Source organism: Tasmannia lanceolata, unplaced genomic scaffold (genome assembly GCF_043159265.1).
Source record: "Tasmannia lanceolata isolate RefF3 unplaced genomic scaffold, GAP_Taslan_0.1 ptg000007l, whole genome shotgun sequence".
In the NCBI taxonomy this organism is placed as follows: Eukaryota; Viridiplantae; Streptophyta; class Magnoliopsida; order Canellales; family Winteraceae; genus Tasmannia; species Tasmannia lanceolata.
The window spans coordinates 18,372,484-18,444,572 of NW_027518684.1; the positions used below are offsets into that span (position 1 = coordinate 18,372,484).

Consider the following 72,089-nt stretch of genomic DNA (forward strand, 5'->3'; position numbering starts at 1 on the left):
CACATTTCCTACCTTTTTTCCATGACATACTCCTTCCTTGTGACTGACAACATACAGGTATGTGCAAGGAAGAGGAAGACCTTTGTTCTCACAGAAAATGGCTCCGTTTTTGCCTTCGGATGGATGGGGTTCGGGAGCTTAGGTTTTTCTGACAGGGGCGTCTCCGACAAAGTCACAAAACCGCGCATCCTCGACAGCCTAAGAGCTCACCACGTTTCCCAAATAAGCACGGGTCTTTACCACACTCTTGTAGTTACCAACAGAGGGCTCATCTTTGGGTTCGGAGACAATGAGAGGGCTCAGCTTGGGTGCGATTCATTGAGAGGATGCCTCGAACCAACTGAAATAGTGGTACCAACAAGGATTGAAGAGGCAGATGTTGAAGCAGAAAGCAGCTGAAATTTCTGGGTTACTTTCATTGCCATGGATGCATGCGAGCTTAAAATGTTGAAAGCAGAAAGCTGGTGAATTTCTGGGATACTTTCATTGCCATGGATGCAACCTTGTTTGTGTTCTGTATAATAATATCTACACTCTATTTAGTTTCCAAGATTATCTATTTGAAGTTAAAATCGCCCCATGTTGAGATGCAATGACGACAAAAGAAATCTAACATATTGTTGTATCTTTTAATGAGGATTTAGCACTTCAGATTTCATCGAAACTTTTCTTCAAATGCTTTAATTTTTCTTGCTTAACTTTGTGAGTTGGGAAAAATCTGATCGTAATTGAAATATTGAAGTATAGTTTCTACACGCATAGGGGAGTGCTGCTATCTTGTACAGGTTTCAACGTTGGCAATGATTTTCAAACACAACCTCTCTCTTCCTTCCATATGTTTTGTCGAACTTAAGTGTAGAAGGTTATAATAGTTAAACAGGATTGCAAATTCCTGCGGTTTTTTGTGTATATATGCAGATGGAATTGTTAAAGAGTGCCCTACACGTGAACCCCAACTAACGAGGTCCCACCAATGACAAATGCTGTAGTTTATTTTCCTAATCATAGAAGAAAAAAAACAGGTCATGAACAGCCTGTACCTTGGTTCCTGAGTTGGAGGGTTATCTTATGAGAGGTATTTTGGAGCACGGCCTATCTCCAGTTAGAGGTGCAAGTCCGGCTAGGTTGGGTCAGATTGAGCCCAAACCCTAGCCAAACCTGAGGTAGCATTGCCGCAACCCTAACCCTAGCCAAAGCCAACCGGAGCCTCCGGTGAAGGAAGGTAGGTCAACCCTAACCCAATTTCTGCCTCTAAATCCCTCAACTCCAATCCAACCTGTCCAGCCCGGTTTTCCAACCCAAAATTAAATCCGGTTGTCTTTGTTAAAGTATTAAAAAGATTAAGGGTTTTGCTAATGGATAAGGGCACCCGTTAAGCATCATTTAATGGCCCTGGAGATCATGAATTTAAACGTTGTTGAAAAAATAATAATCTCAAAATAGGTGTAAAAGTATAAAAGTACGTGTAAAATCATGTTTCCAATAGCCATTAAATGCTGCTTAATGAGTGCCCTAAGGGCACCTGTTAGCAAAACCCAAAGATCAAATACCGCCATCTCCAATAGATTAAGCTTTTGGAGTGATTGATAGTTTTACATGGTATCGGAGAAAAGGTCCAGAGTTTAAAACTCCTTGATATTAAAAATTCACATGTAATGGCCAAACCAAAAAGAAGGGCCACATGTGCCATGTGTCGACTAACCCTAAAAAGAGGGGCCACACGTGACGGAGAGTGCTAAAGTATTAAAAAATTAAATACTGCCGTCTCCAACAGCTTAAGCTTTTGGAGTAATTGGTTGTTTGTTTGACAGGCTTTTCCCAACGCTGGCCCAACCCAACTTGAGGTTACTCAGACCCAACCCAAGCCTCTAAATTGGGTTGAATCCGGCCCATGTTGCTCCCTATCTCCAGTTGAATGTGGCCAGCCGCCTATACGCCGAGGATAGGAAGATAGTGATCACATAAACTATATTTTGGTCATTTTAAGTTTTTAACCATTATTTTTTGTTCCAAAGAAATCTCCATCTTCAAAGTCTTTTTTTTATATTAGTAATCGGGGTTAGGCAGACCCCAAGACCAGAGAACAGAGAAAAGAAAAGAAAAGAAAAAGATATTACAATCTATAATAGAGGGTTCCTTCATCATCCTCTTTGACATAGTCATAAAGAGGATGAGGGAGGGACACCCCTTGAATACAAGAACCTTTTAAAGGGCAATCAACTTTTGACAGAAAATCAGCAGGTCGATTTGCTTCCCGCCAGATGTGAGATACCTTCCAAGAAGCGAATTTTAAGAGAGTGTTCTTCAGGTGAGCTAATGATAGTCTTTTCTTCCGCGGGCATGGGACAGAGCCTTCGATTACATTCACTGCCAATAAAGAGTCCGACTCAATCCAAAGGCGATCAATATCAAGGGAGGAGGCCAGGGAGGCTCCATGACAAATCGCTTCAAGCTCCAATTCCTGGATGCTCATTTGAATCTTGTCCTGGGAAAACATGGCTAAAACTGAACTATCATTGGTACGCAAAAGACCCCCAATGGAGGCTGATGAGCTTGCCAGAGACGCATCACAGTTTAGCTTGACACATCCAGGTTCTGGATGGACCCATTTACAACTTTTGATGGGTTTCTGGGACCTGAACAGGGGTAAATCAAAGGCCTTCGAAAAAGCCAGATCTCTGCTACCGGTTTGGCTATCTAATCTAAGAAATATACATCTGCTTCTGATAGTGTGGAGGATTCAAAGTCTTTTTGTCTCCAAATATTTTAGGATTAGATCCATTCATTGCAAGAGACCAAGTCATTGGTCATGCACGATGGCCGACAGGGACAGGCCTCTAAAATAAAATGAACGAAACCTTTGTTTTATTCGGCCTCTAAAATAAAATGAACGAAACCTTTGTTTTATTTGTATCTCTTTCTTCTTAGCTACAATCCAAGTGAAATTGTTTGAGTAGTTGCTTAATTTTTGTAACTGTTCCTCTGTGTGTGTGTGAAGCGAAGACCCTCTTGCATTTTCTAGAGAGAGAGAAGAGAGAGAGAGAGAGAGAGAGAGAGAGAGAGAGAGAGAGAGAGAGACTTAAGTTTTGTAACTGTTCCTGTGTGTGTGTGTGAAGCGAAGACCCTCTTGCATTTTCTGGAGAGACTTTTTCCACTCCTTCTGTTTGTCTTTCCTTAAGGCTCCATTGCATTTTGATAGGATTTTTTTTTTCCTAATCATAAATGAAAACAACAGGTCATGAACAGCCTGTTAAATTCTGAGAATCCACCACATACCTTGTTGCCTGACTTGGGCTATGATCTTCTCATGAGAGGTATTTTGGAGCATGGCCTATCTCCAGTTAGGGGTGCAACTCCGGCCAGGTTAGGTCAGATTGAGCCCAATCCTATCCCAACCTGAGGTAGCATTACTGCAACCCTAACCCTAGCCAACGGAGGCCTCCAGTGAAGGAAGGTCAACCCTAACCTAATTTCTGCCTCTAAATCCCTCAACTCCGGTCCAACCGATTTTCCAACCCAAAATTAAATCCGTTTGTCTTTGTTAAAAGTATAAAAAGATTAAAGGAGATGACAAATTTGCAACCCTAATGTCAAATCACGTTAAGGGGTGCGAATAATCTACCAGGGGTGTGAACCCAAGATTAAATACCACCATCTCCAACTGCTTAAGCTTTTGGAGTGATTGGTAGTTTGACATGGTATCAGAGCAAAGGTCCCTCTTTGGTTGCTCATTTTGGGGGGATGGTAGGAGTTTCAAATGCTTGAGATCTTCCAAAGATCTTCCTAAAGCATGTTTGGTTGTCATTCAGACCTTTGACCACTGGACAACTTCTAGACACCATTATTGCTTTTTATCCTACGTGACGCCTACGTAGGGGTGGCAAAATTGGCCGAACCGAACCGAAACCGAACCGAAAATTCGGTTTCGGTTTGGTTTAACCAAACCGATTCAAATTTCGGTTTGGTTCGGTTTGGGTATCAAACCGAACCGAAACCGATTCAAATTTCGGTTTGGTTCGGTTTGGGTATCAAACCGAACCGAAACCGAATATTTGCAATTATTATGAGTAAAGGGTGGCAAAATTGGCAGAACCGAACCGAAACCGAACCTTCAAATTTCGGTTTGGTTCGGTTTGGGGGTCAAACCGAACCGAAACCGAACCATTGCCACCCTGGCGCCTACGTGGCTGAGATGTTTCCCCTCATTTTCTTCTCCCAAAATTTCACCATTTTGGTGGAATTTAAAAAAAAAATTAAATACCGCCATCTCCAACAGCTTAAGCTTTTGGAGTAATTGGTTGTTTGTTTGACAGGCTTTTCCCAACACTGACCCAACCCAACTCGAGGTTACGCAAATTGGGCTGAACCTGGCCCATGTTGTTGCATCGATGTGGCCAGCCGCCTATACGCCGAGGACAGGAAGATAGTGATATATAAACTATATTTTGGTCATTTTAACCATTATTTTTTGTTCCAAAGAAATCTCCATCTTCTAAGTCTTTTCGTCTCCATAAAAAAAAGATCCGTGAATATTTTAGGATTAGACCATTCATTGCAAGAGACCAGGTCATTGGTCTGGTCATGCACAACGGCTGGGATCGGCCCTCTAGAATGCCACTCGCAATAAATAAAATGAACCAAACCTTTGTTATATTTGTATCTCTTTCTGCTTAGCTACAATCCAAGTGAAATTGTTCAAGGAGTTTCTTAAGTTTTGTTACTGACTAACCCTCTCAAGTTTCTACCACTAATAAAACCATAAGACATTTGCTCATCTTTCTCTCACTTTTCCATCTCCCTCTCTCTAACATTAATCTATTTATTAAAGTTTCTTTAGAAACTATACCTCTCCTTTTCCACCCCTTTTGTTCGCCTTTCCTTAAAAAATGATTTCATTTTGATAGTATTTTGATTGTGTTCTCCTCAAGGCTCCATTTTTACTTAAAAAATTGGCGTAAAATTTCTTTTATGTCCATTTCACATCAAAAGAAATGAAGCAAAATGAAATGCGGAGAAGGAAGTGAAAATAACTTGTCCTAAAAACGCAACTTCATTTTAGTATTAGTTAATTGATATCCTCACGCTTTCGGTTTCATTTATGGTATTATGTTGGAGAAATTATATGATGCCCGACCGTGAGAATGTAAAGGGCGGGTAGAGACAAAACATGCTGCCTTGGTTTTTGAACCAAGGAAAAGTCAGAAAAAGAGCTTTCTTTTGGATTAAAAATCAAAGGAGAGATGGTTTTCTCTCTCCGCCCTTTATAACCTGACGGTCGGGCATCATATAAGTTCTCATTATGTTGATATGTTCCTTACCTCAATACTCTTATAAGTTGCTTTTGAATGCTGTTACAATTTTTTACTGATTTTACAACTTACAACTTCCAAGGTGCTCTTAAACGCTAAGTTGAGAAATCCATTTTGTTTCACTTCGAAAAACTAATCAGAAGTAAATATCGAAGCGTACTGATGGTAATTAGTACTTTATCCTTATTTTGTGACCGTTTTTACCGTTTTATTACCTTTTGAATGGTACTTTTTGTGTCTTTACTTCCCCAACCAAATAAAAAATCCTATACAAACCCATCTAAGGCCCCATTATCATCAATTCTTCTATTGATTATCTTTTCTACCCTCATTTTATTTAGTGTATTATTAGTAATATTTTTGTGTTTGCTCTACTTTTATAGGGAGATTTTCAACACAAAAGCTTCTAATTCTAATTCTATACAACTTAATTTGGTAGTGACGACGATGGATATTACTTGATATAATTCGGCCCATGACAATGCCTAATAGGATATGACTTACGTGTTTGAGCGATGAGATGTAATTTGCAATATTCTTAGTATTTTGTATGATTGGTTTTTTTTTTCCATTGATGTATTGCGGTAACTTTTATATTTTAAGTAAATAAATGTGTCTTTTTATAAAATTTGATTGGTAAAATGATTTCTGATTTTTTTTTTCTAACAAATTTTCTTTTTAAATTTTTTTAACTAGCGTCTTTTCGGAAACAGAACAATGAAATGGCCGAAACACCGAAATGTCTCACACCATTGACAGAACCGAAATTGCAAACCAAACCGTAATGGCAGCTTTGCTCAATAACAAATCAGAAGTTGTTAATAAAGCGTAGTGCCATTATCCAAACAAGAGTGCGAATATCAATCTTGTAATTTCAATTATCTCTAGAAGCTTGGTCACGAGGTGATCTCTAGGGTAAGGAACTAAGGACCAGTTCAACTTTGAAGAACTTGCGTGTAATGCTTCCAGACCTCCACGGGAGAAAATAATCAGAAAAAACATGTGTATAACGTGGGTGTTATCAAAAGATGGGCGTTATGAAGTGTAACATCTGCCCCATAAATTCCAATGCACTTAACACTCTCAATTATGTGTATGAAACAGCTGCAAAAGTTATGGAAGTTTATTTTCTCCATACTGTATGGCATGGGGCGAGGTCAGAACTCAGAAAGAAAGACAATAAAAGTAGGAAACTGATATTTAGACCTCCCATGTATTGATATTAGCACACTCTTTATTTCAATGTATGGCCTCTGCATTTTCTTCCACGAGATATGATATGCCAAAAATGAGGAGTGGAAGTAAATATTATCCACACAGCATAGATATATGTAGCTTTCATTCTTTGCTTTTCCAGAGATCAAGGCTTTTGTACCTCTGGTTTTTGGATTCCATGACACTTGGGTGTAGTAGATTACCGGAAAGGCAACAATTTGGAATTTTTTAATAATGGACATGATATTTCAACTAGGGGTGGCAACGGTTCGGTTTCGGCTCGGTTTGAACCCCCAAAACTGAACCGAACCATCCTACATGCCAAACCGAAACCGAAACCGAACTGAACCGAATTGCTGAATGGCCAAACCGAACCAAACCGAACTGATTCAAGAATTTCGGTTTTGGTTCGGTTTCTCATTGGCCCCTTTCCATTCAAAACATGACGTCTATGGTTTCCCTGATTTTTTTTCCATGGTTGTCAAGCATGCCTTTAGGCCCTGTTTGATATATAAGAATTGTTTGAAGAAGTTAAGAAAAGAATTTTTTTTATCCAAAATTTCTTTTTCCTTTTTCCATTGCAAATAAAATAACTTAAACACATGAGGAAGGAGGGCAAGGGCAAAAGCTTTAGCGAGGTGAACACCCGAGATTCTGAGAAGGAGATGTGGAAGAGGGTTTCAGACTTTCAGAGAGGCGACAGGAGGAAGAACCACCTTTTTTTTCTATCTCGTGGGGGGTTTCTCCACGACCTAATTTCTTAGAATGTGCGGTTCAGATGATCCGTAGAGAACCGAATGAAATAAGCACCCCTTCAATTTTCAAATGCCACCCCATCACTATGTTTTGATACTTTTAGCGTTTCGGTTTCGGTTAGACAAGGGTTCAAACCGAAACCGAACATCGGTTTGGTGACCGAAATTTGAATCGGTTTGATTTACCCGAACCGAAACCAAATATTCGGTTCGGTCAATTTTGCCCGGCCTCATTTCAACCCTCTTTTCCAGCAAAGCCAGCCTCTACTGTTTGCATTTAGCTGCGAGTATCTTCATTACCACCTTCTTTTGTTTGTCTTTTCCTGTTATAAAGTTACTTTTAATCCAAGACAAACAAAAGTAGTGGAAATGGTAGGTGAGAAAAGGGGTGGAAATATCATATCTCTTTTTAAGAAATTGGTGGGAAGTAGTGTATATGAGAGAGTCCAGGACAAAAAGGCGTGGAAATTTATAAGACCTTGGCCACCTTTTATTTTTATTTTATTTCTAGGCTGTACATCAGTTCAAAATCTAAATATTTCGTGCATGCAGGCTACGTGTCCCTAAAGAGACAAGCCCGGACACGTGATTCTGTAGGCATTTGGAATCGAACCCCACTAGTACTTGGATCCATGGAAAATAAAATTCCGGTGTCTAGGAAGCTTGCAGTTTTCCTTCAGGCTGTGTTCACTTATTTTCCCCGGAAAGAAAAAGAAAAAGTTTCCTGGGCATCTGACATGGCATTAGGAAAAGAAAACCAGAGAATCCGAAGAAACAGCCTTTTTTTTAGCACCAAACAGAATAAAACACACAACAAATCCCTAAACTAAGAAAGCCGAAAAACTCAACACAGATATTCACAAATCCGTATTTGTTTCCCTCTGCTGCTCTTCTTCACTCTTCTCTACTCAGAAGACTCTAAATGCTCCCGAAAAACCTTCAAAACATCTGAGAAAGTAACAACTCCAACTAAAATGTCCACTTCATCTATGACCCAAACGTAATTCACCCTATGAGCTAGGGCTTGAATCATAACAGCAACCAACGAACTGCCAGGATGGCAGACAATCGCTTCGGCCCGTCTCACCATCCTGGCTGAGTAACTACTCGCCCGGCTATACTTGGTCGGAATCAGAGATTCATCCTCTGAAGAAGAAGATGATGAATTAGAATTCGATATCTCGCCTAAAATCTCTAACATTCCTTCCAAATTCCCCTCCTTCAACCTCAATTTCAAAGTCCGGACTAAGTCCTCCGGTGGGCCACCACAGTCAATGTAGGCCATGAGTTCGCCCGCGGAGAGTGCGGTGATCGCCGGAGCGACGGTTTCGTCGCAGACGGAGAGAGTTACCGGAGAGATTTCTCCGATTAGGGTTCCGTCGGGGGAGATGACGGCGACTGAGGTTTGTTCAGAGAGGGCGAGGGAGATTGAATCGACGGCGGATAATGCGGAATCGTGGTATCCGACGGCTAGGATGTCGGTACGGATAATGGAGAGGGATTCGATGGAGAGAGCGGGGATCGGAGAGAAGACGCCTATGCAGTTGAGGAGGAATCGGACTACGTCTTCTTGAGTTAGACAGCAGAATTCATGGCCATTGGCGTGGGTTGGATTGAGGATTGAGTGATTTTTTAGGAGCTTTTTTCTTTTGCTTTGGATTGGAACTATGAGATTCTGTGTGCCTTCGAGGATCAGATCCAGAGCTTCTAATAGGCTGTCAAAACAGAGAGGTTTAGATTAGTTACAGGAGAATCAATTCAAAAACAGGGTAAAAAACATGCAAAAAGCTTACAGAAGGAGAAAATCAGAACAAATCAACAGCTAGAAAACGCCTTTTTTTTTTTCTCTCCTAATCGTTTTTTAAATAGCTGTAAATCGTTTACCACAGCAGAAAATAGTTAAAACGGAAAAATGAAAGAAAAGAAGCTACGAATGCGATTGAAAAAAAGGGGAAAACGCGTTGAAAAGGCAAAAAAAAAAAAACGATTTTTTCCTTTAACAAATAGATAAATTAGAATTATAATTCTCAAGCAAGAAGGGGGATAAACTGGAAAAGATATGTTACTTTGAAGTCTACGAGGAAAAATTAAGGAGAAAAATCACGGATTAGCATGCAAAATCCTACGAATTAGTCGAATCAAACAAGCAAAACATAAAGATCTCACCCACCGTTTAGATGAGAAATCAAACTGATTGAAAGAAAAACCTTAAAAAACATGAATATCGGACCAAAAAAGAACCAAACAAATCTCAAAAAGCTGATTTTTCTCAAATCCGGGAGCAAAAATCAGAGGAAATAGTACGGATCTGGCACAAACAACGTATCACACTAAAAAAAACTTCAAGAACATTCAAATTTCAGAACCTAAGAACTAGATCTCGTGATTCCCAACCTGCAATGTCGCTCAACATGTCGTACGAGTCCTGGAACTTCCGGAAGGAGCACGGAGACAGGAGATCTAAGAGCAATCGCAGGGCTCAAGATGTTCTCCTCACGGCAGAGGTAACAAACGATATCAACCATGCAAATCTTCCCTAGGCAGAGGCATTCGCCGGAATCTGACACCGAGATCTTATTTTCCGGCGATCTATGGTCGCAATTCCACACGCTAAGGTAATTCTCTTCGCATCTCTTCAACGCCGAGATCGCGTCTCCGATCGTGGCCGATTTAGGAAGCGATTTTAACGGTGGCTTTCCAAGGCAGAGGTCGGATACCTCATTAGACAGAAAGCTCACTGCCATGCACTTGCAGAAAAACCCTAGAAATTGCAGAAAGGGGGCGAAAAGGGAAAAGAGAGAGGCTTGGTGGTTTTTGAAAGTAATGAGAGGAAAGAGGGGTCTTGGGGATTATTTATAGGCGGCTGTTACCGGCTATAGGCTGGACACTGGAGTGATTTACAAAGCTAATGACTGGGGCCCACAAGATTAGGATAAAAAGGCTGTCTGTACGATAGAAGCCACCGGTTAGAGCCGAGTTGGCTGAGTTGACTCGGACTCGGCTCCTTTCAAGTAATTTGGTCGTGATAGGCATTCTAGAGGCTGGAGAAATCGCGACTTGGACTTTGGAATCGGGGCTAGTTGAATTTTGGAAATCAAAAGAAAGATTTTATATGGTGTAAGCCCTTATAATCCCGTATTATTCAAAAAGTACTGTAAGGACCCCACTATAGGATGATCCAAACCGTCCATAATGAAAATAGGGTGTGCCCAAAAAACAATTTCTATAGGATGATCCCCACCCTCCGATCTATTGAGTACTGCATATTATGGAAACTTCTATATATCATACGGCTAGGATCTTCCTATAGAAATAATTTTTGGGGCACAACCTATTTATGTTGTGTTCATGCGGTCCGTACAATACTTTTAGAAAAATATGGGACTATAAGGGCTTACACAATATAAAATCTCATAAAGAGAAATGGCTTTTACTTGAAAAGAATATTCCACGGTAAATAAAATTCCAGGAGCTAGGTTTGCAATATTACTTGAAAAATATGAAAAATTTTCGACTGTAAGATATCCCTTTACATTAACCAAAATCAAATCATTTCCCCTCTAAATTGTGGAATGAAATATTTTTTCTTCCAAAGAAACATATTTGGTCCACCTTTTGTTTCTTGCAATCCAAATATAATCTAGATGGTCAGAGGGGAAGACTTGATACCAGAAGAACACAAGAAATCTAATGTGGTGCAACTCGCATGACATAGGTGTGATATGAACCCTCAATTTGGTAGGGCCTACTCCAGAGAGGATATGATCAGAAAATACTGTTATCTGATAATCTAAACCGTCTGATCAATAAGCATTCAAGTACTATTTTCAATGGTTTAGATTTGCACAAATGGGGTAGCTCTCATTGGCAGGTTAAGGGCCAACGGTGGAACAATTTGTATAAGGACGACATCATGGCAAGATAGACGGGCGAATAAATCATTTCCCTATAAATTTATGAAAAATAAAAATAACAAGATCTTAGGTTTGGGCCGTTTAGATACGAGGATTTTATAATCCAAGATTATAAAATCAAGGATTATACAAGGTAAAACCTGGTTTTTATAAGCTAAAACTTGGATTGTACATTTTGAAGATTGTAAAAGTGAAGGTTTTACCTTATAAAATCTAGGTAAAACCTAGTTTTTATAAGCTAAAACCTAGTTTTATAAGCTAAGACTTGGACCGTACATTTCAGGATTGTAAAATCAAGGTTTTAGCTTATAAAATCCAAGTTTTATCTGGGCAATGAATTATAAAATCCCTGCATCCATTGAAGAAAGCTTAGGGTAATGAGACCATGGTCATTAATAAGCTATCTCTCCAAAATGAACAATGTCAAGAATTTAGCTTCATTATTGATACGATTAGTCAAAAATACACTAGAGGGGTCGATCCCAAGTAAAAAGAAAGGATCAAATATATCAAGGGAAATGATTTGAGCGCCCGAGCAAGTGTTTTGACAAACACGTGCGCCACTTGTCTGTACACGACAGACAAGTTGCGCTCGTGTTTGTCAAAACACTACACGACAGACAAGTGGCGCGCATGTTTGTCAAAATACTTGGGCGCTGTAATAATTTCCCTATATCAATTCCTAGATTTTACGTAAGATGTGAGCCCATGAAAAGTGTAGTGCGGTCCAGCAAATTCAGGTGATTAAAATCATCCATTTGTTGGTCCGCCACCATCGATAGGTCATGCCATAAATATTTTCTCCTAATCCCGGAAGGGTGTGGCTCTTTGGCTAAAGTCATGGGTTTGCTCCCCAGTGACGAGCGTTCGAATCTCCCCGTTGTGCGTGGTTTCCGGGTGATTGCGCGCATCTGTAGGGAAATAGTCCTACCCTGGAGGGGATGGGGACACCCTTCGTTACCGAAAAAAAAAATAAAAAAATTTGAATATTTTAAATGTAATTGAATAGGGGCCCAGAAGGTTCCAAAAATTACAGAAACTAGATGGTAATCGAATGTGAAACATGCAAAATCTTGAACTGTGGGACAGACCACGTGGGTGGTTTCAGCGACACGTTATGTCACGCTTTCGGTGGGTCTTCTCTTTTTTGTATTTTCCGAAACACCAGTGAAAGTACTCACGCTTTTGTGTGGGCCCATTTTCGTACCTTTTAACTGATTCGGTCTTATGTTAGGCTTGTTAGCTTGTATATTAATGCGACGGGTACAAATACGAGTAGGGCTGCAACTCGAGCCGGGTTTTACCCGACCCGCATCGACCCGACCCGAAAATAGCCTGGGTCGGGTTCACGTTTCATGGGTTTCGGGTCGAGCCGGGTTCAGCATTCAAAAGCCCGCATGAATCTCGGGTCGAGCCGGGTTTGAAGGGGCCCGACCCGACCCGAGTTACATAAGTTATAGTATGTACATTTTTTTCTTAAAGGGATAATTACATTTACACCCCCTCTAGTTTCTGACACATCCACTTCCACCCTATAGTTTAAAACGTGACAAATACACCCTTGTAGTTTCAATTTGTTTAAGGTAGGCCCCCTCAGCTGAAGGTTCATCCATAGATTGAAGGGTTAGGATGATCCGATGAAGCTGATTTTTTGGGCACACCCTAACTATGTCAGGACCCATCAAATGAACGCTTTGGATCATCCAAACAATGTGGGCCCACATTATTTGGATGATTTTTTGGTAGTGTTTAGATTTGGATAGGGGCCCACATTATTTGGATGATCCAAAGCGTTCATTTGATGGGTCCTGACATAGATATGGTGTGCCCAAAAAATCAGATCCATCGGATCATCCTAACCCTTCAATCTATGGACGAACCTTCAGCTGAGGGGGCAAACCTTAAACAAATTGAAACTGCAGGGGTGTATTTGTCACGTTTTAAACTATAGGGGTGGAAGTGGATGTGTCAGAAACTAGAGGGGGTGTAAATGTAATTATCCCAAAGTTAAAAGTGAAAACCCACGCACCCACTGCTACTGTATGTGAGTGTAATTTCTGCTTCTATGAGTTGAGTTGATTCAAGTGTTTGATTCAGCATTGTTTGATTGTAATTACAACATTGTTTAATTACAGCATTGTTTGATTCAAGTGTGATGTGAGTGTAATTACATCATTGTTTGATTCAAGTGTAATGTGAGTGTAATTTCTGCTTCTATGAGTTGAGTTGCCTTGCCAAACAAGAATTTTCCTTAAAAATTTGCGTAAACGTGAAAAAACCCGACCCGACCCGGACCGACCCGAGATTTATCATGGGTAGGGCCGGGTTTGGGAATCGTGGGTTTTCCGAAAAAAAAACCCGACCCGACCCGACCTGAGATATTTCTCGGGTAGGGTTGGGTTCTACAAAACCCGACCCACCCGACCCGAGTTGCAGCCCTAAATACGAGTATATACATTGGCGTCACTTCATATTCCTGGGCAATTCCTCGGTGCTGTCAAATACTCGCACATTCATCTGTAAATTTTCTCCGCACTCTTCTATTTTGATAATGACACTTCTTATTCATCCAGCGAGTAAGATAAAAGGCAAAATGCATGGAGTTGGGATGATATACAGAGATTTTATACGGTACCCGACAGTCAAGAGACAAGGAAGGAGACAGAGACACCCCCTCTCCCAACCCTTGATTTCTGATCCAACAAAAGCCCCATTTTTTTACTTTTTGTTGGATTGAAAATCAAGGGCGGTGGTTTTCTCTCTCTCTCTCTCTCTCTCTCTCTCTCTCTCTCTCTCTCTCCCCGCCCTTGTTTCTTAAGGGTCGGGCATCATATATATATCTCTGATATACAGTATTTGTGTACCCCATTGTTTCCATACTCTCCATTTCTTTTGATGCAAAATGGGCATAAAATAAACGGGTGTAAAATTATTTTATGACCATTATTTCACTTAAAGAAGAAAGTGTCTCTAGTTTCTCCCCTAGATAAGCTTATCTACTCCTCATTTTAAAAAAACACAGTGGGCCCACGCTGTTTTGATGATCCAAAGCATTCATTTGATAGGTCCTAACATAGATAGGGTGTGCCCAAAAAATCAGCACCAAAGGGTCATCTTAGAACTTCGTTTTGTGGTGCCTTGTGGTACCCAGAATGGACACATATAAACGTCTGCGTCCATTTTGGACACGGTGTGCCCAACAAAATGAAGTTCTAGGATGACCCTTTGGTGCTGATTTTTTGGGCACACCCTATCTATGTTAGGACCTATCAAATGAATGCTTTTGATCATCCAAACGGCGTGGGCCCACTGTGTTTTTTTAAAGGGAGGAGTAGATAAGCTTATCTAGGGGAGAGACTAGAGACACTTTCCTCTTCACTTAAAATGGGTTTAAAATAATGTTTGAAATAAAGTTTTCCCTTAATAATAAGGTGAGGAGTGCCGATGCTATAAAAAGGAATGATGATATCATTTTCCTAAATCCTTCATCTACCACTGAAAAGTACATACAAGTGGGCCCATTTATTATGTTTTAATTCTCTATACGCCCAGCGTACCTTATGTTGACACCCAAAACTCAATGCTAGAGGGTAATAAATTCGTCTCCTGGAATTGGATTTCAGGCGATTAAGAAGAAGGGGACAACCTACTTCTTCCCTCCATTCAAGGTTTTAAATTTCGGTTTCGGTACCAATTTCGGACCCCACCGAAATCCAAAATTTTGGGCTGAAATTTGGTATTTCAATTTGAAATTTCAGACCGAAATTTTGTAACATTTTTTTTTAAATGACATTTTCTCGAAACTGAAATCCGAAATTTCGCCAAATTTCGGTTTCGGTCTCCACCGAAATCCGAAATTTAAAACCATGACTCCATTTATGCGGAATTTTTATTCTTGAATTATTAAATGATAATGCAATGTCTCTTTAGTAAACACTTTTATGGTTTTCTATTGGTGGCCTATATAAAACTTGTTTGACAGCCATGAAAAATCATTCCATCAAATATTCGTTGGCCCAATTGTGAAAGAGAAACTGAAAATGAGGGAGGGAGAGAGAGAGAGAGAGAGAGAGAGAGAGAGAGAGCATGGATAGAGCATGAGAATTCCCTAAAAATCAGTGAAGATATGCTACTTTAGGGGCATGTTTGGCTACCATTTTTTTATTTATGATAAATTGAGTGTCTCCAAGTGGAGATGAGGGTGAAGTGGCTAAAAATCAAGAAATAAAAAACATGAAACTAGTGTCTCTGGTGATGGGAAGTGACAAAAAATCTGGAAACAAAAAACTCTACAAAAAATTGGAATGACTTTTACTCTGCAAAAAATTGGAATGACTTTTTCCTGTTTTTATCCACTTTTCAGGCTCATCTTGTTGCGGCCGAAATTTGTTACCCAGGATGTATAAGATCATCATATACATCATATACATGAGTGATTCGGCAGATTTGGATTCCTATATATCCACTAATGCGGTACTTCATCATACGATTCATATAAGATCCATCTGTCTAGATTGATCATATACATCCAGCAAGCCGTATGCTTTGGAAGAAGCTTGTACAATTTGGGAAGGGGTTTTTATTGATAAAAAGAATAATCTGATGAGCTAGCTTCGAATGAGGTAAGATATGCATGCGACCACGAGCAAATGGTCAGAAGACCACTCGGAGTTTGTTCTTCGGGAAGGCCCTCCATTGCCTAAGTCAGTGACGCAATAGATGAATGAAGGAAAATTATAGGGCTAGTTGCAGAATGTGTACCTTTGAGTCATAGGGCTGCTTATATAGGCAGAGGGCCACAGGGAAAGGAGGAAAGTTTCCTTTTGGATGGCACTCTCCTCATTGGCTGGTAGATATCCCTAGAATAACCTAGTTTCATTGGATTTTTGGTTTCCTTTCTGCTCCATTTGGTTGCCATTAGGTTTTTATTTTCCAGGAGGTTTGTTGGAGAATAGCTACCACATAGGACAAATACCAAAATAGCATTGGACTCCCCTTTTACTCCCTTTGATGTCTTGACTCCTTGTCCCTTTCTTATGTCTTTTAAAATAAATTATTCAAAAAACAAGTACTTTTGGTTGAATTTTCTAGGGAATGATACTCTCTCTCTCTCTCTCTTTTCTCTTTCCTCTCTCCCTATATTGATAATGATACCCCTACTTATTCTCCTACTCTCTGAGTATATGCCATGCAACCAAGCATTACTTACACTATTCTCCAAGCTAATTCTAGACAAATCAAAATGCCTGTCTCCTCTCTTTTGACTTCTTTTGACTTCATATTCCACTGCTCTCCAAGCCACCTCCGAGCAACCAAACGGATTCTAGATTGCGAGAATTCCTTTAGGATTCCCTGTGAAGATTGGATTAGTTTTCTGGAATTCAAGATCCCATAAATATCGCTTGATTGATAGCTTTCTTGGAATAGTTAGTCTCCAAAATTGACGATGGCGGCTGGCATTAGAGGTTTCTAGGGCTTCCACATATTGGACGTGGAATTACCATTTTATCCCTAGATACGTGCCAGTCCCCGATTGGGTGGTTATTTACCTCCATCACATCTAAATCGTGCCTTCTCAAATCTCTCTCCTCCAACTGCCCTACCCCTCTCTCACCACTTGGATACACCTATTTATCATGAAAAAAAAAATATCCTGAAAGCCAGACTTGGCCTAAATTTAGATTTTTTTTCTTGTCTTTGTGGCTCTTAATGCATCCCTCACTTCCATAATCTCCAAGTCTGTCCCTCTCCACCATGGCCTAAATTTAGATTTTTTTTTCTTGTTTTTGTGGCCTTTAATGCACCCCTCACTTCCATAATCCCCAAGTCTCTCTCCCTCTCCACCCGTCTCTTACAACTGGGCCCACTAATGTTCCATGGAATATTTTTTCCGGCTTCCACATATTTGATAGTATAGTGATATATTTCATTTTCTCATCATTCTAGTCTATTTTGGCAAAAAATAGTGATATTCTTTCATGAATCCCATTTTAAAAGTGTTTTCCTTCTTTTATTTTCCAAAGTTTTGTATACGGTCATGACCACAATGTTATTAAATTATGTTTAAAATGAATTGCACTAGACATGCAATCGACTTATACATAGGAGTTGCACTCCATGGTTTGTATAATGGAGATTTTATGTGAACTCCAGATTTTTTCAAAAGTAGATAGAAAGATACAGACCGTTCATTTGTTGGGCCAAGGAGTAAATAGGCTGTATCTCGTAAATCATCTCCACAGGACAATCCTAACCTACCAATCTATGCAGGTTTCTATAGATGAACGGTTTTGATCTTCCTATGGAGACAGGGTACATCGTATTTACGCCGAAGCCCAACAAATGAATGGTTCAGGACGAGACAAAGAATATGCGGGTCCCGTCATGGTGTTCTACAAGATCAGCGGTCTTGATCTCACATAGATACCCCCCTATTCCCCTAAGGATTCAAAATTTGTCTTTTACCGTTGATCATAAGAGTGACATTCTTTGTAGTTGTGTAGTTGTTCTCTATCATCTATCGCCCAATTCATATTTTTTGGGACCAAAATTTACCTTCTACCTGTTGAATTTTGGGGGAGGATGTCTTTTTAATATCTACAGGAGGGCTCACTTTTATCATAAAATAAGGGAGATGATAAATTCACCCCCTTTTCTTCTCTCTGCCACCCCTAGTAGTCATAAACACACTAGAGGCCTAGAGGAGGTGGCCTGGGGAAGAAGAAGGGACAAATATATTACTTCTCAAAATATAAAAAAATAAAAAACTAGTGTTGTCACTTCAAGGCCCAACACCCATGCTAATTAATAGAAGTGGCCTTGTTTGTTTTAATTGCATTAATTGAGAGGAAAAATCAATTGCTTTCTCATAATTTTGTTTGCACATCTCCCTTTTGGTGTCTTGGCCTTGTCTTGTTTCTTGGCTTTTGAAAATTTTATTACTATACCAAAAAGCTAAAGGGGTGGAACAGAATTCCTTGGAGCAGTTCTGATTTGATTTGAGAAATTTGGCGTAAATCCAAGTTAAAGAACATGGGACAAATGAATGACAGCCTCGTAAAATATATGATCCTCTCTTTTAGGCGGCTATCACAAATCTACGAGATGGGATCCACCCCTCCCTTTGTGGTAGTCTTGAGGTCACAGGTTCAATCCCAGCTTACCTACAAAAAAGAAACAGGTGACCGTTCTCCCATCAGGCATTAAGAGTTACATTCATGAAAACCTCCTGGTAATTACCTTGTACATAGTGGTTCTAGTAATCAATAGAGAGGAGATAAGCATTGGATTTGCCTGGAACTTACCCTGTAGAATTGTGGTAAGTAGTATTTGGTTGTCAACCTCGTAGACTAGTTGTAGGGGGTGTCATTACTAATATAGAGAGAAGGAGACACGCATTGGATTTGTTTGGAACTTACCTCGTACCATTGTGGTAAGTAGTATTTGGTTGTCAACCTCGTAGAGTAGTGGCAGTAGGTGGTGTCATTACTAATATATAGAGAGAAAGAGGGGAAAAGCACCATTCCCAAGAAATCAAAGCAAAATTTCACCTTTTTGTTGGTTTTGGCTTGAATATCATAGGAGGGGACAAGGATGACACATCAATAGACATACAATGATTAGCCATGAGACATCCCTGGTAGTCTCCAAGGATTTCGATGTTATATCTGCAACTGGAAGAAACCCTAACCCATCATGGCAACACAGCATCGACGTGATGAAAAAAAAATGACAAAACGATCGAATGAACACATTGCCAATTAATGTAATTTATGATCAGGATCGTTGATAAGATGGTGACACAAGGGTCCAGATGAATGCAAACATCAACAACTTAAAAGCATCTTTACCACATCTTCTTCATCAGAATTTTTTTTTTCAAAAATGCAAAATCCTAAGTAAGGGTGGGATCAAGGGCAATAGGGAAAGAATTGTGATGGCTAACAATGTTCATAGACCCAATTACACGTGTCAAGTATATCATCCTCAAACACACGTGTGGTAGAAGCACACGTGACAACGACTCGTGTCAATTTCATTCAACAGTGAAGTCATGCTCGCCACGCTGGATATAAAGAAGACAAACTTCAAGAAATGGACCTTTTCCTTGTGTCGTTTGTGTGACTTGGGTGCACATCAACTAGTTTTTATCGATCATTGTGGCACTAGTGGCCCATGTCTCTTTCATTGTAGAACTTGCCCATGTTTGGATTGTAGAAAAATATTTTTCTAGAATATTTTTTGTCTCAGTGTTAAGAAATAAATGATATATTTATGTCTTATTTAGAGGGAATTCATCAGAAATTGAAGGTTCCTCTTAAAAAATGCTTGAATTGTTGTGGTTCAAGTTACAAACGTACAATTTTCACGTCTAATCAGAAACTAAAAAGCAAGAAATTTTTTGGAAACGTTCATTTTTTCCACAATTTTCTAGAAAATTCCTGCAATCGCTTCTAAAACGGAATTCCATGTAGAAAATAAGGGCGGGCTGAATAGGACTGATCGATTAAGGCAATTTTCATGTTTTTTTTAGTATCTGTGGAGATACACGCTTCCTGTTTTTGTCTGTTGCGACCGTGTAACAATGGAGGACCCATGCTTTTTATTTTTTTCCCCTGCACGGGATGCCATTTTGCTAGCAACCCTCTTTCATAAAACACTAATGCCATCTGCGGTTTTTTTACTCTCCACCAAACGCCATATATTTGTAGACATTCTTTTTGAAAATTACCGAGGCCTTTGCGAAAACCAGCCACATGGGTGCCTGGTCGATCAGTCTAAAATGCCAGCCTGATGCACTCAGTTAGTGGAGCCGTGTGTGTGGAGCGGGTGATGTGTGTACGTGGGCGTGCTAGCCTCTCTCGAGGCAAGAAATCGGAAACTAAATTCGAGGGTTTCGAAGAGCGAAACGTTTTCGTCCCTTGGGATTGGATTTCAAGCGATTGAGAAGAAGAGGAGAGCAACACTTCTTCCTTGGGTTCCTCTGCCTCTGCACAGATAAAAAAGGACTTTTTAGGTGCAAGGCGTTCCGCTAAACGTAGGGGTTGTCTAACGCGGAGAATGTGTGCAACGCTCAGGGTTGACAGATCGTCCGACTTAGGCTAAATGACAAAACAGACGCAACAAAATGCTAGTCCGAGGGATATAAGTGAATTAAAGTACTCACCTAAGAAGATGAATTCATTGCTTCCTGATCCGGCTACAGCTATAGTTACAAAAAATAAAAGTACAAGTGCTGAAAAAGTAAAGATAAAATGCTAATACATGTTTGGATTTTAGTTCTGGGACTTTTTGCTTGGAGACAGACGCCTCTTTATTTAGGTTTATTCAGGTAATCATTCCTCATCACCCCAAGTTCTTCTAGGAGGTAAACATTTTGGTAACTACCCACAATGAGTTCTCTTATTCTCATGCCCTTGGTTATGAGACACCGAGGTGGAACTAAATGGGGAAAATTGCTGGAATCTGTTTCCCACCACAATACGTAGTATTCAGATTCCGCCCCAGTCGGTATGAAATTTTTATTGAATCATCCCATGGAATATCACAATAGGGCCCACCGGATGAGTTGTCTAGGTCACAGTAACATGGCATGCATGTGGGCCAAATAAACATTGACATGCAGGTTCTTTTCACACTAGGATTTCTCTTTCAATAGTTTAATCCCCACCAATTTAATTTTATATCATGTAATTAATGTACTTATTCTGATAAAATTGAAACTATACATAGAAGAGTAGGTTGGCCCTCGTGCGAGGATGCTACAACAGTCTAGAAATGGTCAATAACACGAGTTGAAATTCAACCATTTTTTAAATAACTATTTGCCATGAATATCTTGTGGACATAATATTCATAAAAAAATGAAATGCAATTTAAAATTGCACACTTAAACGTTTAAATATTGAACTAGTTTAAGAACTTAAATTACGATAACACTAATTAGTATATTTTAGTGATAGTATAGGTGGCATATCACGATGCTACCACTAAAATAAGATAATCAAAGTACAAGACTATAAAAATCTAATCTGTCAACCTCCTTGGACCAAATAAATAAATAAATTAACAAATAATAAACCATAAAAAAACAAGTTAGATGAGCTGGTGGTAGGGGTGGTTATTCGGTTATAACCGAACAGAAATAACCGAAATAATTTCGGTTATCAAATTTCGGTAACCGAAACCGAACCGAAAAATTTCAAAACCGAACCGAAACCGAACCGATTAAAAATTCGGTTATAACCGAATAAACCAAATAGTGGGAAAAAAGCAAAATCTTGGTTTCGATCGGAGGGCTAGGATCATCCAATCGAAATGATTTTTGGAGCACAACCTAATTAAGTTGTGATCAATCAAATGGACGGTTTTGATCATCCATTGGAGTGCCCGTATCACACCTTTTTTTGAAAAAATAATGATTTTTATCATTATTTCGGTTAACCGATTTTTTTTTTGAGATAACCGAAACCGAAACCAAATAACCGAATTGCCAAATAAAAAAAACCGAAACCGAACCGAAACGGAAAAAAACCAAACCGAACCGACGGTTCGGTTATTCGGTTTTAACCGAATAATGAGATCATCAGATATGTTAATCCATATGATCATCAGAAGTTTGGCCAAATGCATATGAGCACACCTTAATCGAATGATTCAAAGTCCATTTAGGATTTGGCCAAAAGAAAGCTAAACCGTTGATTTTTGTAGTGCTTTATCTTACGCATTAGATGTCCCATTTGATATGGGGACCAAGACCAAGTGTATGGCCTCATGATGTTCTACAAGATTAACGTTCTTGATCTTGTGTCCATTTGAGATGGGACCAAGATCAAGTGTGTGGCCTCATGATGTTCTACAAGATCGAAGTTTTTGATCTTGTGCCCATTTCTTATGTGACCAATACCAAGTGTTGTATCGCGTCATGTTCTACAAGATCGACGGTCTTGATCTTGTGCCCATTTATGATGTGACCAATACAAAGTGTTGTATCGCGTCATGTTCTACAAGATCGACGGTCTTGATCTTGTGCCCATTTATGATGTGACCGATACCAAGTGTATCGCCTCATGGTGTTCTACAAGATCAATGCTTTTGATCTTGTGTCAATTTGAGATGGGACCAAGACCAAGTGTAATGTTCTACAAAATCAACGCTCTTGATCTTGCCTTTGTAGGACCTACAAGTTGTCTTTTTACCATTAATCGTGAAAGTGAAATTTCTGCATAGAGTGGTTCTCATTTAAAAATATCCATAAATGTGACGTTGAGTAAGTGGGGATACTAGCGATGGGGTGTTAGGAAAATCCATGACGGGGAAGTGTCTTCCTACTAGATCTCCTAAATAGTTAATTTCACAAATTTACCCTTCAAAATCAATCAAAGTCCTCTTCAAATAGTGAATAAAGTAGGTGAGGACAAATCCGTAAATAACAAAAGGCCAAAACCAAAAAGAGAAAGAGAGAGAATCTTTGTGGCATAACACATGGGGGTATAGCTGGCCTTATCCGTACATCCCACATTCAGACAAGACATACCGCCACGTGTCCTTTTCGAAGATAAAGATCACTCTTTTTTACACGTGGTTAACTGAATGGAATCAGCATATACAAACCGTACATTTGCCCAGCTTTTCACAAACTTGAATTCCTCGGCAATTATGCGGTGATTCCTCGGCTACTTTTTCCCCACTGTTTTTTTTACGAGCCTTCATATGTTGTAAGTTGTAACTTGTAAGCCCTTATAGTCCCTTATTTAAAAAAAAAAAAGGTATTGTACGGACAACATCACAGGCTGATCCAAACCGTCCATGTGATGGGCCACAGCGTAAATAGGTTGTGCCCAAAAAATCATTTCTATAGGATGATCCCAACCCTCTGATCTTTAGAGGACTGCATATTACGGAGACCTCTATAGATCGGATGGCTAGGATCATCTTATGGAAATGATTTTTGTGGAACAACCTACAGTTTTAATCATCCTTATAATGTTGTTGGTACAGTACTTTTTGAAAAATATAGGACCATAAAATCTCATTTTTTACTTCCAAGTCTGCGAAAACGCCAGAAAATGTAGTTAAGGTCCATCGGATCATGATTTGTGGCCCATCCTTTAGTAAAAAGAACAACAACATTGATGATCCGAATAGCTATCCTTGAAAATTGCAAATCCATTACTCTGCCAGGATAATTAATATTCACATAAAAAAATTATACCCATGACAGAAAGTGGCGGAGCAAGGATTTATACATAAGGAGGGCAAAATAAGATAATATATTTAATCCAAAAAAATTTACATTGTTAATGAAAAACTCACTACAGTTGTCGTCGATCATGTTCCGAAAGCAATGCATGATTGTTTCCTTATCAATGCTACAAAATATATCATTTTCAATGTAAGTAATCAAACTATCAGTCATCCATTGATCTGCCATCCGATTCTGTAAATTTCTAGAGTTTTATCATAAATATCTAGGGCAAATCTCATCAATCAAATGCATTAGTCTTCAGAAATACAAAAAATAAAAGAAAAATGGAAAAAAAATATGCCCTTACCTCCTCCTCCTCCTCCTTCTTCTTTACTTCTTAGATGAGAGTGGGAGGGGCGAAGTTGAATCGAACGGCTTGAGAGTTGCCGAGTTGGGACGGTGGGACCATGGGAGTGGGAGAGGCGAGTAGTTTCCAGAGAAAGGAAAAAACAACTCTATTTTTTAGTGTGAATTTCAAGTTAGGGTTTATTTAAGGGCAGTGATATTTTTCCAATTTCCCCCCTTGATGGATAAAATCACCCCCCTTGAGTCCTTGACATTTTCCTTTAACAAAAGTGGAGAATTTATCCTCGTGTAGTGAACCAATCTCATGATCCACGAAAAGTCTACTTTATGTTTATATTTTGCTACTTTTCAACTGTGTTCTTTCTAGAAAAGCTACTTTTCAACTGTTGTTTTCTAGATAAGCATAGAAAAACTTTTTCAAAAACTTTTAAAACATGTACTTTATTTAGTTTTTTTTTTTTTTTTTTTTTTTTTATTAACTCATGGGGGCTGCTGCCTAGACCTGGCAAACGTCTTAGCTCAGGTCATTATAAAGTCCCCTCGGAGTCATTCTCTTCCTCTGTACTTTATGTAATGTTCCTAGTCCTTAGATTTTTCAGTTAGCTAATGAAACTAAGAAGAATGTAATGCATATTGCAAATGTAATTGGTTATTTGTTTGTGCTAGTAACATTTAACTTTTGAAGAATCTAACAAATAATCACTTGATTAATTCAGAACTAGCCAAAGTTCATACTTTGTTGTTGATTGGAGCTCTTCAAAGCTGGAAAAACATCCAAGTTGGTTGGCTGGAAATACCAAATTAGAGTTCAGACAAGGCATGTTTACTATTATCATCATGAATGCCAGCACAGAATTAGACATTTATAATGACCTGAGCTAAAACATTTAGACAGAGAAAAGAAATTATTGAATTGTGCCACTTGATTTTGAGATGTGATATAGCTCAAGCATAATTAGCTAAGAGTTGTAAGCAGAGCAAATTTTACAGCGTCCAATCCAATTAAAAATTTCCAATTGTACAGACAAAAGTAGTTCGAAAGAAGGCATATATCTGGGTAAATAAGGAACATATGATTTGAAAGAAATTTGCATCATCTCCTGCCATTGACAAAACAAGTATACTTGCTATCTGGATGTTCTTTTGGGGCTGGAAACCTAAGCCAAATTCATGGCTTCCTTTACATCTGAAACATGCAACAGAGCTGAATAATTCCACTTAGGACAGTGCGATATCTTGATGTTCCATTGTGGATATGGGATACACTCAATTGAAGTCCAATTTTAAGGATTAAGTTCCTTCAATTACAGTTCAGAATTCGGTTGCCAGATCTTTCATGCTCTTGGGTTTAGGAAATTTTAGTGAAAAGGAGAGTTAGTGGAGAATTAGAAACTACCTATGTGCTTGGATTGGAGGATTTTCAACTCTAGTGCTTAGAGATATCTGTTTGCTTCTATCTGAATTGATAAATTCCGTTTAATGCAACTGAAATTAAATTGCATCTCTGTGTGCTGATCTGTGGAACTTAGATTCAAGATTTGTGTGCGTGAAGCTAGAAATTTGGGTAGCAGATGTGTGCCTCACTTGTTGATGATAGAATCCAAGGAAATGCCATACATGTTGGTTTTGGAATCTAGTTAATTAAAACAAGGCAACATCTATTGGACTAAAAAATTGTCACAAGACATGAACAATAAGAACTAAATATACCACTTCTATAATAGCTAGGTTCTAAAAATTAGATGATAGAAGCCAAGGAAATAAAACCAACTGAGGTGTAGTTGAGGATTCAATCAAATCCACAAATAAGAATAATTCACTCAAATCTCACTCGCTTCTATTGCATAACTAAATTTGAAAAATTATACCAATGAAGTAGATTGGTTTCGTCCTTCAAATCATGCATACATGATTGTTTAGTTACATAAGCATGCATATATACATATGTTGATACACAAGAGTGCTTAAGCCCCTATTTGTTTCGGATTTTAAGAATAGATTGTGTTCTAAAACTGATTGTTGGACTCATAATTAAATGTGAATTTGAGTCCAATATTTAGTTTTGGACTCGCAATCGATTCTCCAAATCCAAAACAAACAGGGCCTAAAGATTACGTTTCTACTAGTAAGACACATGAGCTGTACATGGGTTCCTAATAAAGGGTTCCTAAACATAGGGAAAGAAAAAAAAAAAAAAAAAACTGAGATGACAGATACATGGGTTCCTACTCAACATAGCAATGCTTGTTTGTAACTAGGCAGTCCCTTGTTTTGGACTCAGAATTGATTCTCGACCTTGAAATTTCAAATAACATAATATTTTAAAAATAAACAACATCTTCGAAGTATCCATTAACTCATATGATGTAGTAAAAACAATGTCAAACAAAGTCATATACATCTTCACTCATCCTAACTAAAAACCCATCTTACAACATTTATCCAAAGGCCACTAAATCCAATAATGAACCAGATTCCACAAACAAAAAATTATATCTAAATGGAAAAGGAAAGAAATCCAAAATGATATGTTACTCATTATCTGTGTTACCTGTTCTAGAAGAAAAAGGCATGTTCCCCTAAATGATATGTGACATATATGCTATCATTGCCCTCCTATAAATCTGTCAATGGAGAGAATTCAATTGGTCAATTATTCAAAGACCTCAACTCCATCTTTCTATGCTCTTCTAGCAACAACACATAAAAGCTAACATAAAAGAAAGACAAACAAAATAAAATTCAAATATGGCTAATACAAATAAATCTATAATCCACATAGGATGGTCCTAGGTCTAGACAAAAAGTCCATCCAAATGCCTGTGACAGAACTCACATAGGATGGTCCTAGGCCTGTGATCTGTCAAGCCTCATTTGGGATTTCCAACACAAAAGAGAAACTATTGATAAACAAGACAGAGTATATATCCCATAGTCAAGCTAAAAATTTGAGAACACCTATTAAATGATCCGAAGCACATAGGTTGTAGTTGCTATGTACCCACATATTTATAATTTATACAACTTACAATTCTAAGCACTTATGTGCCTCTAAATTCAACTCTATAACAGAAAGAGTGAAACTCAGTGGGTGTTTAGGCATCCCTTGACAGAGGGAGAGATTCCCATGTTTACAGAGTTTTGACTGCTGTGTGTGTTTTATTGGTGTGAAAACACACATATAAGAGTGTACCTGCTTTTTCCTTCACATTATTTGATTCTAGCAGATTTTATAAGTTTAACTTACATTAAGAGGTTTAGCACCTCACTGCACTTTAAAGTGTAAGACTGCTTGGCACAAACCCGTTGTTAAAAGATTTTTACATCCTTATGTAGTGTAGGATACTAAATAAGACGTTAACTCCACTTTACAGCTAAATGATGTTACATTGGGAAATTGTTACACCCACTGCAAGGATGGCTCGAGTTCCCAATAATCCGAAACTATGTTTGTTGCAAGCAAAGTGTTCAAAAGGGCAAAGAAGTTGATGAAAGATCGTGAAATAAGCATCAATTAGGACCTAGCACTTATACTATAGACATTAACATAGAAGTTAAAATAATTAACACACAGAAAGCCACTTTAAATGCTTAGGAAAAAGCTGCAAAGAAGTTGCAGTAAGATTATATCCAAATCCTAATCACAAACATCCCCATATTAACAACATACAGGATGTTCAATGAAAGCCAAGCAAAAATCATAATAGTGTTTTCTTCTGAAAATGGCAAACAAAAATAGACAAATCTAAGGTATGTCTACAAATCAATTTAGAAGTGATACCTCTTGAGAAGAACCATCTTTTGCATAATTCAAAGCTACAACTATCCGTCTGAAGAGAATCCCATGAATATGACACAGAGAAGCAGTGATGAAATACACATCAACCATTTTTAACACAACAACCGTATGTATCAAGTGAAATTTTCTAGACATTAGACACATAAGAATAACATCAACCATATGTACCAAGAGAAATTTTCCAGACATTAGACATGTAATAACATTTCTCTAATACCACTAAAAAGTTACAATTGTAAATACACATCCTAGAGTCACTTCTTTCCTTCTTCCAGTTCCAGGGGTGAATATTTGACCGATCGCTTCAAGTGCAGAAACGTTCCACCTTAACAACCTGTAGATGGGATATTATCATGCAGCCTGGCATAAGATAGGCTAGCACATGAACTTCCATGAATAAGAATGTAGGTTTCGCAAATTGGATAAAAAAATAATGAGGTTTGAACATCAAATAGGGTATGCACATGAACTGCTGTAAGTGATTTAGAATTTTAAAACCATTTTTATTTGATTTTATCTTTACTTTAACTTTCCTTATTAATAGGAAATTAAAGTGGGAAACATTTTTGAGGAGTGGGAGCGATTTTAGGGGTGTAACAGAGTACCCTTTTAATTTTTATATAATCTCTTTCTGTCTCCCTTAATAAGATAACCTTAAAAATCTTCTTCTTACTAAACAATATTCTTCTTCTCTATAAAAACCCCTGCATCAAATTTTGTTCTTGGTTTTCCACATTTTATCACTCTTTACATTTCATTATTTTGCAATACGGGCGATCAGGGTTTGTTGGAAGTCGTTTCCCTGCACAGAAACAACCCTGAAGGATTGTTGTATTTTGGGAGATGAACTCCGATGAACCTTGGCTAAAACAGGCTATTTCTATACTTTTTCTCATGATTAATTTTATGATTTTGGTATCCATTATATAATAATTAATATTAGGAAAAATTGCCAATGAGGGACACCAAAATACAAGAATTGTGAATGGGGGACACACTTTTGAAAAATTGTTAGTGAGGGACGAAATGGGGGTTATCAACTCTCTAAAAGGGGGTTATCAACCCTCTAAATGGGGTTATCAAACTCTCAAAAGGAGGTTATCAACCCTCTTTAACAAGTTTTCAAAAGTGTGTCCCCCGTTGGCAATTCTCATATTTTGATTTCCCCCATTGGCAATTTTTCCTTAATATTAATAGAAAATTCCTATTGGATTATTTGACATAATCTCCAACATGAACTTCCATGAATAATAATGTACCACACTTTTTGATTACCAAATGTAAATCAGTTTTGCAACAATGCTTTATAACCTGTATGGTTGGCATATGGTTACATGGATGAGCCCAAGAATCCATACACCTCCCATGTTATGGATCCATATGGATGTGCTTAAAACCTTCGATCATAAAAATGACTAACTTAGTAAAAGCTGTTTTTACTAGGACATTTTGGCACTAAGAAGTCGCCTAGCGAACCCTTAATCAATTGAATATGTGCTTTGTAGATCCTACTTAAGGGGCACAAAAACCAAGCTAAGTACCCAACTATAATCAGGCATATTTATTATTTATATACTTCGATATTCTAAAGAACAACTCCAAACGTTTACCAACAATTATTATTCACCAAGACGACTCACATGAAGTACGATAATGGAGATAACAGGCATAACAACTCACCAATTAAAAGAAAAAATTAAAACAGAATGAAAGCAAGAACAATAAGCACCTTAATCTCCATGTTGCTAGTACAAACTTTGTTTCACTATCAGTACCCAACAAACAAATAGCCACATAATAGTGTGTTTTAGAGCAACTATTGCATTATTTCCATGTAGCCAGTACAAAATCTGTTCCACAGTTGGCAACCCACATTGAAGAAGCCACATTTTAGAATAAGAAACAATTAAATTAGTTGCAATCAACTGCTACGTTATATTTTAGAATGAGAACATAATCACGATATAACTGTATCCATGTGAATAACAATCCATGCAAGCATGTTTTTAGCTAAGAAAGGAAATTGCAATTTGATGTCCTATGGATTTATTTGTATGTATTCCTTCAATATTTTCTAAAACTGCAAGGATTTTCCTGTGTAGGATTTCATTTAAAAGACCATTTCATCTATCAAACAGATGGCATCCTAGAAAGAACCAGACCCAATAAGAAAAATATATCCCTAACTCAGCAAAAAACTCACAAAATACCACCTATAAGATCTTGGGCCAGAATTCAAAAAGCCCCTACAAACCCAAAGCTCAAGAACTAAGACCCCCCAACTGCAGCAGCCCAAGTCAACAATAAAATTCAAAACAAGAAAATACTAATGAAATAAGCAAACACTTTATGTTGTAAAAAACCCTAATCACAAAATCTCCCCAAAACCAATCCACTTAACCAAACCAAACAAAACCCACACCACAAATGTTAACAAAGCCCCAGAAACAAATACAACCACCACGAAAATCAAAACATTATATATACTAAAAAACCCATGACACCAGTTAAACAGATTAACCAACAGATACTGAGAATTCAAGAAACAAGAAAGTACATAAAAACAAATTAACAACAAACCTAATAACATCAATCAATCAAATACATGTGAATCCTGATCCAAATCCCACCAAAATCAACATTACCCTAACAAATACCATTCTTTTCATTTTATTTCCTCTTAACAAATGGAAAAGAGGAAGAAGTGCGTTCCATCTCTGGAACTTTTAGCATATTGGTTAGGTACCTAACACATTCGTTCCCACTTAAGTCTCTCCTTATCCCACCTGCCCCACCCACTCTCACCATTTTTGCCCCCCCCCCCCCCCCCCCCCCCCCCCCTCTCCACCTAATGTTCTCAAGCTCAATGTCCATGGTTGCTCTCTTGGCAACCCCGGCAAAGCGGGAATCGGAGGAGTTTTTAGAGATAGCAATGGTTCTTCTATCGTCTACGTTTTCTCTGAGCCAGTTGGAGCAACAGAGTCTACTGAAGCAGAGGTTCGTGCATTTCATGTCGGCATGAACTTATTTAGAAATCAAATGGAAGCAAGGTAGAAATAGAGGGAGATTCATCAAAGGTCATTTCTTGGGTTCAAGGCTTTTGGATGAGATTAGTTATATGCTTAACGATAGCTTTCTCTCTTTTGTTCATATTCCTAGAAGTGCAAATGACTTAGCGGATCGCCTTGCTAAATCAGGAGCTTTGAGGGACTTTTTTTTTTTTACTATGGGGCTACTCTCCCCAATGATGTGAATCTGTATTTCTTATTTATCCATTGAATATAGTGATATTTTCTTCAAAAAAAAAAAAAAAACTCACCACTTGTAGAAACTAGTTTATCATGAGAGAAAAATCCTGGTTGCCAGACATGGCCTTGATCTAAAATGTTAATCTAGTAGCTTTTAAAACATAACAACACAATTTGGTGAGGTAGATTAGGAAGGTATCAGCCTAACTATAAGCCAAATCTACTGCATTAGGTTCCTTGTGACAATGAAACCTATCAGATTGGCATCCTTCAGTCATGGTGGAGGTACCAACTTCCAACCAACCATTCTAATTTGTCCACAGAAAAAAAAATCATGGATGCTTCCAAGAATTCTAACCAGTGCTAAAAACTGACTAGGAAAGGAAATTGATTTTGCGATTCTCGTTTTCAACACAGCTATCTATAAAAAGCTTGGCAATTTTCTCTGAAACCATAATTTGGACTTAGAGCTCAGTACCTTCAACAAAGTTGATTAAGCCATGCTTCAAGGCTATCCGTAAGTGTTGAACATTAATTATAACTGAGAAGGCTACATTACCAACTGTTACAGGTCCAATAACTGCAATCACCAGAGAACAAAAGGAGAGTCCAAGACCCCAATTATATATTGCTCTGAATCGGAGTGCAAATCGGGTCGATTTTGGTAATTCGGGTTGAGTATTTACATTAAAATCGGGTAGGGTATTGAAACTCTCTCTTTCTCTCTCCGCTTAAAGTAGGGCCTAAACTTCCTTCTTCTGTTTCCGCTACAACTAAGTTACCTAGTTAATATATGAAACAAGGCAACTTTCCCAACAGATAGGGCTGTTAATATGATGGATAACCACATGGTGAGCCAATGTATCTAGATCAAAGAAGCAGGATTCTTCTCTGGGAGCCTTCGATTCCCGCTTTGAACTTTGAAAGCGGGAATCCATTCCATTTATTCTCTTTTTATCAACTAAAAACAATGCTACTGGTGACTAGGTAAGTTCGTGCACTTATTAAAACCACACTTAATAATAAAAAATAAAATAAAAATTCTATGAAGAGGTGCTAGGGTCAAACGACCAGTCCACAGACGCAGGATTTTGTGAATTCCTGATGTACTGTGGATAGTATGACTGTATGAGGGTACAACTTAGAACTGGTTTATGTGGGGCCATTGGGACCATCCCTGAGAGCTCGGATATCCACCGTTGATTAAGTTCTGTGCGCCACTGATCTTTGCCCAATCATTGTGGGTCCCTCTATCAGTCATCATATAATATCCACCGTTGATTAAATTCTGTACGCCACTGATCTTTGCCCAATCATTGTGGGTCCCTCTATCAATCATCATATAATCTCTAAACGCATCGTAATTACCACCAAAAGCTCCCATCATTGATCTCACGTAGTACGCATGCGCATCCGATGTGGCGATCAGAGCCTCTGCTTCTTTCAGCTTGGCGTGTAGCTCGGCTTCAGCCGCTCGGCTGTTTGCGTACAGCTCCACATCTGAAGCCATTTTCTTAGCCTCTGATTCCACACTCGCTTTCGACAGCAGCTCGGCTCGGAGCCGAACCACGTTTTTCTTCTCCACTTCAAGCTGCAGCTCGGCTTCAAGCATGGCTTTGGCTTTCCCGGCTTCGAGCCGGGACTTCTCGACCTGTCCTTCACAAATGGCTTGGCACGAGTCCAGCTTGTTGGGTATATAATATAACCCATGTATGTTCTAATATAAGCCCAAAAAGATAATGGACCGGTGTAGTGGGCCTATTTGGGCTAGAGCCCACTAACCTATTAAAACCCTAGTGTATCTCTATATATAGGGGCTGGAGGCAACAAACTTGGTATTCCAAATTAGATACCTTGGGTGTAATGATTCAAGCAACCTCTTGCTTGACCTAATTACTCTAACAATCTTGAAGCATTATTCATCAAAAACCCTATCCGTCTCTCTTGCTGAATTTTCTTTGATCGTTTTTGCTAGAACTATTGAATCAATTCGGGCGTGTTTGGTTTTTTCACTGTTGAATAAACTGTTTTAGGCGATTTGGGCGTTGGAGTTATCTTCCGATCCTATATTCGTGGGTTATTTACACTTGTTGGCGACAAGAATTGGCAGTGGGCTTTACTCCCCTCTCGTGGGTTACACATTTCCCACTCCTTTGGCTATCCACAAGTGCATGCCTTCATGAAGCATCCTCACGGAATTGGTAGCATAAAAAAACCCAGAGAAAGCTCTAAACCTCCCTCGCCCAATCAATCCGATCCACCTATTCTTGGTAACCATCTCTCTGCAAATCTGAAGCGATTTGGGCGTAAATCGTTTTGTCCAACCTAAGCACAAGAGGAAAAGCTCTATCTTTCACATATTCGCCGGTGATTTGGGCGGATTTGGGCAGAGATCTCACCCAATCGAACTGTTGTTTGGCTGATTTGGGCGGATTTGTTTCATACAAGCAAAGAGATTGGGATTGAAACAAGGGACGATTGGGATGACTCTGATTTCGGAAACTTCTCTTTTGAAGAACACAAAAACGGATCTGTCGTTGGAAGCCCATCTCTCTCTACATTTTAATCGGCTGGGATTTCTCTCTCGAATTTTTGGGGGTTCCTCATGGCAGAGAGTGGGGTTCTGTTTTTTTTTTTTTTTTTTTGGTGATTTGATTTACTCGCATTCTAGAGCAAACAACCATTACTGTTGTAGAGGAAGAAGGAGGAGCAAAGAGATTCATCTTTTGCTTTGTCGAACCAAGCTTGTGGCCGAAACTTCATTGGAGCCAACATATTGGGGACAAAACTCATATCGTATTCTTGGCGCTCGGCTTGGATTCGATTCTTGACATTCATCTTGGATTCGTTTCACTGTTTCGGATCTTGATTTCGACTTGGATTGGGTTCTAGCGATTCGCCAATCAGGTGCACTCTTTCTAATTTTTCTTTCCTCTAAATAACAATGGAAAAGAATTTTTTTTCGTTTGAGATGGTCAAACTTCAATCCTTTGGTGGGCCTGAATTTAATTCATTGAAGCGAAAGACTCAATTCGGTTTAAAATATATGAATTGCTTTTGCACCGTTTTGAGTACTTTTGTCGACTCAACTGAAGAAGTTGATGAATCTCAATGGCATTCTTTTCAAAATGAAATGTATAAGAAAAATGTGCAAGTGAGACTGGATGATCTCAAACGATTCATTCGAATCGAAGATGAGAATAGAGTAACTTTTGATTGTTAACTCATACTATTTTGATTGTGCATATTTGATAGATGGTATGCCTAATTTGAGTTTAGATAATGAGACTGTTAGTTAGGATAGTTCACCGCTAATTGATCCTAAGTTGTTACACAACCGATTGGGACATGTGCACTATTAGAAAATTGTCTAACTTACTAACACTAATAAGATACAATTATATATGTCAATTAAATTTGACAAGGGTGAGAGTTAGGGGTGATAGAGAAGGAGAAGATAAACATTGACAGAGTTCAAGGAATTCTGTGCCTCTCAGGGCGTAATCCTTGAAACTACTGCTCCTCTCTCGCCTCAATCAATTGGCATAGCTGAGTGTAAGAACATGACGTTAACTTCAATGTTAAACTCCATGTTAATGTTAGCTGGCATGCCTAGTTGCATTTGGGGAGAGGCGGCTTTGACTGCAAATCACATCCTAAATCTCTATATGCTCCTCCATGTGATAGAGTACCCAAGAATTTGGTGAGGACTTTGTGACCTACCAATTGGAGAATGATCCATCATCCTATCAGAACGTGATGAGATCTAGGGACTCTATATTGTGGGCAGAAGCCATTCATGATGAAATGAGCTATCTGTTAGAAAATCTAACTTGACAGCTAGTCGATTTGCCAAAAGGGACTAAGACTATGAGCTGTAAGTAGATATTTGTATGTGATTATACAAAGTTTATTATGGTCTTAATCAAGCACATAAATTGTGATATCAGATATTTGACATAGTAGTACAGAGCTTTGGGTTTCTGACAAATTACTCGGATAAATGCCTTTACTATCGTTTTGTGTCGAATAAGGTCATGATTATTCACTTGTATGTAGATGTTGATTCCTAATTCCAATCTCTTTGTGTGATGCGTAATGTGAAACTAACCTTGGGTAAAGACTTCGACATGCAAAAACCTGGGTGTTGTTAACACCACTCTTGGTATGAAAGTAAGTTTTTGAAAGGCAAGGAATCACCCTTGGCCTAGCTCATTATACGAAAAACTTCTTTCCTTTTGAGGATGCAGTGAGTGCAAACCGATTGAGATACCATTTTAATTATACCAAGAAGCTGATCTCTAAGGAAGAGACAGTGTGAGTCAGTTAGATTATTCTAAACTGATTGGTAGCCTCATGTTTGTGTTGCACTAGGCCAGACATAGCCTTTATAGTTGGCATGCTGAGTCGTTTTACTAGCAATCCTGGCCATGAGCATAGAGATGCCCTTATGAGGCTGATGAGATACCTTTCGTGTACTCAAGAGTATGCTCAAAACTATGGTGGCCATCCACTTCTCGTGGAAGAATATTCTGATGAATCATGGGGATCAGAATCAGGGGACAACAAATCTACTGCTGTTGTGTGGAAGTCGAATTGGAACTTTATGCTCTAGCTTCAGTTGCAAATGAAAGCAGAGGAGATAAAGATTTTGATTATGGTTATGGACATTCCACTGACCCAGTTAATGATTAGTTCTTAAGTGTGTTCTGTGATAATCAAGCTACAATTACGATTGTGAAGAACTCACTCTTTAATGGTAAGAGGAGACATCTTAGGCTGAAACATGCCATGCTGAATTATCTCATTGAACACGGGATTATCACTTTGATTGATGTGAGATCGAAGGATAATATGGTCGATGCTCTCGCCAAAGGACTGAACAAAGATCGAATATTCAAAACTGTGGGCGAGATGGGGTTAAAGTCTGTATAGACAAGACTTAACCTACATTCATGTTATTTTGAATTTTTGAATCTCCCTTTTGGCCAAGATAGGCACTTGATATGTTTTGTTGATGTTTACAGTTGTTGTGTGTCATTCCACATTTGATGACATGTCCTTTTTGGGAAAGGTTGTACATTCCAAACTTGATGATACAGTTTAACTCAAATATGGATAAGATGACTGTAACATTCCAAAAAGAAACATGAAATGGTTCTTTGCAAAAGAAACTATTAGGTCTTGTTCTTTATTGAAACTTGACAATGATGAATGGTTCTTTGCAAAAGAAGCTGTTTAGGTCTTGTTCTTTATTGAAACTTGACAATGATGCTTATGGTGAGAGTGATACTGATACTTTTTCAGCCATTTTGGAATTGTACTAAGTTCTTCTTCAGGTAGAACTAGATACTTTCGTGAATTATGGAATTGTACTAAGTTCTTCCTCAGGTAGAACTAGATACTTTCGTGAATTATGGAATTGCACTAAGTTCTTCTTCAGGTAGAACTAGATACTTTCATGTTTACACTATTTGTTGGATTCATTTTCATGCAATCCATATTTGGTAATTCACAGGGATTGGCGAAAAAGGAGGAGCTTGTCTTGATTTGGACTTTGATGAAGATGACTTACTTAAATCTTCTAAAGTCATAAAGGCTATGCTTTTATTTCAGTATGTATAAAGTTCAATTTTTTGTGGAACTTTATTTTGGATCTCGATGGGAATCATTCCCCATGAATGAATTCCTCTAAGATCAGTAGGGTTCACTTATATGTGAAACTACCTTTTGGTTGAGTTTAGCTTGTTGTATATCTAGAACTCTTGGTTTGTCATAAAATGATTCATGTTTTCAGTTGGATTACAGATCTTTTATGATATAGACCTGTGGGACCCGATCCCGCGAGAGGGGCGGGGCGCGAGCCGCCGCGCTCTCTCTCTTTTGGTCTCTCGTACCCACGCGATTGGCGTGTGCATTTTAATGTTGATTTGAATTAATCTTTCCTGTGAACTTGGGATCACTAAGGCAATCCGAATTCCACACGAAAGAGACTGACAGAGTCGCCACCTAGATGTGGGATCTAGGACCCGTAATTAACCAGAAATCTAGACTCGCTACCTGGTTACGAGAATGGAAGGTATGGGGAGTTATCCGCCACATGCACCATTCCTGCCCGATAATCGGTCTTCGATTCCAAAAGCTAATTCTTTTAAATTTATTTTAAATGGCTCATTCAACTCTATGTTAATGTGCGAACTAAGTGACATGCATCCTATGATCTAATTTTAATGTGAATCCTAGATGTGTATCTTGATTTATTAATTTGTCTGGATTCATTCTAAGTGAAAGTTCTCCTAGAATTCTAATTTCATGGAAAATCCTAAGTGATTTGATTAAGCATTTACAAGAAAATTAATATACAAAACACCACAATTTGTTTGTGGTGCCGACTCGCGGGTGGTATGCCATCAGACATCCAAGCTGCCTACGTACCCAAGCCTTACTGGGATCAGAGTCGACGTAGTTCGGTGCATTTAAGCTAAGCTACATATGCCTAACTCAACTAGGACACCGATCTAGACGGGATTGACTGTTTCAACAGTTTTAAGAGAAGTTATTTAATTCAAGTTGAGGATTTTATTATCTTAGGATTTCATCTAAGATGCTATATGATTCTCATCTAAATGCAAATGGTCCCTTAGACTAATGCAGGTTTGCCTACATCCTAGTTTACTAGGCTTGTCCTAGGGAAAGATTGGGTGACTAGTGTAACTAGACCTATGGCACGGTTGCTATACATAGCAAACGTCCGTGATGAGGCTGGACTCCTAACTCTAGGACTCCCTAAAACCTAAGACTCCCTAAAACTTAGGACACGACACGACACCGGTGTTCCTAAATTGGGCTCTAAGGGTCCTTACGACGGAAACCGTAATCCAACGGTTCCGAGAGACACGAGGTGAATCGATTTCAGTTCTTGAGGTTAGTGAAAAAAGGGATGGAAGAGATGATGAAATAGTGTGAGGGAATGAGAAAGATAGAGAAAGGTGCGACTGAACTTGGGAGTGCCAAATTGCCTACGTACCCCGCGATGGGGATCAAGCCACACGTAGTTCCGCTGGCGAGGTTGCTTGGATTTTGGAAGACAGAATTGGTATTTGTATCTGGAATCGGGTTTGCATTTGAGCATTGGACTTGAGATTCAGAAACATTGATCTAGCAATGGGATTTTGGAATTGGGAATTTGCATCAAAGAATTGAGCATATAGGAATCATCAAGGGTTTGAATTTTCGGAATTCAAAGTGGGCGGGCTTATGAGATTCGGCCAAATGGATTCAGACATGCGACTCGGATTGTGTTGGGATATTACTTGGTTGGATTGGGTTAATGGTTAGGGTCAAGTGAGTCGGGTCTAAGTTAGGAGCAAACCCGAGACTAGCCATGGTCTAACTAGGAGGAAGCAGGGTACAAACCAGGGTGCGGACCAGGGTGCACCAGGGTGCGAACCAGCAGGGAACCAGGGTGCGAACCAGCAGGGGAACCAGGGTGCAACCAGCAGGGAACCTGGGTGCAACCAGCAGCGAACCTGGGTGCGAACCAGCAGGGAACCAGGGTGCGAACCAGCAGGGGAACCAGGGTGCAACCAGGAGGGAACCTGGGTGCAACCAGCAGCGAACCTGGGTGCAACCAGGGTCTAACCAGAGTGCGAACCAGCAGGGAACCAGGGTGCGAACCAATATCGAACCAGGGTGCGAACCAGTAGGGAACCAGGGTGCAACCAGCAGGGAACCAGGGTGCAACCAGTAGGGAACCAGGGTGCAACCAGCAGGGGAACCAGGGTGCGAATCAGTAGGGAACCAGGGTGCAACCAGCATCGAACCTGGGTGCAACCAGCAGCGAACCTGGGTGCAACCAGGGTCTAACCAGAGGCTAACCAGGGGGAAAACGGACCCTACATGCTTCATAACATGGTTTTTCTTTTAAAGTAAAAGATATGCATGAAAACAGACCCTACATAGAATTGAAATAAATGCCTACCTCTTTGGAAACCCACTTTGTGTTTGATTTTTCTTTGATGTTAATTCCTTGAAGATGATTCCTTGCTTGATAATGACTGCTTTTGATATATATCACCCAACGTATAAAATCACCCGATCCGGCAAGGATGGCCGAACCCTTGAAGAGATGAGGGAGAGGGATGAATTTTCTAAGAGAGGGGTTCTTTTTTCTTCTCTTGGATGGTGGGATGAGAGGGTATTTATAGGAGAATGGGATAGGAGGTTAGGTGAGGTTAGGTGGTTTTGGATGGTTAGGATGAGAGGATGAGGTTAGGTAAGGTTAGGTGGGGTTAGGTAAGGTTAGGTGAGGTTAGGTGAGGTTAGGTGAGGTTTGGATGGTTAGGATGAGAGGAGAGGTTATGTGAGGTTAGGTGAGGTTTGGATGGTTAGGATGAGAGGAGAGGTTAGGTGGTTTTGGATGGTTAGACCCAGGTCAAGATCTGCCATTGATCTAACGATTTACGGAAATCGGGTCTCGGAATGGAATCAGGGTCCGGGCTATGAAGTGACCCTAGCTTATTTTGTCTTGATTGATGATTCGTAAAGTCAGATCAAGATATTAATGACCTAAAACATATAAATCAATGATAGAGGGGGTTCTCACATGGATTTAACACACTAATTTCTTTGTTGATTAAAACAAAACAAAATGGGGTGTCTACAAGACCATATGGTGATGTGGATGTTTCAATATTTTGTTTTGAACATTACACTATCTATCTATTGGATTGTGCTATATGTAGAACATAGGAGGAGATTGTTAGGTATATAATATAACCCATGTATGTTCTAATATAAGCCCAATAAGATAATGGACCGGTGTAGTGGGCCTATTTGGGCTAGAGCCCACTAACCTATTAAAACCCTAGTGTATCTCTATATATAGGGGCTGGAGGCAACACACTTGGTATTCCAAATTAGATACATTGGGTGTAATGCTTCAAGTAACCTCTTGCTTGACCTAATTACTCTAACACAGCTGACTAGCCGACTCCAACACCTTACTCTCTAAGATGTTCTCGTAAATTTTCATTTCCGATTTTACCCTCATATCTTCGTTCTTCCCCTCTGCGTCCTTTCGGGTGAGGAAGATCTTTGTTTCTGCGTCAATCATGGCCGCGTTCTGTAGTGTCTTGGCCTCTGTATATTTACTTCTTATTTTAGCCCTAAAGTCGGGTTCAATGGCGTCCCTCTTGGCATTCGAAGTGGCCTCTAAGCGAGTCTTTTGGCTCAAGTGATAGAAATAGTCACTCTCCAATTGCCTTACATTTGCATTGTAGATAAAGAGACCGAATTGATTGAGTTCTAATTGAATTTTCTCGAAAATTTGGTCCTTGAATTCTTTGGTGCCTTTGAAAATTTGTTCCATTGTCATGGAGGCCGTGAGACCCCGGGTCTCACCTTGGATAATGCCTTTGATGATTTGGGTGATTTGAGATCGGACGGAGGGCATGAGTTTGACGTACTTGAGGAGAGATTCGGGGTTGTCCGTTCTGGGTCCGATTGTGTAGACCGCGGGGAGGAGGAAGGGGAGCTTCTCGGAGCTCATGGCTTGGACCTCGACCGAGTAATTCACTGGTGAGATATTGACTCGGGTGCAGTGCTGGCCTGGCCAGACCCATGCCTTTTTTGCGAGCTTAACGTCGGGGATCCGGACTCCGGTGATAGCGAGATATTCTGAAACTTTTGCTACTTGGTAGAACATGCTTGAAGCTGATTTCTGTTTAAAGGAAATAAGAACTTAAGTAAAGCTTAAAGAAAACAAGGTTTGGAAAAGTCCCTTCTCACCTTATTGATGACATTGGACATATGTATCTCGGTCTATTTAAAGATGTTACACCATAGGGATTTGCTAGGGACCATCCCAGAAGGTATTTCGCGGACGGTCTGCTGTATGAGAGAGCAGCTACATAGGTTCACTTTTCAACAGATTTTGTCTTTATTCATGATGTGGCTGCTCTCTCATGCAACAGACCTTCCGTGAAATGCCTTGTGCGATGGTCCCTAGAAAAATCCCAACAAGATATTTTACAGAGATTTATAATATAATAAAAATTTCCTATTTTAAATATTTAGGTAAGTGCATGGCTTCAATTATGTGATGCAAGTACCTCGTGTTTTTGTTTTTGGATTTGAGTTTTGGATACGAAATACATCAATCATCCTCATGCTCATGTTGTGGGTGTGTGTCAGAGAGAGAGAGGTTTGGCTGCTGCTGCAGCAAGGTAGAGGAGCAGCGAGGGTAGGCAAGGTAGAGGAGCGAGGGAGAAGGTATTTGCCACGAATATGGATTTCCAAATAATGTCTTGCAGAACAGATTTGAAAATCAGAAATTTTTTCATTGTTGTAGCTGATTTGGAAATTTAAGGATTTGATCGAGATCCAAACTGTCAAATGTGAGAAATCCAAATATAAATCTTGTGGGTATCCAAACGCTGCCTAATTGTTATCCTTTTCGTGGAATCTTGAAGATATTGACCTTACCTTGATTTCTACAAATGGACTTCTTAAGCTTATTTCCCTCTCTTATCCCAATTCTCTAAATCACATGGTCTCATTCACATTACCACTTTCCTTCTTAAATTTTTCCAAGTTGTCATCTTTGTATACATGTTGAGGAAGATGAATGACAAGTAGTAATTTGTCTAAATCAATGGGGCCATTCAAAAAAAAAAAAAAAAACTCTTCTAGTTGTAAGAGAAAGAGTGCGACTTGGGAGAGCTTGAAGCTGGTTTCTAAGTAGAGGAAGATGAATGACAAGAGGTCATTTTCTAAATCAACCGGGACATTTTCGTCATATAAAAACTCTGTTTTAGAGAAAGACGATTTGGTTGCCTACAATGAGGCGCGCTCTCTGGGGAAAAGGTAGGTCCCAGACTGATCTGAACCGTCCATCTGACAATCCAAAATGATTCAAACCTAACATAGAATTTTTGGTCTTTTCAGGGTTAAAAAAGATTCAATCCTAACAACCCAAAATGTGTTTTCTAGGGTTGAATCATAACCATTGGTTAGAAATAGTTTTTGACGGTCCATGTTCAACAATGAAGAAATGGACGATTGACTTGATTTTTAAGGCATAGATGATCCAAAGCAAAGCCCATTCAATAGACGGTTCTGATCAACCAAAGATGGGACTCACTGTGCCATAGAGGATTGTTTCACTAATAAAGGTGGGAACTAATACAATGTGGCACGCATAGTGGGCCCAGTTTTGATTGATCAGGACCGTCCATATGATGGGACCTATACTGGATCTTCTAAAATCGAAACAATATGTATTTTTAGCCATTGAATATGAACAACAGCAGATCATTCCTCAGTTGTTATAGCACAAATAAACCCAAAAAAAAAAAAAAGATTAAAAAAAGGGGCATTGCATTAAGCAGTTTAAGCTAATAACCTCCCTTAATCTCCACGGTACAATTGGAATTGTTTTTCTGATGGGGCCTACCATGGATGTGATTGCCCAAATATCTCGCAAATCCAATCATCTGAACCATTGATGATCGAATGACTACTTCCTATTGGATGGTTAGATCATTCGAGCTTTGGTTCATCCTCAGGGGCCCACCACAATGAGTGTACGGGGGAGATCAGGGATGATTACCAACATTAGTAATCCTATGGTTACCAAACCGATCTCGTTTTGTTTGCAAATTCAGAGGCAAAAGGAAAGGTATATAATATCTGCACTCTCTTGTTTTGATTACCCTTTGGCAATCTTAATTAGAAAAGTGTTAAGAATAAAGAAGAATGTCAATAATACTCTTAAAAAAAAGGAGTGGAGATATCATTCCCGAACACAATATTAGAAAGAGAGAGTACCCTGAGGCTTTAAGATAGGTTGAGAAATGATATCTGCTTTGGAGAGAACTGAGAGTGGTTTTGTTAGGGTCTTTCCTCTTTAAAAAAACTCTTCAGATGGGTCTTGGTACTCTGGCATGTTTATCTCACATGATTATGGTAATCACCTAAACTTCCTACGAATTATATAATGAGGAAAATGATTGTGAGCTTGAAGCTCATATAGCTTATATGAGCTTGAGGGCCCAAACACATGGGTCCCACATTTTTTGTGGTGATCCAAACCATTCATTTGCAAGGCCCCATCATAGATAGAGTGTGTACCAAAAATCAGCTCCATTGGATCATCCTAACCCCTCCAAAAGCGGAGGGCAAAAATGGGTAGATTTGTGGCAAACAGTGTCTGTCCATTTTGCCCTCCACTTTTGGATGGGTTAGGATGATCCTATAGAGCTGATTTTTGTACACACTCTATCTATGTAAGGGCCTTTCAAATTAATGCTTTGGATCATCCTAACAATGTGGGCCCACATGTGTTTGGGCCCTCAAGCTCATATAAGCTATATGAGCTTCAAGCTCACAATCATTTTCCTCTTATATGATAAACCCTGCTAATTACCAAATAAAATTGTAAAATGACAATGTTACCCTCAACCTTTTAAAGCTTTTTCACTGATTATCTTTAAAATGACAATGTTACCCTCAACCTCAGCCTTTAAAAATGACAATTCTTCCATAATGCTGATTATCTTTTGAATTTTAAGAATCAGCATATCTGAGGCTATGTTAAAAATGGAACAATTTTCTAGATTTGATTTTGAGTCCAATAATCAGTTTTGGACTCACAATTGGTTCTCAAAATCCAAAACAAACAGGGCCCAACTATTTCTCATGAGATGGGCCCACCTACATGACATCACCATGATCAAATCACCCATTCACACAATCCTAGCCATTGAATTGGTACGCTGTAGATGGAACATTTTTTAGATTTAATTTGCCAAAGTATATACTCAGACCTGTTTCTATAGCATGTTTAATCAGAAGTCCCTTTCCTAATTCTATGGAGAGGTAGAATTTTTTCAAGGTAAAATCGGTGTAAATAAAATTTTACACCCATTTTTTGTGTAAAAATGGGCATAAAATTTGTTTTACCGACCGGAAAAAATGGAGCCTAAAGAAAACAATCATGTATAGCACGGGCCCAGAGCCCTGTGTACGGTAATGGGGATCAATGAATATTGTTGGCCATCACATGTAAGGCTTATTGGTCTTGATCCTACCCTTATTATATGGTTTTATACATTTGATCAAGGATAATGAAAATACGTCATAAAGATGTATTTAATCCGTTGATTTTTTCAAGTCTCAATTCTTACGAATGAGATCTCGCTTTGGTATCATACTTGGAGCCACCGGCTCGCTATGTGATGGCCCACCTGATCAACGGACCCGATCACCAAGCACATATACCATGCGTGCATCGGATCACTGTCATTTTGTTACATGCCTAATTGGCCGTAACACAAATAAAGAAAGAATAAAAGGTAGAATAGAGAAGGAGATGGTTGATTCGAGGCAACGGACCTCCTAACGGCTCATTTCGAGAGGAGCCATGACTCTTCTAAAACAAAGTTTACTTTGCTGTAAATTTCTCTTCTCTTTATTAATGATAAAGATGTTATTTAAATACAACAACTACATCCCACGTTTTATAGTAACTAATAGCATGACCCAAAACATAATTAACAAAGAGAAAAATCAGGAAAAGTAATAACAGCCATGATTCCATATAACAAAACACAAGGACTCAAATAAAATATTTAAAAGACTAAAACTTAGGAGATTTATTTGGGGAAGATTTCCAGCGGTTTTTGAAGAATCCATATTCAGCACGCGTCACATTTTTGTTCATCAAGATGAGATTGTCTATGTCGATCAATTTTAAAAATAATACTTGAACTATTGTTGAATGATTATTTTTCTGTAGTAGAATAGGGCATAAATTGGCCAGTAGAAGAGAAGAATGTGAATCCGAGGTGGTATCGCCTCACGAAACAGGCCTTAGGAGATATTGTGGATTTATGCTAGGGGTGCAACTCGGGTAGATTTTTGGGAATTCGGGTTGAGCTTTTATGTTAAAATTGGGTCGGGTTCGGATTGATTCCAATTCATTTCTTAGCAAAAGCTCAACCCGACCCGACCCAAGCTGAAACCCAAGCTGCACCCCTAATTTATGTCCGAAACCTTTTACTCTTGCTAGGGCCGTAAGTCGAATTGCAGGAATTTTTTGGAAACTGTGGAAAAAATTCATGTTGCCAAACATGGCCAAAGCTTAAAAAGACGACGGCTTAAATGTCCTGTACAAATGATGATAAAGGTACCCTTCTGTTTATAATGGCACCCAAACGGCCTTCAGTTTTCTTGCATCCAATGTGACCTTTGTTGTTTGTGGTAAAAAAAGTTCAAAGTCTATTCCCTTCTACCTACATGTGAATTAGCCAAGCCTAAGGATGGAAAAATCTCCCTATGTGGGGCTACATCAACTTAAATATATCTGATCTTTGCAGTAGTCACTGCATGTGAATGAACTGTGGGCTACTCATGTAGTAAATCTCTCTATATGCTGCTGTCATTGCATGTGAATGTACTGAGAGCTACTCATTTAGATATTTTTGCCCCCACATGTTAGGTCTGTGAGCATCCAAGAGATAGGGAAGTCAAAGAACTCATAAATGTTTCTAATGTTATAGAAAAAGGTCCAACATATTCCACTGAGTGGCTTCCCTTTTGCTTTCTAAAATGGGTCTATCCATTGAAGAGATAGCATTTGATAAGGTGGGCCAACTCCCAAAATTATACAACTCTATCTAGTGGCTGCTTACAATGTCATGTTCATACCAAAATCATAGGGGTGGAATAATCAATAATCATTTCCCCTCTAGTTAAAACTGAGTCCCTTTCACACCAAGGTGGTGAATTACCAGTAACTATTTAAACTTTTGATAGTTCTACCCCATTAGTTTGTCTTTTCCTAATATCACTGCATTGTCTCCTTCTTTTCTTTGCTGTTCCTAAAGTAACTGCATCATCACCCCCATTTGCTTGTCTTTTCCAAAAACAATAATTGGGTCCACTTTATATGTCAGCATGATCTAGACTATTAATTTGGTGGGCCCACCATGAAACGAAAAAGTGATATGATAGATTCATCCCTTTTTCTTGCCTGTGCCACCCCCTGTAGTGTAAAAAGAGTAGTCATAAATAAACCAGAGCGGGCTTAGCGCAAAATGTCGTGCCGGCATAATCCACGATTAAGGTGTAAAAGAGTCATTAAAAGGTGATTAGGTGAACATTATATGTTCATTTCATCTCAAGCAAAGAATTACTAAAAAAAAAAATTCTATATAGGTTGAAACTCTTCAACCCGGAGGGTCCACGACTGTGTTCTTCTACCCTGACGACGGAGGTTCAATATGCAACTTTGGTGGGGGTCGGGTTGAGCTTTTGTCAAAAAAAAAGAATAGGAATCAACCTGAACCCGACCAGATTTTAAGGTAAAAGCTCAAGCCGAATTCCCAAAAAAATCGACCCGAGTTGCACCCTACTTCGATCCCATCTTACCTGCCAAAAATGCAAAAAACATAACATTGGGGTTGAGCCTTATAGCTCAGTTGGTAAAGACTATTCTTCAATCCTGAGGCCCACGGTTCAATCCCATCTTAGCTAGCAAAAATAATTAAAAACAAAATTGATATCCCCACTCCCTTGGCTTAGTAATAGCGCTCTTTTCTTAATATTTTTTACCTTTTTAATTACTTTTTAAAGGCTGCAATAATTCACAAAAAAACCCATCAATAGCTAGTCAAATAAGCAGTCAATACATTGGGGGTGCCACAATCAGAACAAGGGTCTGCAAATAATAGTCCTGAAAAGTAATTTCAAAGAGGGTGCCACTCACCAATTACATTCATTAAAAAAGGAGGGACCCACAAACTCACACGCAAATGCGCTCTCTCTCCTTCGGAGAGGGCTACAAAGTACAAACACTTACATTGAAAGCTTCAAACTAAAAAGACATGGGGGAAATACAAGTAGGCCATTAGAGGGCATTTGCAGTCCAACGGCTACTTTTTTGAAAAAGATAACCGACAATGGCTAGTCTTTTTCTTGCTTGGGAGACAGCTACTTAAAGAAGAAAAAGGATATCCTTCTTGCCCTTGCTTTTCTTTCTTTATTAAAAGAAGTTAAGGCGTGAGGTGTAAGTGGCATTAGGAGACCACTTCCCTGGAATAACATCTGTTGCAGAGAGAGTCCTTTGTGTGGACAATGTGGTTAGCCTCACTGAAAATGGACCTTGTAGTGGGCCCCCAATAATACACCAATTTGCCCCCCATATATGTTTCATCTCTGTCCAAACAGTTGAGCTTGCCTGCAACAATGGATATTATTATTAATTTAGAACAAATTAATATAGTAGGGAGATGTTTTTCATATGTGAAATATATTCGCCCCATTTCCTTTCCCAGGCCACCCCTTTGTACTGTAAAAAGGAGTAGTCTTAAAAACACTAGAAGAGGGGGGGGGGGGGGGGGCATGGAGAAGAAAAAGGAGGCGAATATATCACTTTCCTTTTTTAAAATGGGAATTCATATCTGCACCCCTTGCATTTATAATGTCACTCTTAACAGTAATTAAGAATTTTTTGATTGGTAGTTGATACTTTTTTGAAATGGTGACATCCTTCAATAGCTAATCAGAGAGTGTAAAACTAAGAGAGGAAAACCAAGTGCATGCACCATTATAAAAACACAAGGGGGGTGGGGTTGGATATCATTTCTTAAAAATACAAGTAGATACTATTACTAAATTCAGTCATAAAAAAAGCTACTTTCAAACAAGGTTTAAAATTTCGGTTTCGGGCCTTGAAATTTTGAAATTTTCGGTTGAAATCTGGTACAAAACCCGAATTTAATATTCTATTCAATATTAAATTTTGGCCAAAATTTCGGTAATTTCGGTGAAATATTAAATCGAAATTCCGAAATTTCGGCCGAAATAAATGACCGTTTCGGTTTTGGGTGATTTCGGTGTCGGTCTCCACCGAAATCCGAAATTTCCGATTTCGGTCGAAATTTAAAACCATGCTTTCAAATGGAAAAAAAGGAAAAAACATTTAATCAATGCCAGAAAGGTCCCAATCATTCTAAAAATATGAGGAATAAGGCTATAGTTAATTATAAAAACCAGTTAATAGGGAAAATTTTATATTAAAACTAGTTGATAGGGAAAAATAAAAAGATTGTATACTTGTTTAATATGCATGGATCCAATATCTCCATCTCCATCTATAAACTCCACTAGAACAGACAGCCAATAATCCGTCGACCCTTCGTTCACGTGGAATGCAATGCTCTTTCCTGAATATTTGCACCGGGTCCTACAAAATAATAAAAAAAAATTATAAATGAGTATTGGGCAATGATAAATTTGCATCCCTGTAGGATGATTCACACCCCCTTTAACTTGAATTTAGGCAGACTTTTACACTTTTTAACATCAATTAACGTTAACAGCGGTGCGAATAATCCTACAGGGGTGGTGCCAATATATCATCGCCCATAAGTATTTAATTAAAATTTAATATTTCTACCACCATTTGATTGTCTTTTCGTAATTTCACTCCATTTTCACCTTCTTTTCTCTGTCACTTCCTAAAATTACTGCATTGTCACCTCATTTTGTTTGTCTTTTACGAAAACAGTGATTGGGTCCACCTACTCGCAACATTGCGGGCCCACCATGAAGCAAAAAATCTTACACTCACAGAGATCTCACTGCGAGCCTGACTCACCCACCTTCTCATCCCATAAGCTCAGAAGAAAAAGCAAGCCTTTGACTCATTAATACAAATTAAAGTACAAAAATACCCCTACACTTTAAGAGTTTGACCATAGAATCCATAGATATTTTTCCGCCATTGAAAAAGTGCTAGAAGGTACATTAATTACCTAAGCAAAATGTCGAAAGAGCCGTGTATTTGTTTACAAAAATGAGCACAATTTGGTCATTTAGCATTAATTTTGCATTGACGAAAGTACCCCCAACAAGGCTCAAAATACCCAAAAAAAAGGATTAAAGTGGAGGAATTAAACATACAGAAGTGGCTATTAAACAAGTAAAACAAATACCCTTTTTGAAAGAGAAGTGATATATTCGCCCCCTTCAACTCCACGGGCCACCCCCTGTAGGCCTTTAGCGTTTATGAGTACACTTCTTAGACCACTAGGGGGTGGCCTGGGGAAGAAACGGGGGGCGAGTATATCATTTTCATGGGGTTTTGGGTAATTTTGAGGATTTAGTTGCGTAAATTACCGTCGGTAGATGACGGGGATTTCTCCTCGGTTCCGGAGGGGACCACCTTCGCCGGCAATGGCCATACGGCCAAAAGCGGCCCCACTGAGGTCGAAATGAGGATGCCCGATTGCGCAACCAGGACACTCGTCAGTCACGATAACCGTAACGGCCCTTCTAGAACAGATGTTCTGGTCCAAGCACTTCACTTTGTAGCAGGCCCCACAACCTTGTCCTCCCTTAAATAAGATAGGGTTAACAGAACCAACACGTGCCCGAAACGGTCGGATGTCCACCAGAGATCCATACCCACATGCCCCACCTACATACATACCATCATACACATACATAAATGCGACGCATACATGCATAACCAATCTATAACGGCTAGAAAAGTTGCTCGCCAAATACCACAACCATACATGACCTTCAATCATGCATGGCCCATCTAATAACTTTATACATGCATACATACATTAAAGAAAACTCCCGAATTAGCTTATACATGAAAACGGGATTCCGTTTGGAAAATAAAAACGGGACTGAAATGACCGTTGATTTGAACCTTTTCAATGTGTATTTTATTGCTTTTATGGGGATTTGAGCTCCATCCATTTGTCTTCTTTTAGTGGGCGTGGCTCAAATGGTTGGATGCCCTTTTTTTTCCCCAAAACTGAATCCCGTTTTCTTAGCAGTGCTCAAAGATGAATACCCCCTTACCAAACAATACTTGTATTTTCACACATACATACCAAAATTGGTCCTGAAAATGATATTTCCACCCCATTTCCAAGCATTTTACAACCTTTTTGGAAGCCATACTAAGATTATTATAAGAGAGATGGGCACCCATTATACATACATGCAGCTGTACCTACACACATAGACACATACAAATTCTACAAACAAAGTACATAACTACAAACATTAAGAGCTAAAGAGGTTGAACAATTAGTGGAGAAATTGAGAAGGGGTCATCAATTGTCATACATACATCCACACACATACATAGATAGTACAAAGTTCAAACAAAGTTGAGGAGTAAAGAGCACAAGTTAGAAGATGTAGCAAGTATGATACATGCATGTCTATATACATACATTTAAAAATCCGTACATACATACCGTTGCTCCCGTTGCCATCAGGGCTTCCGTACCAGGTTGCGGTGGCCGGATGCCAATGTAGGTCAGATACCGACTGGGATTCGACGGAGAAAACAAGGAGAGAGATGAAAAAGAAAGGGGAAAGGGTGCCGGAGCTCCGGTGACGAGGCATAATGTGGGTCAGATCTGGGTGTAAGAGAGTTAGAGAGAGGGAAGAAAAACTGAAAAAGAAGGAAAGAAGAAGAAGAAGAGCGTTGCCAAAAGTCGCCCTTTCTTTTCCTTTCCTTGTCTAGGATTTGGGTCTCTTTCTCTCCCTTTTTATTCTGTTTTGTTGTTTAGATTCCCGGAGGGCCTTAAATATAGAAGGAAACGGAAAAAACCACTTTTATAACGGCAACCAAACGAGAAGCCCAAATTCTGCTTCCTTTGCTTTTTTTTTTTTTTTTTTACCGAGACTTCTCAGAGAGCCGGCAGATGCGCCTTCTATGCCACTTCAGAAAATACATGGGGCCATGATAAATTCGCACCCGCTGTAGGATAATTCGCACCCCTTTAAAGGAGGGTCTGTATAAATCTTTATTCATGATATGACTTACTTTTACTTCGGTACACGTGGCAACTTAGGAGTGCTGTTTGTGACAACATGGTCTCTAGTTTCTTGGTTTTAAGTGGGCCAGGCCACATGCTGAGGGAATTTTTGAAGATTTTTTACATGGAAAATTCATTTTCCAGTGTTTTGTTAGGTCATTCATGGATTTGTTTCAAAAAATTGTAAAATTTTCTTATTTAAAAAAAGAATGCTGCTATGGAAACCGAGAGTGGAACAGAAAATATAACCTAACAAATATCGGTTACCCCTAGATATTGTAATTTTATTTTTCATGGAATACATTTTCCATAAAAAAAAACTTACTTTTCACATCTATCATTGCCCTATATCCAAGGTAGGCACATATTGTTTGAAATTTACTATGGTTGCCGAGCATGCCCTAAAGATAGTGAGGCCCATCTATGCAAAACCAGTGGGGCTTAGTACAAATTAATTAGAAGAAAGTCATTCTATGGAGAAATGTAATTGGCTTTTCTTACATTCTTTCCCCTCGTGCAAGAGATCACATTATCTAGAATGAATGTTCATCTGGTGGGCCCTACAGCAGAAACACAAATTGTCCAATGATCGCGTGGGCCTGTGTGACATCAGCATGATCCAGATCATTCTTCTTGTGGTCCCACGTAACATGCAAATAGTCCAAGAAATTCGCACGGACTATGAGAGAGAGAGAGAGAGAGAGAGGCTCTCAACCGACACTTTCCAAACTCATGGACTTTTGTCTTTTTCTAGTGGTAAATGCTAAATTGAGGGGTTCACTTGTAACACCCATGGTTTGAAATTTCAATTTCGGCATATATTTCGGTCCTAGCTGAAACAGAAATTTCAGCCGAAATCCCAAACTTTCGGTAATTTCTACTGAAATTTTGTAAAGGAATAGAAGATTAATATTTTTAATGAAATTTCCCCGAAATTTTATACGTTTCAGATATTTCTGATTTGGGTCGTTTCGGTGTGGTGTTGACTGAAATCCAAAATTTCGGATTTCAGTCGAAATTTCAAACCATGGTAATACCCAGCGTTAGATCAACGTCACCAAAAAAACATTTATTACCAGGGATATGATATATTCAACCCCTTTTCTTCCCTAATGTGACCTCCACTGGGATGGGGCTCCCTTTTCTTCCCCAGACTAGCCCCCCTAGTCTAATTATGAATTTACGACTACACAAGTTTATAGGATAAGGGGGTGGCCAAGGTAGAAAAAGGGACGAATATATCATTTCCTATACTATTCCTTCTACATTTTCCGTGCTATTATAAATCTTATAAATCTACTTTGGTCACTTGGATCCAAAGTGGTGCTCCCGCTTGTTTTGGCAAGGGTGTCCTTCAGTTTAGCATTCCTCATTTTGATTTTGCAATCTATAACATAAAATAGAGGAATGCTGAACTTAAGGCCTCCATTGCAAAAATCAACGTCAAGCGCAGCCAATTTATCTATGTAATCCAACAGCATTATAATGTAGTTAATAGAATGATAAATGTGGCTGAGTGATATGGATCTAATGGACGCTTTTTCCTGATGGGTTTTTGCAACTACTCTCTTCAGTTTGGCGTCCTCACAGAAATAACGTAGGGACTACTGAACATACAAGATTTAAGATTAGGTTGTAAAGACTAAAGAGCATGGTTTTAAATTTCGACCGAAATCTGAAATTGACCGACACCGAAATCAATCAAAACCAAAACGGTCATTTATTTCGGACGAAATTTTGTTTTTCCTGAAATTTGACCCAAAAAATCTGTTTTTTAAAATATTAATTTAATATTTCACCGATATTTGGACAGAAATTACTGAAATTTTGACCGAAATGTAATAATGAATACAAAATTGTTTTCAGGTTTTGTACCAGATTTTGACCGAAATTTTGAAATTTCGAGGTCCGAAACCGAAATTTTAAACCTTGGTAAAGAGAACACATGAAAAGGAGAACAAGCGCTAGGGACGAAAAGTGATTAATGCATAAAATGTAGTGAAATGATTTCAGCACAACTATGTTTTAATACATGCACTCATGTATCTTGTCTTTTAGCATTTAATTGTCACGTAAGCGCTCCATGGGGACAATAAAAACCCTTTTACAGCTCTTTAAATATAAAAGACAAGAAACATGAGCGTATGGTATCAAAACATGTGTGTTGAAATCATTTCCCAAAAAATATACTTCTATGACTAATGTTTTTGGTGGAATTCTAAACTGACGAACGCCCTTGCACAAAAAGGGCTGAAAGGGCGCCCCCATTGGCTGAAATGCATTTAATACATTTATATTGGCTGCTTGTCAAAGAGTATTAAATGCACTTCAGCCAATTGGGGGCTCCCTTTCAACCCTTTTTTGCAAGGGCGGCCTTCAGTCTAGCACACCTCATGTTTTTATGGCACGAGATACGTTTAACATTGGGCTACATATAACATATATACATGGTTCCCACGTAGGTTCACTTTCAAACAGATTTTGTCATTATTCATGAGGTGGCTGCTCTCTCATGCTACAAACGTTTCCGCGAAATGCCTTTTACGATTGACCCTAGCAAATCACTAGATAGGCATCTTTTTTACTCAAGACAGCCCCCATCTATCGTAAAACAGTAGTAATGAATACAATGGAGGGGGCTGTTCCAAGAAAAAAAGGGAGCGAATATATCACTTCCCTACGCTCATACTGTAATACATAATCTGAACTGTTTATTTGTTAGTTCTTGCCATAGATAGGCCGTGCCCCAAAAATCTCCTCTGTAGGATGATCCTAACCCTTACCTTTTTATTGCTCTCTATGTATTTATAATGGAAAAAAAACCCAGCCTAACAAAGCTACGGCTGGGATGTGTTTTTCCATTTCACTAACAAATCTATAGGAGGGTTATTTTTGTCATTTCACAATTATTGTTTTTAAAGAAAAAATAACCTTTGTTTGAAAAGGCTATGCCGGAAATGCTGACCCTCCCTCCTCGGGAGTTGGGATTCAGCTCAAAAATCGTGAAAATTGCTTCGCTCGTATCTATTTTCCAGTTCCCAAAATACCCTTAGTCTGTTTGAATATTAACAAGTGCCGGTAGCGGGAATTACGGCCCTTTGCGAGGGAGAGAATCAAGGCGTAAAATGAGGAGACAGAAAACAAGGGTCAAAGGAGACGGGTATCCTGCCGACATTCTCGTTTGAGGGCAGTTTCGGGAAAATATGATATGTTAATTAAAAAACCTTGGAAAATAAATCACAGGGAAAATCAGTGTTTACTTTTTCCCAGTAAAAACAAAAACTTGTATCTCTTCTCCTGAGCCTCTCTTTCTCGCTTTAAAATTCTTCTAGGACAACAACAAAACACTCCATTGAATTTTTTTTCATGTTTGCCGAATATGCCCTAGGATGGTTAGATAACATGGAAAAAAGATTTCTTGAAAAGCTTTCTCAGGTAAAATTATTCATCCAAAAACAAATGACTTTCTCTTTCCAGGGGAAAACTTTTCACTGAAAAGAGTTACAGCTCCCTCTCTTTCCACGTAAAATGGGGGTATTTTAAGGCGGTATGGCCCTCTGAGCCCTTATACTGACAAGGTACTTTAAACATTGGATCTTGGAAAGATGTTTTATTTCTTGTCAAGTTTAGTGGACTCCTAATGAATACATTCATTCAACTTTCATACTTTTAATTCATGTGCTAATGACAAGGTATAAAACAAATTGTGCAGTTAAAAGACTGGTATTTTGGTAGTTAAAATCTCAAGATGCATTTATTATTATCCTTTAAATGCTAAACTGAAGGATGCCCTTGCAAAATCCAGTCGCAAGGGCACCCTACCATTTCTTTAGATACTGAAATATAAGTTGTAACTATGGACCTGTAAAGCCATAGTGTGCCCAGATTTGAATGATCTGAACTGTTCAATTGGCAGGCATAAATATAGATCTTCTCTGGTTAAAAAATATGCAGACTTGGCTTTGAATAAGGTGGCTATAAGGGAAATGATATAGTCATAGCTAATTTAGAAGCATGTCATTATAAATTGAAAGTCCCTCCAAATAAAACTTGAAGTGCAATGGTTTAAGTTGCATTTTTTTTTTTGTTATGTGAAATCTAACAGTGGAAAGGACCCAAGTTCTGAAATAATTTCTTTTCCAAACTTTTCCCCAAAATTCCTGCAATCCAAACAGTGAAAGAAAAGCTAATAGAAGGAAATAAAGAAAGAGATTCAGAGAAAAGAGAGGAACACTTTCATTTCATGCTTCCTTGTCCTCACATGTCCCCAAAAAAGCAATGAAAAAAAGAGGCATTGGAAGCAGCAGTTGCTGCAGTTGATTCCTTCAAAAGAAGAGCATTAATCTAAAGGCTCCAAAGTCCAAAAAAAGCCAAAAGAATGGAGGGCAAAAGATGGAGAGACTTTTTTCTAAAAAGCCTCAAAGTCAGGAATTTTGAGAACCCCAAAATTCAACAAAGGTCTAAGATATGCCAAATGGTCAAAGTGAGATTAATCGAATCTTGATCAAATAAGTTTTCGTTATGACTATAAAAGAGGAATGCTACATTCAAGGGCACACCTACAAAAGCCAGCTACAAGGGCAACCCCATTGGACCATCTGACCAAATTGCATTATAAGTGCATTTATAATGGCGCAGAAAATATAAAATTAAATGTGCAATAAATGCACTTTGGTTAGATGGGGTTGCCCTTTTAGCCGGTTTTCAGGGGGGCCTTCAGTTTAGCATTTCTCAATATATAATTGATGTGAAGGAGCACAAAATCACTTAAAAACAGAAATTATATGGTGATTGGTCCCATTTTTTCAAGGAAAAATAAGGGGAAATGATCAATTCGCCCCCTTTTCTTCCCCCAAGCCACTTCCTTGTAAACCAAAAAGAACTAGGGCTGCAACAGGGTCGGGTTGGGTCAGGTTTTTCAAAACCCTAGCCCAACTCTGGATCCCATTGTCTCGGCCCTGACCCGCCCTGACCCTGAATCAGGGCCGAAAAACCTCAACCCATGGCACGCCCTACAGGGCTCAGTGCTGGCCCTGGCCCGCCCTAATTGGCCCTGATTGGGCAGGGCCGGGCCAGGCCGGCCCTAATTCACCCTAGTGCAAATACCTGTTAAGAGTGCCAAAAATAAAGCAACCACTTATCATATAAAACAAAATGATCAATACACAGAGAAAGGGAACAAAATAAGACAATATGAATTCAACAACATGACGGGCAACAGAGACAATTAATAATAATAATCTAAAGAAACACCAATCCAAGATAATAGAAAACATTAGCAAAAGAAACATGCATAGATGGTTCAATTCTATAATAGAAAACTTAGGGATGGGCCGGGTCATGATACCCGAGGCATTAACCCAGAACCCAACCCAACCTGAGTCAGGGTCTAAAAAAATGAACCCTGACCTGCCCTCAGGGTTGGAAAATCCAGCCCTGACCCTGTTCAAGCTCAGGGCGGGTCAGGGCTGACAGGGCCAAACTTGCACCCCTAGTCATAACTCATAAGTACACTAGAGAGGGGTGGGCCCAGGGAAGAAATGGGGGTGATAATCACTTCCCAAAATAAGGGCATGGAAGAAGTACATGTAAGGACAACACTTTCATTGATCTATATCATTACTTGTGCCCATTATAGAGGCAATATTGTTTGGATCCTTAGAAAATAGGCGTGAAAACCGTATAACTTCTCCACTTAAAAGCTATTTAGAGGCAAGTTGGATGTAGGAAAAAAAATTGTTCGGAATGTTTTTCCATGAAAAAAATAAATTCTTCTAGGTAAATTAATGTTCCATGAAATGTCTTTTCCAAAATAAAGACTTGTTTTTGTTGTTTTACAAGGAAAAGCGACAACCTATTAGAACATAGAAGCTTATTTTCCATAGAATGGTGGGCCCATTAGGGTTTCCAACCAAAGCCCACACGAATAAAATCGTGGACTGGGCCTAGTGTACTTTCTTCCCCATTCAACTAAATGGGCCTTGATGGGCCTACGTAAATCCTCAAGCACACCCTTAGTTATTCAATGTCGCTCTAATTGTCAGATGTGGAACAAAATCTTCTTCCTGTAAAACAAAACAAAAAAAAGAGTAACCAAATGCTATGGCGAATCCGTAGCCGATCCTATTTTCGACAGTAGCAGTTGACAATTAAATCAAAATTTTCCATTGTTTTCGTATGTGTAATACTGTGAAAAGAAGGCCCATCACCAGATTGAAGGCCTGTCTCAAAGTTGTTCTGGAAAAGTGGACCTCTCTCTCTCATAGGTGTTCACAAATTAGGGTTCCAAGATAGTGGCCAACCTATCTTGGCCCATCACAACCAAGTTGTGTGTCTGATAAGTAAGGCCTGAGTTGAGCTTAGAAAGTGAAAAGGCTTACAAAATGGACCTGAGATAAGCTTGCTCCAAGAAACACTTTCATGGGCCTGGCTTGGGCCAAGGATTTGAAATTTTTTTTCAAATTTCAATGATGTATAAAGTACAGAGTATGTAGTCAATGATGTGGTTTTACTAAGCCTAGTGAGTCCACTTTGAAGTGATCTGAACCGTTCACTTGATAGACCTCACTGTGGATCTTCTTTGGTTGAAAAATCATGCAGATCGTTCAACCTTGGCATTCAATAAGGTGTAAATTTTTGTTGTTGTGGAACATACATTATTGGATGCATTACATGCTTTTTGAGGATTTTAATTCCGACAAATCCTATATTTCGAGAAACTACCCTTGATGCATGTTGGGTGTTTCTTGGCTTCCATGGCCTAAGTTAGAATGTTCGTGTTGTTGTCGATACTATTTTGTTTCACTATGCATCTAGTCTTGAATACATTGTGACATTATGGATCACTCTCTCTTAAACTCATACTTCAAACTCCTTAAAATGAGAGAATGTTGGAGATTACTACAATCCTTAAGATTGTTGGAATTGATAATATAAGGAAAGACCGATCGGAGGGTTAGGATCAACCTATGGAAATGACTTTTGGTTTGGGGCAGAACCTATTTAGGTTGTGGCCCATCTAATGGACGGTTTGGATCTTCCTATAGTGTGGGCCGTACAGTAGTTTTTGAAAAAATAATGGAGCATAAGGCCTTACATCATATAAAGACTCGTGAAGTAATCCCTCCGAAAACCCAAAATCCACACACAGACTCCTCTTTCTCGCCATTTCTCTCTGAGGAATGCCCTCGTTCTCGTTCATCTTTGTCAGATTTCTGTCTAGGTACGTCTCTCCCCGATGTTTTTTATTTGGAATTTGATGTTATATTTTTGTATTATTTTTACCCGATAGTATTTTTGATTGTGTATTGCATGCTGGATTAGTACCTGCCGTTTGGTTGCCGAGGTTTTTTTTTCCCTGGGATTTATGTGCGTAAAGGTAGGAGACAAAAGAGGGGACAAGCATTAATTAGAGAAAGATATTATGATGAGTGGAGAGAGAGGGTAGAAAGAGAAAAAGAGAGACCACCATTTTCAAGACAAGATTTTGCTGATGTCACAAAGAAAAAGCTGATGTGACCACTAAATATTTCCCCCAGTCAGTGTACATTCGAAAGATTTTGCATACCTTGTATCCTAACTGAGAAGATCCACTCTAATACAAACCTTTGAGAACCGGTTTGTAGTCTCTGCACTTTCAGCTTGTGGAGGTCAAATGATTTTATTGCATGTTTAATGTTTGTGCTGACCATCAAAACTTAGACCTGAATTATGATTCTTACTTTAATATTGCTGGACGTTTTACCTCTGTTGACTCTCCTTATATGAAGTTTGACCCAACAGACTCTCCTTTATTTTATTTTATTTTTGCTGTTAATCCTTTTTGTTTGTTCTTTTTATATGACATTGATTAAACTTTGTGGTTGATCATCTTAAGAAGCTCGCATAATCTGCAAAAACTCAGTATCTAGGTGAGTTTGATACTGAGTTTTTTCAATATTAACATTTGTTTTCTTTGATATCATATTACTCTAGATTACTCTAAATGCTTCTTGATTTCAAGATCCCGAGTGGAGTATCCGACACTGCACCTATCATGAACTACTGGAAAGCACAAGATCACTTGGTTTACAAGTTTAATCACCTCCGAACCGTGAATATGCGTCCGATGTGGGGTATAAAACCTAAATTAGAATTCATAGAACTGTTGCTTGTCATTGCGCCAGTGCTTGAGACACTTGATATCACCAAGAGTCGATTCAGTGGCATCGAAGAGGCAAATACTTTTAAAGAGTTGATGGGATTCCAGAGAGCGTCAGCAAAAGCAACGATCATATACAGTGGTTAAAAGCCATTACAGTGTCCTGTCGTTGATAGCAGCAGGAGTATATTTGGCTTTTAATCTAGTGGACATGTGAAAGATCGAACAAAGTGTAAGAGATCACAGTAATTTGAATGATCATTTCCATCTGATCAGAGGATACTTTTACTTTTTAATCTAGTGGTAATAAATGGTTCGGATTGCCTACTCCATGCCCAATGTTAGATCAATGGGCATAAATTTATATATCCTTTATTAGAGACTTTATATGGTGTAAGCCCTTATAGTCGTCCCAGGGGCTTACACCGTATGAAAAGCCCTCCTTTATCAATGCAGAAGATTTTTGTTCTTTTTCCACCCCTGTCTCGTTACATGTTTGTTACAGCCTTACAGGCAAAAGTGGAGTGGTTCAATAGGACGCCTCCCCCTTCTAATACAATGTGGCTCTGCAAACCGTCTATCTGATAAGCCTTGCTTTGGTCCATAGTACATACTAAGCAAGGCCTGACTGATAGTCGGTTCTCATCAACCAAAAATGGGATCCACTGTGCCATAGTGAGCATGACTCATTCTATTTTCCATTCTAATCTCAATACTGAGCTGTAATGTCTTTGCCCAAGAAAAGCGTATAATCTCTAGAGCATAAGATGCAATTCCCTCTCTATTGGATTTCTCTTCCTTACCAACCTATAGCAATAGGCTTCTTCCTGCATGAAACCAATCTCTCTGCCAAAATACAAGTTTAAGGAGACTTAAGAAAAAGGAAAGAAAAGATAATGACTGACGCGCAGGAAGACATGTTGCGTGAATTCTCTACCAAGTAGGGATAGCTTCAGCAGGGTGCTATGTAATACAAAGAGTTGGCCTCACTTGTATTTTTGCTTGTTAGGCTCCGTTTATGGAGTGTGAAACAAATTTATGGAACAAAACTTTGCTCCTCAACGTTGAGTAGGAAACTGCTCCGCAATTCTACATGGGCGAGTAAGATTCTTCCACGTTGAGGACTCTTTAACCCAAAAAATACTCAACTTTCATGAGGAGCATAGCACCCCTAACCCTTCACGCAGCCACACTTTTAGGCGAAAAAAATTATATTTCGTGAGGACAATAGTACCCCTAAACCCTTTAACACAGCCTGCACTTTTTAGAGGAAAAAAATTTAAGCATAACCCAACATGTGTTTTTCATCATGTGCTTATACTATCCCTTATCCAACATCGTTGTAATCCAACATCTAATAACACATCCTATGGTGTAACACTCTTTTGATTAGAAAATACGAATAACCCAATAACACACACTATGGTGTAACTCTCTTTTGATTACAAATAACACGCACTATGGTGTAACTCTCTTTTGATTACAAAATATGAGTGACGCTCTGGCCAGGGATAATTAGAATTCTGTTTTGAATGTGTAGTTTTGCTTTATTATTATTATATAACTTTCCGTTAAAATGAATGTCCACGATTGTTCAAATCAAGCAAAATTTTATAATACTCTCAAGCACACCGATCACGCAAAGTTTTGAGAGGCATTTAGAAGGAAACATAAGAAAAATAACACTCAGAGCAACCATTGTCAAAATCTTTCTGTTACTGGTACGACTTCTAATGAATTTAAGACCAGCTCTCTCTCTTGAGATGGTAACGACTCTTATCACATGAGGTCTTCGTAACAAGTAAGTTCGCCTCAGTTAAACATTACTCAGAAGAGCTGAAGAAAATCATTAATGAAAAGCAAATACCACTTCATTTCATTTAACATTTCTTATATGGATTTGAGGGGCAGCGTTGTCAGTTAAAATAAGAATCAGGTGGGCACAAAACAACACCTCATGTGAATAAGATAAAACTACAGCCATGGTAAAAAGCATATCTCTGCCATATAGAGAAACGCAATGGCTTTTTAATCACTGTATATGATCCTTGCTTTTACTGAAGCTCTTTGAAATCCCATCAGCTCTTCGAAAATACTTGTCTTTTCCTTGAAACTAAATCGACCTTCAATGGTAGTGATAGCCAGTGTCTCAAGCAGAGGTGAATTCATGAGCAAAAGTTTAATGAATTCCAATTCAGGTTTACACCGAACATAGTAGTCATCTTCATAACTCGGAGGTGATTCAACTTGCAATCCATGTCTTCTTTTGCTTCCAGCTGTAGTTCTCACCGGGTGAAACCCATGAATTCATGTTTACCTTGAATTTGAAATCCATCAACAAATTTATATTACTCCAAAATATCAAAGAAAATAGACCTTATGTTTGAAGAACTCACCTCGAGTTCTTGTAGATTATGCGAGCTTCTAAACAAACAAAGAGCAACAAGATATCCTTTGGGTTTCCAAATCTTATGTGTAGAGAATGAATCTTGAGATCAAGAAGTTGAGTAGGGAAGTCCTATTGGTGTGTGTGAGGCGGAAGTCAAAGCGGCCTATTTTGGGATCAAGAAGTTGAGTAGGGAAGTCTTGGACCATACTATTGTTGAATGGGATTCATTGAATGTCATTCGGTGGTTGAAGGGTGGTGTAGCTCCTCCTTGGAGATTTTTAGCGTTATTTGATGAAATTGAGGATTTTGTTGCGGGTTCGGCTATTGTTTTTAATCACGTTTGGAGGTCGGCAAACTAAATGGCGGATGTATTAGCCAAGCAGGGAGTTGGGAGGGAGAGTTGGGAGTTGGGAGGGAGAGTATTCTCTGTTTGATCATCTTCCCCCGTAATATAAGTTTGTTATTTTTGTTGTATCTTTTCTTCTTCTTCCCTGTTTCTTCTTTCTTGTCCCTTCTCGGGTGCTCCCTCGTCATTTAATACAAATCACTATTTCAAAAAAAAAAAAAAAAAAAAAAATCTTGAGATCTCTAAATGTATTAGGAACCCTCCTTGGTATATCACCTAAAGCCAGGATCTGAAACCCAAAGGGAAAAAGAGAAGATAAGTAATTTCATTTGCTGATTAATCCAAAATTACAACCAAGAATTCTTTACCTATGGGAAATTATGATGCATCTGAAGCTTCTTTATACCACAGAGAAAAGGGAGAACATTGGTTAAACTGAAAATGTCGCCAGGCTTGGGATGTTCAGTGAATTTTTCCTTCCAGTATGCCAGTACTGGGGTGTTATCAAAACAAAGAACTTCAAATTCAACAATATCAAAGTATAAAAATCTGAGCTCGGGAGCATTGATTTTAAGACGATTAGGACCAGGGGAGAAAATAAATGTTTAGCTCTCAAAGTATAAAAATCTGAGATAGGGAGGTATGTTGAAAATGCAATCGTGTAATCTCAAATGTACAGTTCATGACAGGAGAAGAGACATGAAGGCAGCTTATATGAGCAGCCACCAGAAAATTTAATTGTAATTTCATTAACCCCTCGTCTTGATAAGAACATTATCCACCGATCGAAAGCAGAACAGGAAAAAAGGTAACCCATTTGTACCTCCTATTCCTTGATAAGATGCTCGTTCTCATAGCATCCCTTATTGGCAAACGCACAAGTACTGCGTCTATGACATTCCTTGGTAGATTGCTTATCACATCTACGTTTGAATTTTGCTCCCTATCCTTTTTTGAAGAAAAACCCAACATTCGTTTTCTTCTCTAATTCAACAAACTTTTCTTCTCTAATTCAACAAACAAAAATTTAGCCACCACAAATTGCACCAAATGTTAGAAGAAAACAGCAGGCACGGTGGTGCACGAACATATTTCATGCAAAGTGAAAAGAGAAAAGACACAGAAAAACTTGCTCTTATGACATTTTTATGAGGTAGCACACCTAAAAATTAAAAAATTATGATGTAAAAACAGATTCACAGCTTTACCCAGTTTTCGTTTTCCTCTAAGAATCATCCATGATGGATGAAAGCTTGAAAGTGGTTTGCTTCTGCAACTTGAACAACTTTCTTATTACCCTAGAAATTATTGATGCCTAGCTGGGAAGATCCTTATGCGCATTGTGCACCATCGAGCACTTTAGCTTTTGTGAAGTCTAAAAGAAAGACTCATCTTAATTGTATGTCCCCTCTTTCTCAGTCTCTTAATTGGATGCAGCTCTTTATCCAAAAGGAAGAACAAAAACAGGAAAAAGTGTCAAAGCTCTAAGACCTTACCAGTTAGTCCTGTCACGCCCTCTTTATCTGAATAGTATTAACTCTTGTCATCCATCAACTACCTGCCAAATCTGATGGCAATGGTGGTAAATTCTTGAACTCAGGTGACCGGTCACCATCATGGAGGTACTCTGCCCACAAGGACTTGGGGGTAGTAAATGCACTGGAAACACCAGCCCTCCTTTAAGGAATGAGAATATGAGATGCTGCTAGATTTTTCCCTATTCCGTACTTTTCTCTTATATTTTTATGACTAAGTAATAAGGGATGCTACATTCACAGGTGGCCCTGCAAAAAGGGAGCAAAGGGCGCCCGTATTGGTCAAATTCCACATTTATTACAGGACAGTGATAAATTGACTCCCAAATATCTTAAATCAACTCCCTATGGGTCTCTTCAGTTGCGCGAAGAAAATGGAAAAGAAAAGGAAATGACGTGGCAAAAAGAAATGGAAAAAAAAAGAAACTGTTAAGAAAGAAGTAGGAGCGCGCATTCAATTGCCAGAAAACAGAAAAAAAACAGCAAAAATATGCATTCAGTTGCCAGGAAAAGAAAAAGAAAACCAATGGACATGAGAAAGAAGCCCTTGTAACTCATGAGAAAGAAATGAATAGAAGATACATGACGACAAATAACTCACAAAAAATCAAACATAACCCAATTGAAACACCCCAACACAATCTTTCATCATCTTCCACCAAACCCACCACGCCATTTCTCTCCCCCCCCCCCCCCCCCCCCCCCCACCACTTGAACCGAACACCCAACCATCCATTTCATCTTTTACCCCAACACAAACAAACCCCCACCCATTGCATTCTTTTCCCCAATCCAAACAGAGCCCACCCCAATCAAATCCCATACAAAAATGACCCAAAAAAAAAAAAAAAAAACGCACAACCCATAAGCCAAATAGACTCCAGATTCAAACTCACAAGCAAAACAGATAAAAATGCCAAAATCAAGAACCTTAACCCTCGGTTATGAAGAAGAAGAAAAAAAAAACCCTAGAATAAAAAAAATATAAGAAAAAACCTTAAATCTAGGCATCATTTATGTAATAAAAAGAAATAAAAAACTGGGATCTAAAGAAGAAGAAAAAAACCCTCAAAATAGAGAGATTGAACCCCAAATATACATACATCCAAGCCTCGAACAGAGATCAGACCCTAAAATAGAGAGATCAAACCCCTAAAATTCTAAGATCAAAGCCCAAAACAATGAGATCGAACCCTAAAATACAGATATCCAAGCCCAAAACTGGAAAAAAATCAAACCCAAAAACGTACAAGAACAGATCTGGAAAAAAGAAAAAAAATGAGGGAAAGAAGAGCAAGGGACAAGGAATACCTTCTTCTTGGTTTTGCAAGGAGTGGAGAAGACGAATCATCTTCTTGCTTTTGAAGAGGATGGAGAAGACGGTTCTCTTCTTGCTTTTCAAAAGGATGGAGAATATGCACCCTCGGCAACGGAAAAGACAAACCGCTTCAGTTGTTTTTTAAGTTGGGGTTTGTTTTCTGAGACTCTCGTTATCGCGGAAAGTTCTTCAAATCTGACCGTTTTAGACAGATTTTGGGTCACGGAAAGGGGGCGACACCTGGGATTCGACGGATTCCACGTCATTGTTGATCTTTCCGCGCGCCTTCCGTATCCCAGCAACAAAACGAGCATTTTGTGTCATTTCCACGGAAAACACACCTCTTTTCCTTTCCGTTTCCGAATCCGAGGTGCAACGAAACGAACGCTATATGTCTTTCTCTTTCCTTTGGGTTAGAGAGAGAAAGAGGAGACAGATAGACACATGAGGGTAGATTTAAGATATATGGGAGTCGATTTATCACTCCCCTGTGAGTGTAGATTCCTCTATAGCTATAATTATTACGTAAAAATATAGCTATAGAGTTTAAAAGTATATGATATTTAATAGCTAAAAGGAATTTACATTTGTAAGGTATCTAATAGCTATCGATAAATTTATATAAAAACTCGTTTATTTAAGGGAAATGTTATCAGCACTACTGTATTTTGATGAGGGCACTCTCACTTTATTAAAAGTACGATATGGCCCGCACCATAGGATGATCAAAATCGTCCATTAGATGGGGCCAGAGCCTAAATAGGTTGTGCCCCAAAAATCATTTCGGAGGGTTAGGATCAACACTCTAACAATAAGAGAGATCAGAGGGTTAGGATCAACAATCTAACATTCAGATCGGAGGGTTAGGATCAACAATCTAACAATCAGATGCTTAGGGGTACCTCCTTTGTCTTCTACTTCGTCGTCACCCGGTGAATTGTCTTTCTCTGTGAAATTTACCGTTCTTTACTTACGGCAATGGTTAATCCTATACTTATGGTCTCCACACATGTGGCAAGTTCTTGGTTAGGGCGTAGCATAAATATTATATTTGTTAGAAACCTCCTTCCATTATTTTTGGTCTGCACACTTTCAGAATCTCGTTTTGTAGGTCTTGTGGGTAGAGATTGAGCTTCTAAGCATTCCCTCAACTCGGTATCGTGGTTGGAGATGAATTTGAGCTAGTGAAACTCCTTTGGCCTTAAGATAATTACACCCTTTTATTAGTTCTCTGATAAAATTAAGATAATTTCTATTAATCTTGTATAAATTAGAAAGAGTTTGCCAGTGCTTGTATTGAGCACTTACATGATTGATGAGAATTTATATGATGGGTGGCTGTGAAAACACGTGAAGTCTAAAAAAGTAGGTACTACCCACTTTTATGATCCAAACCGTTCATCTGTTTGGGCACAACGTAAATAGGTTGTGCCCAAAAAATCATTTCCATAGGATGATCCTAACCCTCTGATCTAAACTGATCTGAATATGGAGATTTCCAAAAATCATTTATGGAATCTTCTACAAATCGGAGGGTTAGGATGATCCTAACCCTCTGATCTGAATTGATTTGAATATGGAGATTTCCAAAAATCATTTTTTGGGCACAACCTATTTAGGTTGTGCCCAAACAGATGAACGGTTTGGGTCATCAAAAAAAGTGGGTCATACCTACTTTTTTTAGACTTCACGTGTTTTCACGGTCACCCATCGTATAAATTATCATGATGGATATAGATAAATATAGAATGAAATCAATATAACTATGGAAAGAGATAAGAATCGAATATCATATCCTAACATAATTGCTAACCAATCTAGTTGCCTAGTGACTATTTTGGATTGAGATAAAGATAGAACATCCTAATCTAACCTATTTACCATGTGTGGACTAGTTGCCTAATCCAACCAATTACCTAATCTACCACCATAACAATCAACTGTCAAGATTCCCGGATCAACGGTCAAGATCTCATTTATTCTAACACTCTCTATTTGTGTCTTAACCCTAATTATCATCCTGAGCGCGTCGGATAAGGTCCAAAATTATTGCATCAATCTTGGATGGCAAAGCCTAATTCGCCCAGAAACCTCAACACCTGTTGTGACTCGATTTTTGTCATATTGTTATGTAAGCATATATATAAAATACATAAACTTTCTCAGCGTATTCCCTTACGACTCAACTCCATTGTCTGTACTTCTGTTATTGCTAGAAAATTACTAGATCATAATCATAATCAGGTGGTAGGAACCTTCCATGCATCAATTGTTCTGTCATTGGCTATGTTAGGATGGTCGCTTTTGCCTTAAAGGGACTTGGAGATTTGTAACTACTTTGGATGCCGGGTTTTTTTTTTTCCTGGGATTTATGTGGGTAAAGGTAGGAGAAAAAAGAGGGGAGAAGCATTAATTAGAGAAAGATATTATGATGAGTGGAGAGAGAGGGTAGAGAGAGAAAGAGAGAACACCCTTTTCAAGACAAGATTTTGCTGATGTCAGCAAGAAAAAGCTGATGTGACCACTAAAACTTTACCCACATAAATCCTGGGAACAAAAAAAACCCAGCAACCAAACAGAGCATAAAGCTTAGCCATTACAAGATTGACCTAAATTACTTCATGAATCACCACATAATAGAAAAGTGTTCGACTTCCAAGAGTTAATCGAGAAAATCCTTGATGTGGAGGTGACCATTGATTCACTCTCACATTGTAGTTTTTAAAGTCTTGATCATTGTTGGGCGTGAAACCGGGCTCCAACCACATAACAACATGTGGCCCAAGGCTCTCAAACATCCCCCGTCGAATGCCGCCATGTGGCATGGCTAGACTGATCCACCACGCAGCATGGAGAGGCTGATCCCCCACACAATAGACTCAACCACACGATATGCCAAACTCACGTAATACGAGCCACACGCCATCCCAGCATCTAATGGTCTCCCATCGGCCATGATGCACATCATTGCTAACCATGGTAATACCCTGCGATGTCCCATTGCCGGTCGCACCATCGTCACGAGGCACTTGAACTCTCCTGCCGAACTAGTACACTCGCCAATACCCATGGTTGACCTAGTGGGACTCTACTATCACCTCCCCAATCACGGAACTTCCACCTATAAAGGGTAAGCCCCCACTTTGGTCTAAGGTAACACAAATACCACCCCCAATCAAACTCTCTCCACTTTTGTCCTTAGCTCCACATGTTGCCTTGAACTAACTTGAGTGTCGAAGGGTTCCCCGGGAGTTCCAAACTCTCGGTGCCCTTAACCTGTGTTTGTGAGTGTAGGCTGCATCCTAAGATTGATCCTTCCGCTGCATTCTGATTGGACCAAGTGAGGGAGTGGCCCACTCGTGCACCCTGCCAGATTCGAGCCGCAACAATCATAGTTAATTTCTTCTAGCCCTCTAATAACAATCTCTTCACTCCTCCGTTTGTGGTTGGTATGTGTTAGGCCTAAAATCGGTAACAGATACGGCAGTGACGTCAGAGCTGAGCTGGAGGACCCGAGGAGCCGAAGTGAAGGAACTGTGTTCTGCACAATAGCAAACGAGGTCAGAAGACCAACCCGGAGTGTTACTCCGGACAGGCCCTTCGACACTCAAGTCAGTATGAGCAGGAGTGCAGAGCTAGTTTTAAGAGTGGTTGAGAAGAAATTATTACTACCGTTTGGTTTGAGCTTCAAAAGCCCTTTTATAGACGGAAACCTGGGGTGGTTGGATTACCTACCCCAGGACAAGTGTCGGCCTGTTATAGGCTTGAGTTTACCTACTCTGAGGTAATTACCATAGTACCCCTGGGCTGACGCTGGATTTGTGGTGGGCCACCCTGGGGCCACGTGTCGACAGCTAGTTGGCTGCTGTTTTTCATACCACATCAGTTGCCCCCCAGTTCTCCAAGTCATTGCAGTGATTTGGAGAAGTGTGGTGAGTTACATTCCTGAACGGGGGGAGTCTGTCTGGCGAAACCGTTTGTCCAGCCCGCAGAATCAGTCCGAAAATTTTGTCTGTCCGGCCTGGAAATCAGTCCTGAAATTTCGTCTGTCCGGCTTGGAAATCAGTCAGGAAATTTTCTCTGTCTGGCCTCGAAATCAGTCCGACTTGGAAATCAGTCCGGAAATTTTGTCAATCCGGCCAGGAAATCAGTCCGGAAATCTCGTCTGTCCGGCTTGGAAATCAGTCCGAAAATTTTGTCAGTCCGGCCAGGAAATCAGTCCGGAAATCTTGTCTGTCCGGCCTGGGAATCAGTCCGGAAATCTTGTCAATCCGGTCAGGAAATCAGTCCGGAAATTTCGTCTGTCCGCTTGGAAATTAGTCCGGAAATTTTGTCAATCCGGCAAGGAAATCAGTCCGGAAATCATGTCTGTCCGGCCTGGGAAAAACAGCAGCCAACTAGCTGTCGACACGTGGCCCCAGGGTGGCCCACCACAAATCCAGCGTCAGCCCAGGGGTACTATGGTAATTACCTCAGAGTAGGTAAACTCAAGCCTATAATAGGCCGACGCCTGTCCTGGGGTAGGTAATCCAACCACCCCAGGTTTCCCTCTATAAAAGGGCTTTTGAAGCTCAAACCAAACGGTAGTAATAACTTCTTCTCAACCACTCTTAAAACTAGCTCTGCACTCCTGCTCATACTGACTTGAGTGTCGAAGGGCCTGCCGGAGTAACACTCCGGGTTGGTCTTCTGACCTCGTTTGCTATTGTGCAGAACACAGTTCCTTCACTTCGGCTCCTCGGGTCCTCCAGCTCAGCTCTGACGTCACTGCCGTATCTGTTACCGATTTTAGGCCTAACAGTATGTGCTAAGTTCATGCACTGTCCATTCCTTTTACCATCCTCCTCTCGAGGCATACGATGGCTAAGTGAACCAAATTTAGGAATAGAAGAAGAGGGATGAGAGTTCGCGTAGGGGAGAAGAGAGAGGAGTATAAGATTGAGTTGGTTTAGTTAGAGTAAAACCAGCCTCCAAATAGAGATGATTTAGTAAGTCATGTTTTGGATTTTGAGTCAAATAATTAGTTTTGGACTCACAATCGCTTCTCAAAATTCAAAACAAACAGTGCCTAAGCAATACTCCAAATTACAATCAGCTAAATATATAATAGACTCTCTTGACAACCAATAAAATAGGAATCAAAACTGCAAAATAGGAAACAGCCCTTTCATCATTCATTTCCCTAAATAATAGCAACAAAAACAGAATATTAAGCAATCTTTCCTAGTTTCTCCTAAATAATAGCTAACAACCAATCCAAAATCATAAAACAACCTACTAAAAGCTTAACATGCCAACATGGGCTCTTCATTTTAAGCCATCGCCGCATAATCCTGTCGTGTCTTCTTCCTTTCAAAGGAACTAAAAGGAGATCAAGCCTTCTTCCTTATATAAATCCTTGAATTCACAAGAAGAAAAACAAGTCAAATATATTGTATTCAATAGAAAATAAATGATTTTGTTTGAGTTACATTATAGAAGTTCACTCTATCAAACACTTATTTTGAGTTAACCTCCTCCTCTCTCCAGAAAAAAAAACACTTATGTGTAATCAAGACCGTTGAAATTATATCACCAATGATGGGACCCACATGTTCTTGGTCCTACAAAACTTAAAACATTTTATATTTTCTTGGTAGAATTGTAAGCAAGGCTCAATCGATCAAGGGAGTAGGATCATCCAATCAATATGCAGTAGACAGAAATAGACTGTATTTGTGCTCACCGAACAGATCAACGGACCAGATCACGTCTACATTGTATATGTGGGACCATAAAGTGGCTGTTAGTAAAGAACATAACAGTCAATGCCTTGTTTAGCATTTATCCAAAAGAACATTAGAGTGGATTGAATGAAGGAGAAGAGACAAATGCTAACCCCTTTCGCTTATCCTAGAAAGCTCTGATGTTGCCTTGCTGAGTTGGACAGCACCGCTTCTGTCTCAAACTAGACCATGGTTAATGCTTGGGTTAATGTGGGCCCACCACTCTCGCTAAAAGCCTAAAACCCAATTATGTTCTCCTCCCCGCGCCTTCCTCGGAATCTGTACATTTATAAATACCATGAAACGCCTTAAATACCCTCATTACTTATAAATAATATCAAAGGTAGGTCAGCTACCCACACCCAAGTTAATTAACATGGCCAAAATTTGTAAGAAAGAGATTTGCTAAGGATCATCCCACAAGGCATTTATTGGACCGGGTGTTGCATGAGAGCAGCCACATGGCATGAATTAAATGAATAAGACAAAAAGCAAGCCTATGTGGCTGCTCTCTCGTGCAACAGCCGGTTCTAGAAATGCCTTATGCGACAGTCCCTAGCAAATCCCGGTTGGGTTGGCATTTTTTTCGGGTTAAGTCGACTTAGGGTTCAGGCCTTGGGAAACTCGATTCGACCAAAACCCAACCACGTCCCCTAATTTATTCATGATTTTCAAAACATTAGGATTATGTTTTTTTTTTTTTTTTTGTCTCTGGCTAACCCGAACCCAACCGCTCAATTCGACCCCAATTTGGGAAAAAAAAAACCAACTAGAAGGGTTGGGTTAAGGTTGAGAGGTTAAGAGATGGGTTGGGGTCAGGGTTGTCCGTCCTTGACCTAATGCTTGGGTCATGTTAGGCTAGGGTTGGCCTCAAACAAGCCCAACCTGACCTGAGTTGTACCCCGGCGTAGTAGACACTTTTTATGCCCGTATACAAATATCAGATCCATTGATCCCAATGGAAGCCATATGTCTTGTCGTCATCGGCGAAACTTGGTCCGTTTTCTCTTAATTCCCTTTTGATTATTGGTTAGACAAGCACAATAAACTTGTGAGTGCAATTTTTAGACATCTTCTTGGAGGGGCCCTCCAAATGGACGGATAGGATCATGCCAAGAGCATCTTGCTGGGCCCATTTACGAGTGTCTCAAAAGATATATATTTTTTGGGTGGTAAGCTGCAAATAAGAAGGTTACAATCTTTCATAAATAGTTCCCGACGCATCGGAAACAATTACAACATTTAGAGAAGGAGACCTAAAATTTGGAAGGATTGAAACACCCTTGACATGGTAATCACATTTAGGCAAAATGTCAGCAGCCATGTTTGCCTCCCTCAACACATGCAAAAATTTTCAGGATTCAATTTTGAAGGGTGGTTCTGATAGAATAGAGATGTACCAATCTTTCTCCAAGGGCATTTCTGAAGACCCTTGATCACCTGGACCGCATTTGTAGAGTCAGATTCAATCCATAAATGCTTTGCGTTCAGTTGAACGGCAAGGAGTGTTACAATATCTCATCTCATAGCACTTTAAAATAATTTTGTTCAAGAAAATCTGGATGACTTCTGGTTTGGCTTCTCGCATCATCAAGGGCATTTCTGTTATTTGGTTTGAAGTTGATGTTAATTTTTAAGCTTATCATCTTATCTTCTTTATATTATCTTCATCAGGTGTTGGTGTCTGCTAAGTACTAACCATAGTTGAGACTTGAGAGTCAGTAGCCTCTTTTAATAATGAGGAGAAAGAACCGCGTCCTAATTCCGTACCCTTTTTTAATTAAATACTCAATGACAATTGTACCCCTCCACCAATACGAATTAACAAAAATCCCGAATTTCATTTTTGTCCTCAGCTACTTCCTCTCATTTCGTACCGTGGGCGTGGGTTCAATGATCTAAACCAAATGCACGTTTGGATGCACTCCTTAGACTAGCGGCGAAACTAAT

At 39.2% G+C, this 72,089-nt stretch overlaps 3 protein-coding genes and 1 pseudogene across 4 annotated transcripts in view; 1 reads left to right on the forward strand and 3 right to left on the reverse strand.

The window, feature by feature from the left end:
* LOC143882172 (Regulator of chromosome condensation (RCC1) family protein) overlaps window positions 1-664 on the forward strand; it is a 15,116-nt gene extending 14,452 nt beyond the window's left edge. For both annotated transcript variants that reach the window (XM_077385626.1, XM_077385628.1), the window contains exon 7: window positions 58-664. In XM_077385626.1, the coding sequence (XP_077241741.1) occupies window positions 58-399 (342 nt within the window). In that variant the 3' untranslated portion in view covers window positions 400-664. The remainder of the gene's footprint in view (window positions 1-57) is intronic.
* Window positions 665-8,044: 7,380 nt separating this feature from the next.
* On the reverse strand, window positions 8,045-10,092 carry LOC143882173 (CBS domain-containing protein CBSX5-like). Its single transcript, XM_077385629.1, has 2 exons — window positions 9,674-10,092; window positions 8,045-8,994 (listed from the first exon to the last, which is right to left on the reverse strand). Exons 1-2 carry the CDS (start codon window positions 10,021-10,023, stop codon window positions 8,184-8,186), a joined length of 1,161 nt encoding a protein of 386 aa, XP_077241744.1. The 5' UTR covers window positions 10,024-10,092; the 3' UTR covers window positions 8,045-8,183.
* Window positions 10,093-31,934: 21,842 nt separating this feature from the next.
* On the reverse strand, window positions 31,935-40,570 carry LOC143880639 (flotillin-like protein 1 pseudogene; annotated as a pseudogene).
* A 5,866-nt stretch (window positions 40,571-46,436) lies between these two features.
* On the reverse strand, window positions 46,437-50,493 carry EXPB3 (expansin B3). The gene is made up of 4 exons (XM_077385630.1): window positions 50,080-50,493; window positions 48,977-49,277; window positions 47,912-48,041; window positions 46,437-47,033 (listed from the first exon to the last, which is right to left on the reverse strand). Exons 1-4 carry the CDS (start codon window positions 50,228-50,230, stop codon window positions 46,839-46,841), a joined length of 777 nt encoding a protein of 258 aa, XP_077241745.1. The 5' UTR covers window positions 50,231-50,493; the 3' UTR covers window positions 46,437-46,838.
* Window positions 50,494-72,089: the final 21,596 nt, after the last annotated feature.

Bases quoted from the DNA above. Each gene is read 5' to 3' on its own strand.
- LOC143882173 (XM_077385629.1), bottom strand. From the start codon at position 10,023: ATGGCAGTGAGCTTTCTGTCTAATGAGGTATCCGACCTCTGCCTTGGA. The intron at 8,995-9,673 runs GTTGGGAATCAC...CTGTTTTGACAG, and splicing joins CATGTTGAGCGACATTGCAG to CCTATTAGAAGCTCTGGATC.
- EXPB3 (XM_077385630.1), bottom strand. From the start codon at position 50,230: ATGCCTCGTCACCGGAGCTCCGGCACCCTTTCCCCTTTCTTTTTCATC. The intron at 48,042-48,976 runs GTAATTTACGCA...ATTATTTTGTAG, and splicing joins ATCCCCGTCATCTACCGACG to GACCCGGTGCAAATATTCAG. The intron at 47,034-47,911 runs GTATACAATCTT...CCATTGTTGCAG, and splicing joins GATCCATGCATATTAAACAA to GCAAGCTCAACTGTTTGGAC.